The sequence below is a fragment of the Mus caroli genome, unplaced genomic scaffold, assembly GCF_978045245.1.
Source record: "Mus caroli unplaced genomic scaffold, Mus_caroli_1 scaffold_12, whole genome shotgun sequence".
Classification (NCBI taxonomy): domain Eukaryota; kingdom Metazoa; phylum Chordata; class Mammalia; order Rodentia; family Muridae; genus Mus; species Mus caroli.
This window is the reverse complement of record NW_028227267.1, coordinates 57,580,477-57,652,358: the sequence shown is the minus strand read 5'-3', so window position 1 is coordinate 57,652,358 and position 71,882 is coordinate 57,580,477. Positions and strand designations below refer to the sequence as shown.

Genomic DNA, 71,882 nt, shown 5'->3' with positions numbered 1-71,882 from the left:
TGGGATTTGAACTCAGGACCTTTGGAAGCGCAGTCCGTGCTCTTAACTGCTGAGCCATCTCTCCAGCCCTTCACTAGCATTTCTTTAAGGGCTGAGTTTTGGGGGTTTTTGTTTTTTGTTTTTCTGTGTTTTTTTTCCCAAGTAGGGCCTCTAATACCTACCAACTCATGGCCTCTGTGGCCCATCTCTGAGCTACTTCAGTCTGCCTAGGAGATCCTTGGAGCTGACCCTCCAGACTCTGTGGCCCAAGTCCTAGGATGTGTGCTCTTGTTGGCCTTTCATGGGCTGAATCCCCCTTCCCATAGGCGACTCTAATCTCAAACACTCCCTATACCATATATTCACAGCCTGGTCCCAACCTTCCTGTTGTCACCCATGCTGCTTTAGTGATATTCTGTCTTTGAGTCGCTTCTGCTCCTTTAAGTCACCCCTCACTGATATTCCTGTAAGTAACATCAATAAACTAAGCGGTTCACCAAGTTGGACTTTGTCGGCATCCATACTTTGTCTGTCGTGAACTCCCTCTCTGAGGTGAGCAGACTTGTGTTGCAGCTCCCCAGGGTGTCTTGTCACATAACACAGCTTCACAAAGATGAACTTATGTCACCTGGAAATTAATCCGCTGCAGCAGGTAATTATTAACCTCTTTTATAGATGGGAAGGAGACAAAGGTACAGAGGGTTTAAGACAAATGGAACTGTAACCCAGGCGGTTTGAATGCCTTGAAACCATACAGTGGCTGTACTGTTTGTCTAAACAGCAGTTGTCAACCTGTGAGTTGCAACCCCTTTGACAAACCTCTATCGCCAATGATATTTACTTTATAACTCCTAACAGTGGCAAAGTTATAGTTACGATGTAGTAATGAAAATAATGTTATGGTTGGGTCACCATAACATGAGGAACTGTATTAAGAGGGTCACAGCATTAGGAAGAACACTGCTGGTCTAGAAGACACTGAACATTACACATTGAATTGTGTGACATTCACACACAAAAGCGTACTGGTGCTAGAACACAGGTCCTAAATATTTCTATTCAAATGCTCGAATATAGCGAAACAGCGGTGGGAACTCTCTCCTGCTGGCAACCTCTCCCACAGTTAGTGCATGCCTAAAGCCCACTTCAGAGAGCAGCTGATTTTTTTTTTTTTTTTTTGCAGCCACATCCTTTCTAGCTTAAAGGACCAGCTCCGTAAACCCCCATTTACTCTGTGAGATGAAAAGGCTCACCAATGAATGTCAAAAGCTTTCCAATTTAAAAAGTAAAATCTCCAAGAACTGACTTGGAAACTCGGTATTTCGGGTGGAGTTGACATAATCTCAGGAAGGTCCTCTGCCACCAGTGCAAGTGCGCCCCCTGCCGGCAATGTGAACACACTCGGCCAACAAGAAGCCTGGCTTCACAGAGCAAAAAAAAAATGCATTTTGCCTTCAAACAATGATTTATTTATCACTCCCAGAACAAGGAAGGCAGAAGGCATAGGGCTGAGCATACAAAGAGAAATGAAGCTCCCCGGCCCTAAAAGATGTCATGGTGGGGCACGCCCAATCCAACTATTATGCCACTTGAGGTCGGGCTAGTGATGAGAGATGTCTGGCAGAACAAAGCTGTAAAGGCTCATGAGGATTCAAATGGAGTTAGCCTGGCATTTTAAACTTGGCATTAATCTCTTTTACACAGGAAAAGGGATACCAGTACTGTTCTTCCAGTACTGTTCTTCCTAGGGAGCTAGACCTCTGTCTGTAGTTAACATAGCAATTAGAGATCTCCTTAGCTACCTGAGGAGCCACCATACAAAGACCAGAAACAATCAAGGTCCCAACTAGATGCTTAGAACTGAACTCAGGTCTCCTGCAAGAACAGTGTGTGCTCTTAACCACTGAGCCATCTCTCCAGCCCCCAATAAAGCTAAATTTAAGATTAAAAAAAAAAAAAAAAGGTTCTGTCTGCCAAATAGCTTCATTCTGTAGAACCAATGTTCCCCATAGAACTAAGGGAATCAGCGGTACTGGCCACTGGGTTAAGCCAGAGGCTCCATGGGAGTATGAACAGAACCGGATCACCATACACACATGGGGCCTGATCCAGCCAAACACTCAAACATTAACAATCAGTATTTTCCTGCTCATCTAAGTGACATCATATTTCTAGGTATTTTTCCAACATTTTAATGAAAACTTGAAAATGTAAGTCAGGCTCAACCAAGCACACATATCATTCCTGCACTGGGATCGGGAACTCAGGGTACGTAGGCCAGTCTGGACTACAGTAGATCAGAGCCAACAAACAGAAAATTACAGGCAACGTGGAAGGGATTCTACTATGCACACCATCTAATCTATTAACGTGTAGTTCTTCTTGAATTATGGTATCTATTAATTTCCCTCTGAATTTGTCAATCCATTTTTTTTTTTTTTTTGGTTTTTCGAGGCAGGGTTTCTCTGTATAGCCCTGGCTGTCCTGAAACTCACTTTGTAGACCAGGCTGGCCTCGAACTCAGAAATCCGCCTGCCTCTGCCTCCCGAGTGCTGGGATTAAAGGCATGCGCCACCACCGCCTGGCCATATTATTTTTATACATTCAAAAGTAAATTATAGTCATCAGCAGAAATTTCCCTGAATAATTAAGTTGATGTGTTATCAATTAGAGCAGGTGTTGCTAGTCATTTCTTCCAAAATTCTATTGACATATATCTAAGTGTGTAACTCTTTTTTTTTTTTAAGATTTATTTATTATATAAGTACACTGTAGCTGTCCTCAGACACACCAGAAGAGGGCATCAATCTCATTACAGATGGTTGTGAGCCACCATGTGGTTTCTGGGAATTGAACTTAGGACCTCTGAAAGAGCAGTCAGTGTGTCAGTGCTCTTAACCGCTGAGCCATCTCTCCAGCCGTAATGGGTAACTCTTGAGTGTAAATTTTCAAGTTGTAATAAGTGCCTGTATCTGTACCCCCAATTCCTACTAAGATACTAAATGGTATTACTGTGACATCAGAAAGTCCCCATACTTTTATTCATTCATCCATCCGTTCATTTTGTCAGTGCTACAGAGCAAACCTAGAGCTGGTTAGGCAAGAGTTCTTTCACAGAACCACAAGCCAGCCCCTTCATAACTTTTAAGAAGATATGTTTTTGAGTGAGAGGAAGATGACAAATGTTTTGAAGTTTCAATGGGTTTGGAGGGCAGCTGTAAACGTGTAGGGGAATTTACAGTTAGTGTTACACTAGAGGTGAACAGAGCTGTAGGAGCACTGACTTAAGAAAAAACCTGAAGTCACAAGAGCAAAACTGTTTGTTGTTCTCAAAGTTCAGAGCGTCTCAGATGACTGCAAAGACAAACGTGAGCAGGCAGCTCTAGCCAAGCCCTCCCTCCCTCTCACAGCCTCTACTGACCAGCTCTCAGAAGGTAAGGAACTCCTTCGCTCCCATCATCCATTTGCTCACTCAGGCTGCACACACAGGTCTGGCTCCCAGGCCGGGGTGTTTTCTGCAATTTTTCTACTCCTCAGGCAAGTTAAACCCTCAACACCAGTAATCCATTTCTCCTGACATTGCATTAGAAACCATTCAAAAAATGTTCTCTCATAAAACCATCTCTCCTAAAATAATAGTGATTTACACTAACATACTTGTCTTCCTGTAAGTTACAGTTTCTGCCTTTAGAACATGCAACTCGTGTTACATCTGTACAGCTCCTAGACATTGTGATGTCATTAACATATCATTTTCATATTTTTATTTTGCAAAATTTCAATCATATACAAAAATAGGACAGTGATGAGTCTCCATATTCTCATTTCCAGCCCCCAAAGGGTCTTGATATCTTTTGTTTTGTTTTGTTTTTGAGACAGGATTTCTCTGTATAGCCCTGGCTGTCCTGGAACTCACTCTGTAGACCAGACTGGCCTCGAACTCAGAAATCCGCCTGCCTCTGTCTCCCAAGTGCTGGGACTAAAGGCGTGCGCCACCACTGCCCGGCAGGTCTTGATATCTTTAAGATTTAACTCTATCAGGTGAAAGACTCGGTCCCTTCCCTGATGGTTTTCTCCTGGGTGAATTACCCGTTTTCCTGTAAACACTGATTATTTCTTTTGGAAGCATTTATGTTTTCCGTGACCACAGCCAGTATAACTCAGCAGAACACTGGGAGTAAACATAGAAGATCCTTCCAATTATAAAAAGAGCTATTGCATTATTCATGTTTCTTTCTTCTTTCTGTTTTTCTTAGTCAGAACAGGAAAGACTAGAACCCAGAGGCAGGAACTGATGTGGAGGCCGTGAAGGAGTGTTGCTTACTGGCTAGCTTCCCCTGACTTGCTCAGCCTGCTTTCCCAGGGATGACACTACCCACAATGGGCTGGGCCATCCGCCATTGATCACTACTTAAAAAAAAAAAAAAAGCCTTATAGCTGGATCTCATCGAGACATTTCCTCAGCTGAAGCTGCTGCCTTTCTGATGATTCCAGCTTGTGTTGACACAGACCCAGCCAGTACAGAGTTAGACAGGTGAATTTCAGTTCTCTATAAACACATATAGAATGAGTCAGGATTTCTGTCTCTAGCAGATAAAAACATATTAGATAAATTATTCCTATAATTTGAGAGCATAAGAAAAATGATAGGGTTTCTGATATTAATGCCCCATTTATCCTGGTCTCTCCTTACCTACTGAGCCAGACAGACCATTCAAGGTAGATAATTGCCACAGCATGGCACAGACTCCTTAACTCTCCTGAATACAACATTTGTATCCAGGGAAGCAAATATACAAATGGCCAATGTATGCCAGGACAATCCACTAGTCTAAAACCAAGATCACTAGTTCAAGGATGAAGGATGAGTGGCAGTACTGGGATTCAGGGAAGGTGGCTAGGTGGGTCAGTCTTGCCCTACTCAAAGATTTTTCCTTGTTGTATTGGAAATTCAGCATAAGATTAAAAAACAAAAACAGCTGCTCCTTCATTTATGGTAGGGATATGTCCCTATAAATCCAACACAAACTGAGGATATTCACAGAATCCAGGGCTAGTGCTCAGTGGTAGGCTGCGTACTTACCATGTGTAAGGCCCTGGTTCTTACTGATGTGGGTGATAGCTATATGATATATATGCTTATAAAATCCATCAATAAAAATTTACCAAACTTGCTAGAGAAGCAGAGGCAGGTGAATCTCAGTGAGTTTAAGGTCAGTGTGGTCTGCATAGAGAATTCTAAGCTAGGCAGGGCTACACAGTGGGACTCAACTGCTGATCCAGCAGGAAAAAAAAAAATTGTCATCCAGCTTGGACCAATGAGATGTCTTAGCAAGTAAAGGCACTTGTCTCCAAGTTTGATGACCAAAACTTGAGCTCCAAGTCCCATACGGTGGATGGAGCGACCTGGCTCCACAGGTTAGCCTCTGATCCTCACAGGGTGCAACATCCATGCAAAATCCACAACATCCACACACACAAAATTAATGTAAGTTTTAATCCATTAAACTCTATACTCAAATATTAGTTAGTGTACTTTTTGGTATTATTAGTTTCCTCTTGTGGCTATAACGAGACAAACATCTGTTTAAATCCCAAATATAGTGATTTAAAGCAGTATACATTTATTAGTGTCTACGAGTTACAGGTCTGAGTTGTGGGCTGCACTCCTCTGATGGTCCACTTGTCCACTCCAGTCTCTAGATGCTACATGGTATTTATTCTGCTTTCATCATGCCCTCTCCTCCCCCTCTTTCAAGGATGTCCTTATGATTACATTGGGCCCATGTGGATGCTTTCTCTAGCTTAACTCTTTATTTAACCCAATCTTTTTAAACCACAGAAAGGGACATATTCAAAGGCAAGTTCAGCTGCAAAGCAAGCATGAGATGCAGCCTTGGTCCAAGACCACAGCTTCTGTGTGCTAACCCTGAGGAAACATCCCCAGAAGATTTCACCTCAAAGATGCTGGGCTCTTCTTAATCATAGCTGATTCTTCAGCCACCTCAGCTGACCAGAACCACAGATTCTTTTTCTTTTTTTCTTTTTTTGAGACAGGGCTTCTCTGTGTAGCCCTGGCTGTCCTGGAACTCACTCTGTAGACCAGGCTGGCCTCAAACTCAGAAATCTACCTGCCTCTGCCTGCCAAGTGCTGGGATTAAAGGTGTGCGCCTCCACCGCCTGGCTACACTCAGTGCTCTTATCTTCCCACAGAAGTTCAAACTCTACACTATTCTGCCACAACAAGATCAGGTCTGCCACAGAAAGTCCATCGGTTTCTATTCTAATTTGTTTTCTATTGTTGTGATAAAACACTGAACAAAAGTTCCCTTATGGACGGGAGCATTTATTTGACTTACACATCCCAGTTGCAGTTCATCACCTGAGAGAAGTCAAAAGCAGGAACAGAAGAAGAACTGCTGTTTACTGGCTTGGTCCCCATGGTTTACTCAGTGCTCAGGGGTAGCAACACCCCTCAGTGAGCCAGGCCTTCCCACATCAATCACTTAATCAAGAAAATACCCTAGAGAGGTACAGGACAACCTGATGGAAGCCTTTTCCCAACTGAGGTTCCCTGTGATAGTCGGAATAGGAATGGCCACCAGAGACTCATGCCTGTGAATGCCTGGCCCACCGGGAGTGGCAGCATTAGGAAATGTGGCCTTGTTGGAGGAAGTATGTCACTGGGGGAGGGCTTTGAGGTATTATGAGCTCAAGTCTGGCCAGTGTGTCACTTTCTCTCAAAGAGTAGGAAGCTTGAAGTGTCTTCCTGTCTCTTCCTGTCTTTCCTTCTATAGACTGCACTACATGCTTAATGAAGACTCATGTCCACATGAACTGCCAGACATTACAAGTTAGAAGTTCTGGGGTTTTTGTTAGGTCCCAGGAAGTCAATATATACAGAAATGAGCTCAAGCTGGACTAGAGAAGGATTTCTAGCAGATAAAAGCCGGCTTCCGGGGTTGGAGAGATGGCTCAGAGTGCCGACTGCTCTTCCAGAGGTCCTGATTTCAAATCCCAGCACCCACCACATGTTGGCTCACAACCATCTGTAATGAGATCTGATGCTCTTCTGATTCGTCTGAAGACAGCTACAGCGTACTTACATATAGTAATAAATAAATGTTAAAAAAAAAAAGATGTATTTAAAAAAAGGGAGTGGGTAGGTAGGGGAGTGGGGGGAGGGTATGGGGGACTTTTGGGATAGCATTGGAAATGTAAATGAGGAAAATACCTAATTAAAAAAAAAAAAAGCCGGCTTCCATCAGGAACTTGTGAAGTAGGTTTTCTGTCTCCAACAGAAGTCTTTTTTTTTTTTTTTTTTTTGAGACAGGATTTCTCTGTATAGCCCTGGCTGTCCTGGAACTCACGTTGTAGACCAGGCTGGCTTCAAACTCAGAAATCCGCCTGCCTCTGCCTTCTGAGTGCTGGGATTAAAGGCTTGCGCCACCAGAAGTCCTCTCCCTGGCTACTCATTCTCCTTATAACCGGCATGACTTGTCCACCCTGCTCTCTCCATCTTCACTGTTCTCTCTTGCTTTCCTGCTGTCTTCCCCTCCCCGCACGCCCTGCATCTTGCACTCTCTTGCTGTGCATTCTCTCTCTCTAGCTAGCTCCACTATTTTCTCCTGCTCTCCTCAGCCCTGACCAAGTCCACTTGCTTTCCTTTCTCTGCTCTGGACTCTTCCAGATGCCTCTGAGATATTCTCTTACCCATAATAATCACCCCCCCCCCATGGAGTGGTCATCTCTGCAGTTTTGTTTTGATTTATTTATTTATTTACTTACTTAATTTTTACTACACCCCCTTGCATACAGTTTTGTTATTGGTTTTTCCAGTCCTGGGGCTCAATCCATGATTGGCAAGAACTCAACCACTGAGCTACATCTCCACTCAGGCTACAAAAAAATTATTAAAGCATTTGATTACATTTTAGAATAGGAAAAAAAAAACTCTCTGGTGTTACTGGAAATTGAACCAAGAACATATTAGGCATCTTTCTAAGAAAGTTCTTAGCATTTGGGTGCAGCTGAAAGCAGACTGCTGTGAGCTTGAGGGCAGTAAAGTCTATACAGCAAGTTCCAGGCCAACCAGTTCTACACAGTGAGACCCTGTCTCAAAAGAAAAAGAAGAAAAAGAAAAATAAAAAAAAAAAAAAAGGAAAAGAAAAAGAAAAAGAAAGGAAGGTAGGTAGGTAGGTAAAAGCTTTAACAGCACTGGTTTTTAGCCTAAAGCTCTCTTGACTAGTCTCCAAATAATCTCCTCACTATTGATAGTTGCAGGGCATTTATCTCCTGGGTGTTTACTTGTTGACTAGTTACAGTTATGTTACAGAACACGTCACAGTTATGGTTCAGCTGTATCTTGTTTTGGAATACTACAGATCAAACCTGTTGCGGTAAATCTCCAACCCAAATACGCCTATGTAAGGAAAACACAACTCAATATCAATATAAGCTGTGCACCTGGACTGGGGAGACCGCTAGACTACTACATTCTCCATCTATGAAATCTCTTGTAACCCGCACTTTCTCTAGGCCATGTGTTTCTGTTCCACCTCTTCTTCTGTCTTCCCCTCCTCCTTTCTCAACCACCTATACATAATTTTGTTTTGTCATAAATATTATATATACACCAAGAATGTGTTTTGTTTGTTTGCTTGGTTGATTTTTGTCTGCAAATGTCAAAAGAAAAAAATTGGAGACAGGATCTTGCTACATAGCCCAAGCTGCCTCAGCCTTTGGAGTACTAGGTTACAATGTATGAGCACAAGGACCTCTCAATCGCTGGCCTTAATGTAGGTCAAAGACACATGTCACTTGAATATTTGAGACATTTTGGGAAACCTTTGATTATTTGGCACAGTTAAGTGGTGTAACACTAGACTGTGTATGTAGTCTTATTTTTGCCATAAAAACTGCCCAGAATATTATATCTGCCCTTTGTAGACAAGCCACTAGTTAAAATGGCCTCTCTACTCATAGATGAGGAGTGCAAATCTGAGTATCAGGTTTACTGAGCCCCACCTAACCACCTTTATCTTTTTTTATGAGGATGTAAAGCCAACTTTGGAATACTTTGCTTTGCTTCCTGTATTAGTCAGGGTTCTCTAGAATATCAACGTATAGAGGATTCATTAGCATGACTTACAGGCATTGCAGGTAATCTAACAATGGCTGTGACCAGAAAGTTGAAGAATCCAGGAGTTGTTCAGTCCACAAGGCCGGGTGTCTCAGCTGGTCTTCAGTAGATGCTGGCTGGAGTCTCACAGAAGTAGGATCCAGTGGATGGCAAGGCGAAGGCAAGCAAGCCAAGGACAAAGCTTCCTTGTTCTCCTTTTATATAGTCTTCCAGCAGAAAGTGAGACGAGATTAAAGGTGCATCATCCCACCTCAAGGTTCAGATTAAGGTTTGTCTCTTCCCACCTCAAAGGTCTGGAATAGAAGTGGATTCACCCACTTCAAACCTAGTCCTCCCCCTAACCCCCACCCCCAAAAAAGCACTCATAGGTGTGCCTTCCATTTCTTGATTGTAGTTCTTTACAGATGTAGTCAAGTTGAATATCCATTAGAATTTCCATCTGTCTCTGTAATAGCCTGTTCCTGAAACTATTCTAGCAGTGGACCGTTAGGCCTAAACTGGCAAGCAATAGGCTCTCAGAGGCAGCCAGCTTGCATTTAGAATAAGGGGACTACTGGCTGGACAGAGATGTCACAGCTCCCTTTGGTTGGCAACAGCCTGCTGGAGGAAAGATGGTTTAAAGTTTTGAGTAAATAATATATTTTTAAAAATTCATAAGGCCTTTCTTAGCATTTGCTATTAATATATATATATATATATATATATATATATATATAAACATTTTGTAGCCAAGCATGGTGGTACACACCTTTAATCCCAGCACTTGAGAGTTGAAGCAGGCAGATCTCTGAGTTTGAGGCCAGCCTGGTCTACAGAGTGAATTCCAAGACAGCCAGGATTACTCGGAGAAACCTTGACTTGAAACCCCTCCCCCTGTCCGAAAAAAAAAACAAAAAACAAAACCCCACATTTTACACTATTCTTTAATTTTTCTGTACCCCTTCCAAATGTCTTCATTTTACCCAATCTTTTTTGTTTGTTTGTTTGTTTGTTTCAAGACAGGGTTTTTCTGTGTGTATCCCTGGCTGTCCCGGAACTCATTTTGTAGACCAGACTGCCCTCAATCTCACAGAGACACTCTCTGTTTCTCAGTGCTGGGATTAAAGGCGGATGCCATCACACCCAGCTCCAATCTTGTCTTTTATTCCTAAATCTTTCTATTGTCTAAGTTGCCAACCTTGTTTAACAGTTTTAGCAATTAAAAATACTAAATAACTTAAAGACATCCTGTGAGGAATGAGTGAGCTAATGCTCAGAGAGGCTGCTTATAGAGCACTTTCAAGCCAACCAACGGAAGTAATTCCCTGAAGTACAAAGTATTTCATTTTAAAATTTATATTTTGGAGCTGGAGAGACAACTCAACCATTAAAGGCTAGACTCACAACCAATAATCAAATCAATATTTGTGAAGAGCTTTTGGGGCCCCTTCTATCGAAGCTTGGCAGGAATTTGATATTGGGCCAGGACAAGGAAGTAGGTAGGCTTCAGGCCAGAATCTGATAATGGGCCAGGACACTGAAGTTAGCTCAGGCAGGAATCTGATTTTTGGGCTAGAACAAAGAAGTAGGCTTCATGCAAGAATATGACTTTGGGCTAGAACTGGGAAGTAGGCTCACATATCTTGGTAATCCTGATAAGCCCCTGGAAACAGCGATTGCCAGACTTTGTTTATTGTCTTGCTTGTTCCTTAACCTAGAACTGACCTTATCATTTGCATGTAATTAAAGTGGTATAAAAGCAGAATGAGAAAGAATAAACCCACCTCAGCCTCAGAACTGACTGGGGTCATGCTACAGTGTTGTCTAATTGTCTTTTTCTCCAGTCCTGCCCTGGAGAAGCTGTTGTTTGACTGAGCTGGGTTGGTCAGTATCAGAGGGGAAGCAGTGCCTATGCGTACAGGCATAAAAAACCCAAGTGCATGAGTTGAATGTTGTAGGCAGCCGATGCCTAAAAGATGGCGCCGGTTTCCGTACACTGTGGCTGTAAACACCACTGCTCTGGCGCCAACCCCTCCCGAGCAGGTGCATGCAAATTAAGGTGCCGGCAGACTGAGGACACACAGCTTTTCCCTGTGCTGGGGTGTATATAAGGAGTCCTCCCTGGGTTCCCCGGGTTCCGTAGCATTGAGGTGGTCCTGCAATAAAGCTGTTGAGAAGAATCCGACCGTGTTGCGTTTTCTTTGCCGGTCGAGGTGGGCGCAACAGAATGTGGTGTCGTCCCTCATGGAATGAGACTTTAGCTGCATTTCTTATGTTCTCTTCTTCTCAGATTCCTCATCTGCAAAATAAAGAATATATTCCCACAGAGGGCTAAAATATAGCTTGGATTAGTCCATAAAATTAAAAATTGATAAATGTCTGGGCAGTGGTGGCACATGCCTTTAATCCCAGCACTTGGGAGGCAGAGGCAGGCAGATTTCTGAGTTCAAGGCCAGCCTGGTCTACAGAGTGAGTTCCAGAACAGCCAGGGCAACACAGAGAAACACTGCCTCAAAAAGCCAAACCAAACCAAACCAAAACAAGACTGATGAATGATTTTTGTTGTGGATTGCCCTGGTGCTGTTTGTATTTTGATGCTAATTCTGCTTCCCCAAGAGGGGTTGCCTGGGATGAGGAGTGAATCTTGTTCTCAGGTGACTTCATGTCAACCTTCTTTGCATTTTAACTTGTAAAATAAAGGCTAGAGCTGATGATTGGGCAGTAGAAGGGAAGGTGAGGCTGAAAAGTTTTAGGGAGAATGAGGAGAGGGAGGAGGGAGAGGAAGACGGAGGTGGAAGGAAAATGGAGCAGAAGCAAGTGGGCTAGAGAAACTGCAGGTTATAAGGGATCTCCTAGCTGGGGAATACAGTAGGGTAGTGGTAGATCTGCCCAATCTAGGCGGGCAATTTCTACTCATATTGAGTTGTGTTTTCATTGCACGGGTCTATTTGGGTTGGAGATTTAGCGCAACATGATTTTTTTATTAATCATTTTATTTACTTACATTTCAAATGATTTCCCCCTTCCCGGTTACCCCTCCAAAAACCCCACATCCCATCCCCCCTCCCCCCTCCCCTTTGCCTCTGTGAGGGTGCTCCTCCACCCATTCAAGCACTCCCACCTCAAGGCTCTCACCTTCCCCAGGCTGGGGCATCAAGCCTCCCTCCCCTCCCATTGATGTCAGAGAAGGCCATCCTCTGCTACATATGTGATAACTATGTGCTACATATGTGTTACACTCAGTACAGAGTGTGAAACTCAATAGATGTCTGTGTTCCACAAACACCATCAAAGAAAATGCCAAGCGTGTTTAAAGCCAGCTGTCAGCCACCAGCTACACACACCCAGCGACTCACCTGCTCAGAGCTCAGGTCAGTGATGCAGAGAGATCTAGATCTAGTCTCTGCCTGGTAAGTCATTCTTTGTTATTGCTTTTGACTTAGATAAACAACTTTCTAACTACTAAGAGCCTTCTTTTGTAGGCTTTATTTGTGACTATTATTTTAAGTGATGGTGAAAGACTGTCAGAATATCTGCTTTTCAAAAAGAACTGGTAACACCTTTGAAAGTAAAAAAAAAAAAAAAAAAAAGAACCCAAATACAAGCAAGCCTATGAGCTCATCAACACTCACCTGCCAAGACTGGGAGGTCTGTTCCAGGAGCAAACCGGTTTTGTTTGCCTCACTCTGCTGAGGGCACCGGAGTTTCGATTAGTAAGGGCAAAGTATGTTGGGCAGTGTCCTAACAAATTACTTTTCCAACCAGGAAAGACTATGGGATTTCTGCCTCTCTACATTAGTGGCCTATTCAGAGCCATTTAACAGTCTTTAATTAAATATGTGACCAATTATTAAATATCTAACACATGTACTACTTTTAATAACACTTTTAAGCAACAGGCTTGATTTATAAAACAATTTTTTGTAACAGTCTATTATGATTATTTTAAAAATGTGTGTCCATTAAACCATGTAGAGAGAGATAAGTCTGGACAAACAAAACATACTTTAAACATGAAAAAGTACAGTGTGTGAGATCTTGATTGTTCCAGCACATCTTCATTACGCAATAGCAGCCAGATAATCCTTCACTTCAGTTGGAGTGAGCCTCCCAAAGCCAGCCTCATTGCAGATCCCAACTTTTTTTCTTTCTTTCTTTTTTTTTTTTTTTCGTGTTTCGAGACAAGGTTTCTCTATATAGCCTTGGCTGTCCTGGAACTCACTCTGTAGACCAGGCTGGCTTCGAACTCAGAAAGAAATCCGACTGCCTCTGCCTCCCAAGTGCTGGGATTAAAGGCGTGTGCCACCACACCCGGCTCAGATCCCAACTTCTATGTTATCTTCTGTCATTTGCCCTTCAAAGCTTTCCTTTAGGGTTAAGATGGCTGTATGAATGACATCTTCCAGTTCTAGGTCTTCATTATATCTTTTCTCAAGGACAGTTTTCCAGTTCACATAGTTCTTTCTCATTGCTGTGGCCTTCCAGGCAAAGCAAGCTCCAGATGGGTCTGACTGAAATAAAGATGGTCGTCCCTCATTCTACCCACAGATAAGTAAAGAAACACCGAATGGACGAACACCACCTGCCTGCGTGTACTCCTGCATCACAGATGCTGCTCTCTGTACCAGCTGGGCTGTGGGAACGGGTTCTTGGTAAACAAGATAGTATTGCTGAGCAAGTTTCCGGGCTCTGTGTACAAGTGCTCTGTAATCGGGGCCCATGCCACTAGACACCAAACCAATGTGTTTGGTTATGGGCTCCACCTTGTGTACACTCCTTTCATCATACGGGATGGATTTCTGCTTTTTCTCAGTTGCTAATACTATGCCATTTGCAGCTTTAATTCCCACTGAAGGGGCCCCTTTAGCTACTGCAAATCTGGACAGGCTTGCCAGATGGGCTGAATGTAGTGTAGTCAGCGAGAAGCTGTAACTGTGCTCTGCCATCTTTACCCGGAAAGTTGGACATAAAACAAATTTTATCTACATATGTTATAGCAGATTAGCTAATGTGAAGACTAATAAAACATGCAAAAAATGAAGCGCAAATCTGCATTTTTAACCGAATATATTTTGAGGGTTGTAACCTTAATTTTAAGTTTAAACTTTAAAATCTGAGATGCTAAAAGATGTGGTGAAGCAAATAAAGGGCTAGAGTTGGACCCCCGGGGTTTGTATCATACTTTGTATATTTTCTACCTTTGTGAAAGTGCAGTCATTTAATCTATTTCTTCATCTATAAAGTAGGGACAGTATTGAGCTTGAAATGTTGCAAAAAGTCTATCGTGTGGTGTGTGTGTGTGTGTGTGTGTGTGAGAGAGAGAGAGAGAGAGAGAGAGAGAGAGAGGATTATCAAGAGTACTTCATAGATATAGAGGCAGTGAGGGAGAGGGGATAGTCCAAAATTATTTTAGCAATTACTTTGAATATTAATTCTGTAATAACTAACTCTCAAAGTAAAACAAGCCTTGGATATCTCCCTTAGTATCATAATAAGAATATTTATTTATTTATGTATTTATTTATATTTTATGTGCATTGGTGTTTGAGGATGTCAGATCCCCTGGAACTAGAGTTGCAGACAGTTGTTGTGAGCTGCCGTGTGGTTGCTGGGAATTGAGCTCAGGACCTCTGGAAGAATAGCCAGTGCTCTTAACCACTGAGCCATCTCTCCAGCCCTAAAAATATTTTTATAAATAGAAGAGACCAAAGTCTGAAATTTTCCCTCATTCTATGGCTAAAAATCTCAATAAAGTATATTTACGCTCAGGTGACTAAAAGGTTATGTATAGGAAACCATTACTAAAGAATTGGAAATTTTTGTTCAGTGTCCCAGGATTTGATAAAGACCTAGAAAACTTCCAGGGAAGTTTATCTTATCTTGGAAGAGAGGTTTGAGCCAGATTCTGTTGGGACACCAGATGGTGTCTGAGGGATAACAACAGGCATATAAAAAGTGACCACCACTGGGGCCTTCCTTCCATATGGTAATAGGAAGCAGCAGACCCCAGTAAGAGCTGAGTTTCTCTTCACCCTCTCTCAGGGCATTCCCTTCACACTTCTAGGAACCATTGGTGCACCAGAAAGCTGAGCAAGACGGTCTGATCGGAAAGCAAGCCTGAAGACCTGAGTTCGATTCCCGGATCTCCAAGGTGGGGGGGGAAGAGAAAACCTATTTCTGAGAGTTGTCTTCAGACCTTGCCGTGGCACGAGAGCGCCTGAACGCACGTCCTGAGCACGAATATACAATAATGACTTTTTAAAAAGTCGTCTTTCGGCCCTGTCCCGACCTCTTCCCGTAGTCCCTTCATAAGGGTGACCGCTTGCAAGTCCTAGGTCCACGCAGCAATCAACCCAATGATAAACGCCGGTGCATGGAAAATGCGAAGAGCCTCGCCGCACATCCACAGGCCGGGTCGTCGGAGTCTGCGTGGCAGGATGCGGAGAGCGGGAGAGTTCCGACGGAAAACTCCCGGGCGTTTTATTAGCTCCATCCCCAAAGGAGGTCTGCCGATCCCTAAAAATCACTGAGGAGCCGCCCCAGGCAGCTACCAGTAGCGCGCCGACTCAGCACGGAGCTACTACGGAGGCTGAGGCGGTCGGGGCTGGAGTTCCAGACCCTATAGGCAGCACAGAAGGCCCTGTCAAACCAGCAACAGAACCACAGCCGCAGGGAATCCAGACGACTCTCAGCTCCGCCATTCACCTGCCAGCCACAGGGCTGAGGGGATGACGCCGCAGCACGCCTGCGCACGCCGCCACGCCCACCCCGTATCAGTCAGGCCACTGGCCACGCCTACTTTCAGAAACCCGGACCTTTTCCCCAACTCCGCCCTCTTCCAGCCGTCAGGCCACTGGCCCCGCCCTCTTTCAGTCAGTCAAGCCCGGGCCCCTGCTCCGCTCTCTACAGCGCCCTGCCCACCCGCCACACCCTCTTTGATTTGGGCTGGCCGCTAGCCCCGCCCACCTCTCGACACCGCCCCGCCCCTCCGGGCGGTCCTCGCTCCTTCGCCGGGGGACCTCGCCTCGGACTCGGCTTCGCCTCCCCGCCCGGTTGTCGCTGTGCGGGCTGCGAGGCTCCCGCGACCCAGAAGCACTCGGGTGCGGGCGGAGCGGTGGGGCTGTGTAGCTACGCCATGGCCGCGTCGGCGTGGTGCTGCCTGCGCTGCTGCAGGGACGGCGGGACTGGCCACATTCCTCTCAAGGAGATGCCGGCCGTACAGTTGGACACGCAGCACATGGGTAAGCGCCTCCCGACTGGACCCAACCGCCCACCGAGGGCCGAGGGAAATGGGGCGGGGACCACGTGACCACGCAGCCCGCTGTGGCCTCTCTGGCCTCGGTCATCGGGCATGGGCTGTGCCAGCCTCCGAGGGCTGAATCTCCCAGAGAGGAGTCAGGTGTTCCCAGGTGAGGAAAGCGGGGGCGCCCGCCCGCCATCAGTGCCCTAGTGTCGAGTGTCACCTAGTGTTTGCTGAGTCCTGTCTTCAGCACTATCAAATATAGGCTGAAGCTTGTTCTGGGGGAGTAATTTTCCCCTCACTTCCTGAAGCCCAAACAGGGCGGGTTGCAGAAGCCTGGAGTAGAGCCTCAGGTCGTAACAAGCCACTTCCACTAAAATCTCCATTGCTGGACACCTTAGTCACTGTTGGGAACGCTGTAATTTTATCTGACTCTCGCCATCGGGTCAAGCGATTGCAAAATAGAACAGTGCTCCTTCTCATCCATGTTTTTTTTTTTTTTCCAGTTCCCAATGGCTTTATAATTAATTTAATAATAATTTCTCATCCAACATTCTCCCTCCTCTGTAGCATCTTTTTCTACATAGGATTACTTCAGATTTTAGACCCCCCCCCAATATGGTTCCAAGCTTCTCGAATATTATCCAGGCAGATTTCCCAGAATAATTATTTCAGTTAGAGTACTGTCTTTTTGTGTATTATTACAATAAACTAATGCATTTTTTTGATTTCCCCAAATACCTCATTGTCTAAAAGACTGTATTTAAGTAACACAAGCATTCTTAATATCTACAACAAAACTCTTTTCCGCCCAGGTAATCTACAAGTCTGCAAACATTGCCCATTATATTTTCTATTGCAGTACTATACGCAGTCGTCGTTTACTATGGTGTACAGTGCCACCACAAATTTACAGTCTCTAGTATAGTACAGAATTTCAGTACTAAATACCTTTAAGCCCTTATCCATCACTATAGACAGTGGATGTTCAGATCTTGTACTTTCTCTCAGGAAACATTTCTATTTAATTTACTCACTCAATGAATATGACTTTTAGGTGACAAGATACTGTATTAAGGGCTGAGATAAGACTACAGGACTGTAGTGACTTTTGAGCCCCCCCCCCCCCCTGTGCTGTCTATTATGTAGAACAATCCTTATTCCTGGCCTTTTTTAGGAAGAACTAAGTGACCCATTGTATCATTGCAGTTTCCCTTTCTCCTATGCTATCCAGCACACCCAGGTGCTGAGTAAAGAACCGGGATACGGTCTCTCAATTTCATCCCTTCCATGGAACTTTTTTCTTAAGCTATTTTACAATAAATTGAAACTACTTTCAAGCTTGATGTGAGAATCACAATAAAAAGGAAGAGAAGTGTTGAGTTAGAAGAATGATTCAAAAGCGGATTGGCCTTAACTTGAAAACATGGGAAACATACTGCTTGTGTTTAGCATAAAATTATATAACCTAAAGAATATATTTGGAGCCCGGCGTGGTGGTGCATGCCTTTAATCCCAGCACTCGGGAGGCAGAGGCAGGCAGATTTCTAAGTTCGAGGCCAGCCTGGTCTACAAAGTGAGTTCCAGGACAGCTCCCCCCAAAAAAGAATATATTTGGGCTTTTTTGTTTGTTTCATACTAGTTTCGTTTTGATTTATTTTGTTGGTTTCTTGGTTGTTGTTTTGTTTTTAAAGGAGAGTAGTCTATATTGCTCAGGTTGTCTTCAATTCCTGGCTCAAGCCACCACCACCTCAGCCTTCCACATGTCTACAGGTGTGTACCACAATGCCCTACTTGTTTTTTCACTTTCTTTCCTTTTTTTTTCTTCTCTTTTTAAAAAATACACATTCCATATCTAAACAATGATGTTGCATTACTTAAAACCATTTTGAAGTTTTAAAAATATTTTTTTGATTCATATAATTGTAAATTGGTCTTTTAGGAACAAGTAACTTTCAAGGTAGTTATTTTGAAAGGGATATACCCATCCTGGTTGTGTTTTGTTACTGTTATTTATTTATTTTTGGCAACTTGATGCAAGCTAGAGTACCTGAAAGGCAAGAGGGCCCTCAGTTGAGAGAATGCCTCATCCAGGTTGCCTGGTGGTAAGTTTGTAGAGCTTTTTTTTTTTTTTTTTTTGCTAATGGTTGTTGTGGATGGGCCCAGCTCATGGCAGGTTGTCCCAAGTTGCATAAGAAAGCAGGTTAAGCAAAGCAGGAGGAGGGGCCCAGTAAGCAGAGTTCCTCCATAGCCTGCCTCTGCTTCAGTTTCTGCCTCTAGGTTCCTGCCTTAAGGATCTACCTATCTTCCTTCTGTTTAGACTGTGATTTAGAACTGAAAGTGAAAGAAACCCTTCCTTCCCTGAATTGCTTTGGTCATAGTGTTTTATCATAGCAATAGAAATCTAAGGCACTATTCATTTGGAAATCTCTAATGTTTATTAACACACGTTCTATGGCTATGTTTATATAATGGTCTATCTGTACTCAAATCTGATTTAACTTTTCAAAGTAGTACCGGTTATTAATAAAACTACATGAGCTACTTAGATCCAAATATAGAATATCATTGTATTAATTAAGGAGAAGAAAGCTTGAAGTTATTCTTACTGATTCACAAACACCCTCAAATGATCTCTGAAATATAGACCTTTCTGCATTCACTCGCTCAGTAAGGAAATATATCAAAGTAAGAGTAACTGATGTGCTTAGCGTTGTTTCTAAAGTTCCAACTCACCAAACAGCCTAATTGTTTTGGAAATCTTTTCATATTTCCATTAACTTCATACCGTAGGATGAGGTGAAAAGCAGCAAATTATTAAAGAGGCAGGGTATGTGTGGAAGACCAGTTCAGAAAAAGTATCATTTATTTGCCCCTGGAAATGTGTTTCACTGAAGACCTTTTCAATTTCAAGTACTACAAATTACACCTCTGAATTGTTTACATGGTGGAGGAATTTTATTCTTGTGACACAAAATACAAAGGCGGCAGCACTAGCTTCAGGAAAAGACACAGTGCTGCCAGAGGTGAGCTTTATGTTTGTATGGGGTTTGCTGTAATTGTTGTTAATCTCTTGTCTTCTACTTCTTACTCAAGAAGGCTAGTTGCCATGGTCATTGGCAGCAACTCACTACTTTTTCTCTTTTCTTTTTCTTTTCCTTTTTTTGGGGTGGGGGTGGGGGTGTTGAGACAGTTTTTCTCTGTGTAATAGCCTTGGCTGTCTTGCAATTCTCCTTGTAGACCAGTCTGGCCTCAAACTCAAAGAGATCCTCCTGCCTCAGTCTCCCAACCACTGGGATTAAAGGCATGTGCCACCATGCCCAGCTACTTTCTCTATACTGTCCCACAAGAACAAAAGTGTCTTCAATTGTTCTTTGCAGAAGTCCTGACACTTTCCCTGATTATTGTTTACCAGGTCACATAATTGCCCTTGATGTAATCAATGTGACCACAAAATGTGAAGTATACTTACTGACTTAACCCACATCAAATACTGAAGCCTAAGACTGAGCCCTCAGAATTGTTAGGTTTCAAGAGGGAAGTCTGTCCTTAAAAGGTAAGCAGGTGCTACTGCTTGCTCTAAAGTGCTTAGCACAGCTTATTTATTCATTCCTATGTACGTTATTACTAAGCTCCTAGTAGAAGCCAAGCATTATACTGTCTTTGACATCAAAGAAGACACTCTTTATTCAAAACGACTAGAGTTGTATGGGGTAGTCAGATGCAAATCATTTATAAAATTTATTGCAATAATTTAGTGACTTGATTTCATTTTAAAATTGCATTTATTTATTTATTGCATATATGTGTGTGTTTAGGAACAGATGTGGAGCCAGAACATTACCTGTACTTGGGATTCTCCTGCCTCTGCTCGCCACATATCCTACTGGTATGGCCCACCATAGTCAGCCGAGGTTAACTTGCAAGAAGTGATTCTCTCCTTCCAATATGTGCAAGGTTGTTAGACTTGGTGGCAAATGCCTGAAACGGCTGAGTCATCTCTCCAGCTCAGAAATTGTGTGTGGAGGTTAGAGGACTACTTATTACCATGTGTGTTCCAGGGATCAAATTCAGGTCTTCTGAGGCTCTGTGGCAGGTGCCAGCCCTTAACATTTTTAGTTAAACAAACAAAGAAAAAAAATGCATTTACCTTGACAGTGTATAGTCTTTGTTTTGTTTTTTGTTTTTTTCGAGTCAGGGTTTCTCTGTGTAGCCTTGACTGTCCTGGAACTCACTCTGTAGACCAGGCTGGCCTCAAACTCAGAAATCTGCCTGCCTCTGCCTCCCAAGTGCTGGGATTAAAGGCGTGCGCCACCACACCCAGTTGACCGTGTATATATAGTCATCAGTTTAGACTGATGATTTTGTTTTGTTTAAGTAGGAACTCAGCCTTTTATTACTATTGCCAAGTTTTATGTAGGCCCTTCTGGAGGTGTGCCACCTAGCCCTAATACTTGTATGTGCTTGGCTTATGGTTTTATTTCCAGGGAGTAGATAATAATGGCCATAGACTTTGGAAGTCACATGTTTTAGTGTTAAAAGATTTTTCTTACAAATAAGAATTATGCTCTATTCATGATCTCTGATGAAGTTGATTTCCTCCCCCAAAAAATTAGAAACAAAGTACTAATAGGTTCACATTTCAAATGCTGTATTTTTCTTGCTGTTGAATCTGAAGTTGTTTGAGATGAAACTAAACTTTTCTTTTTTTTTTTTTTTTTTTTTACTTTTCCTTAATATCTTTTTTTTTTTTTTTTTGTCCTTCTGTGGTTGCAGATCTTTTTTTTTTTTTTTAATATTTTTATTACATATTTTCCTCAATTACGTTTCCAATGCTATCCCAAAAGTCCCCCATAGCGCCCCCCCACTTCCCTATCCACCCATTCCCATTCTTTTGGCCCTGGCATTCCCCTATATTGGGGCATATAAAGTTTGCAAGTCCAATGGGCCTCTCTTTCCATTGATGGCTGACTAGGCCATCTTTCCATACATATGCAGCTAGAGACAAGAGCTCCGGGGTTCTAGTTAGTACATCATGTTGTTCCAACAATAGGGTTGCAGATCCCTTTAGCTCCTTGGGTACTTACTCTAGCTTCTCCATTGGGAGCCCTGTGATACATCCAATAGCTGACTGTGAACATCCACTCCTGTGTTTGCTAGGCCCCAGCAACGTCTCACAAGAGACAGCTATATTTGGGTCCTTTCAGCAAAATCTTGCTAGTGTATGCAATGGTGTCAGCGTTTAGAAGTTGATTATGGGATGGATCCCTGGGTACGGCAGTCTCTAAATGGTCCATCCTTTCATCACCGCTACGAACTTTGTCTCTGTAACTCCTTCCCTGGGTGTTTTGTTCCCAATTCTGAGAAGGTGCACAGTGTCCACACTTTGGTCTTCATTCTTCTTGAGTTTCATGCGTTTAGCAAATTGTATCTTAAATCTTGGGTATCCTAAGTTTTGGGCTAATATCCACTTATCAGTGAATACATATTGTGTGAGTTCTTTTGTGATTGTGTTACTTCACTCAAGATGATGCCCTCCAGGTCCATCCATTTGGCTAGGAATTTCATAAATTCATTCTTTTTAATAGCTGAGTAGTACTCCATTGTGTAAATGTACCATAATTTCTGTATCCATTCCTCTGTTGAGGGACATCTGGGTTCTTTCCAGCTTCTGGCTATTATAAATAGGGCTGCTATGAACATAGTGGAACATGTGTCCTTTTTACCGGTTGGGACATCTTCTGGATATATGCCCAGGAGAGGTATTGCTGGATCCTCCGGTAGTACTATGTCCAATTTTCTGAGGAACCGCCAGACTGATTTCCAGAGTGGTTGTACAAGCTTGCAATCCCACCAACAATGGAGGAGTGTTCCTCTTTCTCCACATCCTCGCCAGCATCTGCTGTCACCTGAATTTTTGATCTTAGCCATTCTGACTGGTGTGAGGTGGAATCTCAGGGTTGTTTTGATTTGCATTTCCCTGATGATTAAGGATGTTGAACATTTTTTCAGGTGTTTCTCTGCCATTCGGTATTCCTCAGGCGAGAATTCTTTGTTCAGTTCTGAGCCCCATTTTTTAATGGGGTTATTTGACTTTCTGGAGTCCACCTTCTTGAGTTCTTTATATATATTGGATTTTAGTCCCTTATCTGATTTAGGATAGGTGAAGATCCTTTCCCAATCTGTTGGTGGTTTTTTTGTCTTATTGATGGTGTCTTTAGCCTTGCAGAAGCTTTGTAGTTTCATGAGGTCCCACTTGTCAATTCTCGATCTTACAGCACAAGCCATTACTGTTCTATTCAGGAATTTTTCCCCTGTGCCCATATCTTCAAGGCTTTTCCCCACTTTCTCCTCTATAAGTTTCAGTGTCTCTGGTTTTATGTGAAGTTCCTTGATCCACTTAGACTTGACCTTAGTACAAGGAGATAGGAATGGATCGATTCGCATTCTTCTACATGTTAACAACCAGTTGTGCCAGCACCATTTGTTGAAAATGCTGTCTTTCTTCCACTGGATGTTTTTAGCTCCCTTGTCGAAGATCAAGTAACCATAGGTGTGTGGGTTCATTTCTGGGTCTTCAATTCTATTCCATTGGTCTATTTGTCTGTCACTATACCAGTACCATGCAGTTTTTATCACAATTGCTCTGTAGTAGAGCTTTAGGTCCGGCATGGTGATTCCACCAGAGGTTCTTTTATCCTTGAGAAGAGTTTTTGCTATCCTAGGTTTTTTGTTATTCCAGATGAATTTGCAGATTGCACTTTCTAATTCGTTGAAGAATTGAGTTGGAATTTTGATGGGGATTGCATTGAATCTGTAGATTGCTTTTGGCAAGATAGCCATTTTTACAATGTTGATCCTGCCAATCCATGAGCATGGGAGATCTTTCCATCTTCTGAGATCTTCTAGAATTTCTTTCTTCAGAGACTTGAAGTTTTTATTATACAGATCTTTCACTTCCTTAGTTAGAGTCACGCCAAGATATTTTATATTATTTGTGACTATTGAGAAGGGTGTTGTTTCCCTAATTTCTTTCTCAGCCTGTTTATTCTTTGTGTAGAGAAAGGCCATTGATTTGTTTGAGTTAATTTTATATCCAGCTACTTCACCGAAGCTGTTTATCAGGCTTAGGAGTTCTCTGGTGGAATTTTTAGGGTCACTTATATATACTATCATATCATCTGCAAAGAGTGATATTTTGACTTCATCTTTTCCAATTTGTATCCCTTTGATCTCCTTTTGTTGTCGAATTGCTCTGGCTAGGACTTCAAGTACAATGTTGAATAGGTATGGAGAAAGTGGACAGCCTTGTCTAGTCCCTGATTTTAGAGGGATTGCTTCAAGCTTCTCACCATTTACTTTGATGTTGGCTACTGGTTTGCTGTAGATTGCTTTTATCATGTTTAGGTATGGGCCTTGAATTCCTGATCTTTTCAAGACTTTTATCATGAATGGGTGTTGGATCTTGTCAAATGCTTTTTCCGCATCTAACGAGATGACCATGTGGTTTTTGTCTTTGAGTTTGTTTATATACTGGATTACGTTGATGGATTTCCGTATATTGAACCATCCCTGCATCCCTGGGATGAAACCTACTTGGTCAGGATGGATGATTGTTTTGATGTGTTCTTGGATTCGGTTAGCAAGAACTTTATTGAGGATTTTTGCATCAATATTCATAAGGGATATTGGTCTGAAGTTTTCTATCTTTGTTGGGTCTTTTTGTGGTTTAGGTATCAGAGTAATTGTGGCTTCATAGAATGAGTTGGGTAGAGTACCTTCTGTTTCTATTTTGTGGAATAGTTTGTGAAGAACTGGGATTAGATCTTCTTTGAAGGTCTGATAGAACTCTGCACTAAACCCATCTGGTCCTGGGCTTTTTTTGGTTGGGAGACTATTAATGACTGCTTCTATTTCTTTGGGGGATATAGGGCTGTTTAGATCATTAACCTGATCTTGATTCAACTTTGGTACCTGGTATCTGTCTAGGAACTTCTCCATTTCATCCAGGTTCTCCAGTTTTGTTGAGTATAGCCTTTGGTAGAAGGATCTGATGGTGTTTTGGATGTCTTCAGGATCTGTTGTTATGTCTCCTTTTTCATTTCTGATTTTGTTAATTAGGATGCTTTCCCTGTGCCCTCTAGTGAGTCTGGCTAAGGGTTTATCTATCTTGTTGATTTTCTCAAAGAACCAGCTCCTTGATTGGTTGATTCTTTGAATAGTTTTTCTTGTTTCCACTTGGTTGATTTCACCCCTGAGTTTGATTATTTCCTGCCGTCTACTCCTCTTGGGTGAATTTGCTTCCTTTTGTTCTAGTGCTTTTAGGTGTGTTGTCAAGCTGCTAATGTGTGCTCTTTCTAGTTTCCTTTTGGAGGCACTCAGAGCTATGAGTTTTCCTCTTAGAAATGCTTTCATTGCGTCCCATAAGTTTGGGTATGTTGTGGCTTCATTTTCATTGAACTCTAAAAAGTCCTTAATTTCTTTCTTTATTCCTTCCTTGACCAAGGTATCATTGAGAAGAGTGTTGTTCAGTTTCCACGTGAAGGTTGGCTTTCTATTATTTATTTTGTTATTGAAGATCAGCCTTAGTCCATGGTGATCTGATAGGATGCATGGGACAATTTCAATGTTTTTGTATCTGTTGAGTCCTGTTTTGTGCCCAATTACGTGGTCAATTTTGGAGAGGGTACCATGAGGTGCTGAGAAGAAGGTGTATCCTTTTGTTTTAGGGTAAAATGTTCTGTAGATATCTGCCAGATCCATTTGATCCATAACTTCTGTTAGTTTCACTGTGTCCCTGTTTAGTTTCTGTTTCCATGATCTGTCCATTGGTGAAAGTGGTGTGTTGAAGTCTCCCACTATTATTGTATGAGGTGCAATGTGTGCTTTGAGATTTACTAAAGTTTCTTTAATGAATGAGGCTGCCTTTGTATTTGGAGCATAGATATTCAGGATTGATAGTTCCTCTTGGAGGATTTTACCTTTGATGAGTATGAAGTGCCCCTCCCTGTCTTTTTTGATGACTTTGGGTTGGAAGTCAATCTTATCTGATATTAGAATGGCTACTCCAGCTTGTTTCTTCAGACCATTTGCTTGGAAAATTGTTTTCCAGCCTTTCATTCTGAGGTAGTGTCTATCTTTTTCTCTGAGATGAGTTTCTTGTAAGCAGCAAAATGTTGGGTCTTGTTTGTGTAGCCAGTTTGTTAGTCTATGTCTTTTTATCGGGGAGTTGAGTCCATTGATATTAAGAGATATTAAGGAAAAGTAATTGTTGTTTCCTGTTATTTTTGTTGTTAAAGTTGGCATTCTGTTCTTGTGGCTGTCTTCTTTTAGGTTTGTTGAGGGATTACCTTCTTGTTGTTTCTAGGGCGTGGTTCCTGTCCTTGTATTGGTTTTTTTCTGTTATTATCCTTTGAAGGGCTGGATTCGTGGAGAGATAATGTGTGAATTTGGCTTTGTCGTGGAATACTTTGGTTTCTCCATCTATGTTAATTGAGAGTTTGGCTGGGTATAGTAGCTTGGGCTGGAATTTGTGTTCTTTTAGTGTCTGTATAACATCTGTCCAGGATCTTCTAGCTTTCATAGTCTCTGGTGAAAAATCTGGTGTAATTCTGATAGGCTTGCCTTTATATGTTACTTGGCCTTTTTCTCTTACTGCTTTTAGTATTCTATCTTTATTTAGTGCATTTGTTGTTCTGATTATTATGTGTCGGGAGGTATTTCTTTTCTGGTCCAGCCTATTTGGAGTTCTGTAGGCTTCTTGTATGTTCATGGGCATCTCTTTCTTTAGATTTGGGAAGTTTTCTTCTATAATTTTGTTGAAGATGTTTGCTGGTCCTTTGAGTTGAAAATCTTCATTCTCATCCACTCCTATTATCCGTAGGTTTGGTCTTCTCATTGTGTCCTGTATTTCCTGGATGTTTTGAGTTAGGATCTTTTTGCATTTTCCATTTTCCTTGATTGTTGTGCCCATGTTCTCTATGGAATCTTCTGCACCTGAGATTCTCTCTTCCATCTCTTGTATTCTGTTGCTGATGCTTGCATCTATGGTTCCAGATTTCTTTCCTAGGGTTTCTATCTCCAGTGTTGCCTCATTTTGGGTTTTCTTTATTGTGTCTACTTCCCTTTTTAGGTCTAGTATGGTTTTGTTCATTTCCATCATCTGATTGGATGTGTTTTCCTGTTTCTCTTTAAGGACTTCTACCAGTTTGGTTGTGTTTTCCTGTTTTTCTTTAAGGACTTGTAACTCTTTAGCCATGTTCTCCTGTAGTTCTTTAAAGTCCTTCTTGATGTCCTCTACCATCATCATGAGATATGCTTTTAAATCCAGGTCTAGTTTTTCAGGTGTGTTGGGGTGCCCTGGACTGGGCGAAGTGGGAGTGCTGGGTCCTGATGATGGTGAGTGGTCTTGGTTTCTGTTAGTAAGATTCTTACCTTTACCTCTCACCATCTGGTAATCTCTGGAGTTGTTATAGTTGTCTCTGTTCAGAGGTTGTTCTTCTGGGGATTCTGAGTATCCTCTGTCAGCAGACCTGTACAGACTAAGTTCGGCGGAGTCCCGGAGCCAAGATGGCGCTCCCTGCAGGGCAGGTCACTGTTCTCCGGCTGGGAGGGTGTCGGATGTCTGCGGCCCCAAAAGGGTGCTGCCTCAGCGGTTCTGTGGCTCCCGCCTGTCCCAGAAGCTGTCTGCCTCTGTGGTCCTCACTCTGACCTGTACAGACTAAGTTCGGCGGAGTCCCGGAGCCAAGATGGCGCTCCCTGCAGGGCAGGTCACTGTCCTCCGACTGGGAGGGTGCCGGATGTCTGCGGCCCCTAAAGGGTGCTGCCTCAGCAGCTCTGTGGCTCCCGCCTGTCCCAGAAGCCGTCTGCCCCCGTGTTCCCCACTCTGACCTGTAGAGACTAAGCTCGGCGGAGTCCCGGAGCCAAGATGGCGTTCCCTGCAGGGCAGGTCACTGTCCTCCGACTGGGAGGGTGCCGGATGTCTGCGGCCCCAAAAGGGTGCTGCCTCAGCGGCTCTGTGGCTCCCGCCTGTCCCAGAAGCTGTCTGCCTCTGTGGTCCTCACTCTAACCTGTAGACCAAGTTCGGCGGAGTCCCGGAGCCAAGATGGCACTCTCTGCAGGGCAGGTCTCTGTCCTCCGGCTGGGAGGGTGCCGGAAGTCTGCGGCCCCAAAAGGGTGCTGCCTCAGCGGCTCTGTGGCTCCCGCCTGTCCCAGAAGCCGTCTGCCCCCGTGTTCCCCACTCTGACCTGTAGAGACTAAGCTCGGCGGAGTCCCGGAGCCAAGATGGCGCTCCCTGCAGGGCAGGTCACTGTCCTCCGACTGGGAGGGTGCCGGATGTCTGCGGCCCCAAAAGGGTGCTGCCTCAGCGGCTCTGTGGCTCCCGCCTGTCCCAGAAGCTGTCTGCCTCTGTGGTCCTCACTCTAACCTGTAGACTAAGTTCGGCGGAGTCCCGGAGCCAAGATGGCGCTCTCTGCAGGGCAGGTCTCTGTCCTCCGGCTCGAAACTAAACTTTTCTATGAAAATAAAGTGTGGTTAATGATGTTAAGATCTTACTGATAGTGGGGCATTGTGGCACATATCTGGAATCCCATTCAGGAGAGTGAGAAAGAAAAAATCAAAAGTTTGAGACTAGAACAGGCACTACAGAGAGACCCTGTCTCATGACTAAGTAACAAACTTGCTTACATTTTTGCCATGGACTAGCAGAGACTCTCTTAGTGAACATGTAAAGATCCTAGAACCAAGTTTTTCAGTGTCAGCCATTTCAACATGGAGCTGCTCCTCCCTATCACTGAGGTCCTCACTCCTCTGCTCTGACCTGACCACTCCAGTGTGTAACACTGTTGGTAATGGCTTCTCCTTAGTAGATGCTCAGCTGCCTTTTAATAGATTGTCTTAAGTCATTTGCTTGGAATTGAAAATTGTACCAATATACTAAGTTTTTATGGCTTGTATTAAATGAAAATTGTTAGATTATTTAATCTGTTTATTGGTTAAAAATTAAATGTTAGTCTCCTATCTTATAATTTTTTACTATATTTTATGTTTTTTTTTTTTTTGTTTGTTTGTTTTTTCAAGACAGGGTTTCTCTGTGTAGCCCTGGCTGTCCTGGAACTCACTCTGTAGACCAGGCTGGCTTCGAACTCAGAAATCCGCCTGCCTCTGCCTCCTGAGTGCCAGGATTAAAGTTGCGCGCCACCACGCCTGGCTGAAAAGACTAATAATGTTCCTGGTTTGTTGTTACAGTTGTTATTGACTGAATTAGTGAATGTGCCCAGGGCACTGGCTTAGTGGATAAAGTGCTTACTCTGCGATGACCCATGTTTGGGTTCCCTAGTACCCACAAAAAGCTGGGCATGACAGTACATTTCTATAACTGAGGCACTGATAGGACAAAACAAGAAGATTAAGAGACTCGCTGGCCAACCAGTCTAACCAGTCAGTGATCTCCAGGTTCCAGCTCAGAAAATAAGGTGGGAGGCTATGGAGGAAGACAGCTGATACTGACCTATGGATGTGTGATAACCACACCTATGGACTTGCTCTCCTTCCCACCCCTTCTGTTACACAGACACAACTAGTACACAAATTAACTATGATTGTGGTATTGTGTTTTGTTTAGGAACAGATGTTGTCATCGTGAAAAACGGAAGAAGAATCTGTGGCACTGGAGGTTGTTTAGCCAGTGCACCCTTACATCAGAACAAAAGCTACTTTGAGTTCAAAATCCAGTCTACTGGTTAGTATAATTGTACTTAACTATTAGATGTCAGTTATTTTGAATATTAGCAATAATTTTGAATATGAAAAAAATTTTAGGAGCTGGTTAAGAAAACTCTGTATACAGGTCCCAGTCTTCTACTGTTGTGATCCAAGTTAAATCAAGCAGTTTGCTAAATTAGGTTTCATTTTCTCTTCTATGGAATAGGAATTTTAGGTGCTGCACTGTCTGCAGTAAGAATTTCATGTATGACAGTGTTTTAAGACAGGACACTAGCATCATTTAAGGTTCTAGAGCCACCCTGTATGTTAGCCTGTAAAGCATGTTGACTCTTGCTATATTTCATGTTAGGATAAAGAGTAATCTTTGATTTGAGCTTTCCCCTTAACTCTTTTTGAAAAAAAATTTAAAATATTTATTTATTTATTTATTTATTTATTTTACATATATTAGTACACTGTAGCTGTCTTCGGACACACCAGAAAAGTACATCGGATCATATTACAGATGGTTGTGAGCCACCATGTGGTTGCTGGGAATTGAACTCAGGATCTCTGGAAGAACAGTCAGTGCTCTTAACCTCTGAGCCAACTCTTCAGCTCTTCCCCTTAACTCTTTTACCAAGATACCCTGGTTTGTTTTCTGAAGCAGTCATCAGATAGAGAATCCTGGAAGAAATCTGAGGTGTGTACCTATGCTAGTGGCTGTAACAAAGTAATGTCAGTACTTGGGAGTCAGAGAGCGGCAGATCTCTGTAGTTTAAGACCACCTGACCTGCCTACTGAGTTCTATATACACACAGTGAGCCATACACAATGAGATGGTGAGTGGTTCTGTGGATTCTCAGCCATAGCAAGGCATGAAATCTTGGGAGGACACTGGTATTGCAAAGTTCCCCACGTCACAAGAGCCAGGAAATAGAGAGTAATGACACAGAAGAGCCTGGGGACAAGATATACTTTGCAAAGGCGTGCTCCCAGTAACTTCCTTTCTCCCAAACAAGCCCCAATTCCTATTTTTATACCACCTTCTAATAATGCCATCATGCTATGACTACACCAGGGACTAACCCCTGATGAAAACAGAACCCTCATGGTGCAGTCATTCTATGTGATTAAATCCATCAGCAGGGATCCATCCACATGGTCCTTTGGAAGGACACTTCACATCCAAACTATAAGACTTTTCTTTTGCAATTTTAGGGAGTTTCTTGAATTACATAGCAAATCTGTATGACTATTAGGACCAAAACTTGTAGCAGTATTATATATGGTCAGATATGTGGGGTTTGGTTTTTTTTAATATAAGTCATATTATAAAGAGACCTTTGGTGAACCGTCATCAATGATGTAACTATAAAAAGACTATAGTAAAGAGAATCCCATTCTTTGGACAATACAATACTTCTGGAGCTGGTTCCCTATAGTAGTTTATACTGGTTTTCTTAGATGAATGACATAATCCAAGTCTATCCACTGTGTTGTTGTAAGTTACTTCACTGGCTGTAGACTGTCCCAATTAGTGTTGTCTCCCCAATATACTTGCTTCTTTAAAAAAGCAAAAATTTGAGCCTTAAAGCTAATAAAGAATGAGCTATGGATTTTTCTGTGAGGGACACTGTTTACAGTGCCATCCCTAGGACAGATGAGATGTTGGAGTGTTAATTCTGTATTGGAAGTTAGAGGTAGTTGTACACAGTTCTTTAGGAGTAAGGAGACTGCAGAACCCTATCTGGAAATGTTATGAAGTTAGGATTGTCACCTTCGATCATTCTCAGAGTTTTCTCTTGGGGAGGCAAACTATAAGGTCAAAATATTTCAGATATCAAGATGGTCAAGTCCAAACGTGCATACAACTTTCTGATGGAATCAGTCAGTTCTGAAAAAAGTATTAGCATTATGGAAATTCAAACCTTCTTCCGTGTATATTTCATGTGTATTTCTTCTGATTTTAATAAAAACTGGAAAGGTAGCAACTTGAGGAAAGGTCTAAGACTCTGGATATTTTATTTGTCTGGGCAAGAGAATGCCTGCTTCTAGAGATATAATGTGGTGAGAGCACTTACCAGGCATGTGAGAGGTGCTGGATTTAAATCCCCAGCACTAAGAAAATTATTTTAAATCTTATTCATGTTCAGCCTTTGAATTACTGCTCATAAGATATTATTACTTGATACTCATTGTAAGTATAATAGAGCTGAGACTAGGTAGATAGATAGACAGATAGATAGATAGATAGATAGATAGATAGATAGATAGATAGATAGATAGACAGATAGATAGACAGATAGATAGATAGATAGATAGGTAGATGCGTTTTGCTGTGAATCAAGCCCAAGGTCAAGACTACCACCAGGCTGTACTCACATACCTAGCCCTATAGTGCTAAAAAAAAAAAAAAAAACCAAAATCAAACCAAAGAAACTTTAAGAGAAAATAGTAATGGTAATAGCTAGTGGCTTTTGAATACTAGTGTGTGCTTTACTCATTCATTTAAAAACATTCTAAACCTATTCTGAGTCCTAAGTGCTATGTTTTGGCAGTCTCCTATCTTTTCCTTTTTTTGTGTCTTAGTTATTGTTCTATTGCTGTGAAGAGACACTTTAAAAGTAGGTATTTAATTGGGGGCTTTCTTACAGTTTCAGAGCATGATCATCATGGAGGGGAGCATGGTTGGTGGCAGGCAGGCAGGCAGGGAGGCATGGTGCTGGAGCAGTACCTGAAAGCTTACATCTTATTCACAGGAAGGAGGTAAAGAGGAGAGAGGGAGAGGGGGAGAGAGGTAGAGATCAGTGTGGGCTTTTGAAACCTCAAAGCACACTCTTAGTGACATACTTCCTCCAACAAGGTCACAGGCCAGTTTTCCTAATCCTAAACAGTCCACCAATTGCAGACCAAGCATTCAAATGCATCAGCCTGTTGGGGCCAATCTCATTCAAACCACCATACCTTATAAGTACTATTAGACACAACACGTGAGGAAACAGAGAAGTTAAGTACTTTGTCCAAGATAATAAAACTGTGATTATTTAAACCCCAGAAATGCAACTCTTACCTCCCAGTTTATTTATGGAAAACGTTGTATACTTTGCAGCTTACTTCAAAAACTTTGTTATTATTGTATGTATATAAGATTCTGGTGAGGGTGTCAGCCTTATATACTTGGTGACTCTGTCCTCTTTCCACTTTGACTTGGGTTCTGAGGTTCAAACTCAGGTTTTCAGGGTTGTCACTTTTATCTGCTGAGCCATCTGACTGGCCCTGCAACCTACTTTTGAAAAAGTTGATTTTAGGGGCTGGAGAGATGGCTCTGTGGCTAAGAGCACTAGCTGTTCTTCCAGAGGTCCTGAGTTCAATTCCCAGCAACCACCTGGTGGCTCACAACCATCTGTAACAGAATCTGATTCCCTCTTGCGGTGTGTCTGAAAACAGAGCACTTGTACATTAAATAAATCTTTAAAAAAAGAAAAGAAAGTTGGTTTTAAAAACAAAAGCAAGCAACAATGGTATATACCTTTAATCCCAGCACTGAGGAGACCCAAGCAGGCAGATCTCTGAATTCAAGGCCAACCTGGTCTCTATTTATATACAGTGAGTTCCAAGTCTAAGCTTGCCAGAGACATGACTGGAAAGCAAGGAAGGAAGGGAGGAAGAAAGGAAGGAAGGGAGGGAGGGAGGGAGGGAGGGAGGAAGGAAGGAAGGAAGGAAAAAGAAAAACAGTTGATATTCTCTTTTAAAATAAATCTTTTATATTTGTGTTCTTTAGATTTATGATGTATTTAAACTGTTGTATTTTCAGGAATCTGGGGTATAGGTGTTGCAACTCAGAAAGTTAACTTGAACCAGATTCCTCTTGGCCGAGACATGCATAGCCTGGTGATGAGAAATGACGGAGCCTTGTACCACAACAACGAAGAGAAAAACAGGCTGCCAGCAAACAGCCTTCCTCAGGAGGGAGATGTAGTGGTGAGTCTCCTGGGAGAGTTGCTTGAACTGTTGTGAGTAGACATGGTTTGCATGGCAGGTTGTGACGTTTATTCCAAAGCCCTGGGATAGGCTCTAGTGAGGTGGTCCCATTTCCAGAGAGAATGCCTGCTGACTATTGCTGCCTCACTGCACTGCTCTGTCCTTGTGGAATTTCTTGCAGACCAGGACATAAGCATGACTGACCTTGTGCAAGACCATTTTTAGGTTGACTGCTAAACAATATACTACTGTCACAGAGAAACTTTCTGGTCCTATTAGAGGATAGTAGGTATTTTTGAGGCCAGAGATCTCTCAAAATATTTCACATCTATTTTTTTTAAAGATTTATTTATTTTATTTTATTATATGTGAGTACACTGTAGCTGTCTTCAGACACACCAGAAGAGGGTGTCAGATCTTGTTACAGATGGTTGTGAGCCACCATGTGGTGGCTGGGATTTGAACTCAGGACCTTCGGAAGAGCAGCCGGTGCTCTCAACCACTGAGCCATCTCACCAGCCCAATTTCACATCTATTAATGTTAGGGACATTTTATAAATTATAGCATTCTATTGCAAGTGTTGATCTTTGTTAAATCCAATCTTATTAACTGCCTCTACTTTCAGAACCCTTCAAAGAATTGGGCTCAAAATTTCCCCGGGGTTAGAACAGAACATGGTGACACATGCTTTTAATCCCAGCACTGAGGAGGCCAAGGCAGGGGCATCTCTATGAGTTTAAGGGTAGCCTAGTCTGTATAGTGAATTCCAGACCAATCAGGTGCACAGTGGGACCTTGTCCAAAAAAGAATTTTTTTGTTTTGTTTTGTTTTGTTTTGTTTTGTTGTTTTTCAAGACAGGGTTTCTCTGTGTAGACCAGGCTGGCCTTGAACTCAGAAATCCACCTGCCTCTGCCTCCCAAGTGCTGGGATTAAAGGCATGTGCCACCACTGCCCAGCTTGTTTTGTCAACTTGACACAAGCTTGGGTCATTTAGGAAGAGGAAACCTCAATTGTGAAAACATTTCTGTCAGATCAGTCTGTAGACTAGTCTGTGGGACACTTTCTTGATTAGTAATTGGTATGTAAGGGTCCAAGCCACTGTGGATTGAGGTACCCCAACACAAGTGGTCCTGGGTCATATAAAATAACACGCTGAGTGAGTGCTGGAGAACAGGTTAGTTAGCAGCACTTCTTATGCCTCTGCTTCAGTTCCTACCTCCAGGTTCCTGCCCTGAATTCCTGCCCTGGCTTCCCTTTATAAACTATAAGATGAAATAAACCCTTTCCTCCCTCCTCAAGTTGCTTTTGGTCGTGCTGTTTATCAGAGCAATAAAAAGCAAACTAAGATACTTGATTTTTTTCTATTAGGTCATTTCCAGATATCCATAATATGGTGCACCCTTATATAAATAATTTCTTGGACAGGGTCTCACTTTGCAGCCCTAACGTCAGGGCCTGAAGTTCACTGTGTAGAACAGGCTAACCTAGAAACCACAAAGGTACACTTGCCTCTGCCTTCTGAGTCCTGGCATCAAAAGTGTGGCACTGTGCCCAGCTAACTGATTACTTCTTAAAAGAGAATTTGCTGTCATGTTGAGACTGTCAACCTATTTATAATAAAAGATGAATTGAAACATGTTTCCTTCATTGTAATACTGACCTTATACATATTTTCTCATTCATTGAGATGACTTGATACCACAAGTTGACAAATCTAATAGCGCCACTTTAATTTGTCAACATTATTAAGTTAGACTTTAAGTTTTTATGCCCATTCTGATAGTTTTAAAAAAAATAAAAGACCTAAAATGTTACGTATAAGCAGAATTAAGAAAGCTGGCCATCTCATCTTTCTGCTCTGAACATTTGTAGATAATCATTTCAAAGCTGGCAGCAGCGGCAGCAGGAGGAGCTGACTATAAGACAGGAAACTATCCTTGTATTTTATGGTGTGGCTGCTGCGGACTCAAGGTTTTTACATCATGTAAGAGGCAGGCTAGGTTGGAACACTACTTGATCTGAACTTGACTGGAGGAGGTGGGGATTCTTACACCCTTCCAAAACTATTTTAGTTCTGTTATCCTGGTAGATGCTTCATTTATAACTTATCTTCCAGTGGATTATGGTGCCACTGGTGGTGAAGGGAGCCTGGACTCAGTCCCATAAAGAGAGTCACATACGTTCTTTTTTATGTAATTTTGTTTTGATTAAAAAAAACCCGAAAACAGACCTCTTTACAAAAAATGTAACAAGTGCATTTTTTTAGTGCCTTTAAACTAAAATGAAACAGAAGCCATCACTAAGTCATTGTTTAGGCTAGCATTGATATTTCACACCTGTAATCATAGCACTGGAGAGGCAGAAATAAGGATCACCTGATATTCAAGGCCAGCCTGAGCTCTATATACTGAGTTCCAGCCCAGCCAGAGCTATTGGGTGAGACTATGCCTCATATCAGTCATTCAGGGTTTGTTTGTTTATTGAGAGAGGGCCTTGTGTAGCCCAGGCTGGCCACAGACTGGATGGCCTTTAGCTTCTGGGGTCCTGCCTTTCCCCAAGTTCTAGACTTACAGGCTTACTACCACATCTAGTTTCAGTGTGCTGGGAATCAAACTTGGAGCTTTGGGCATGCTGGAAAGCACTCTGCCAACTGAGCTACATTCCCAGCCCCCAATCCATCGGTTAACTCTAGCTTTGCTAAAACTTGAGAAATCCTTTATAGCCTTTATAGCCCTTACACATGGACTCTCCCGAACCTTTGCTGAGAAGGGGAGTTGAGGCTAAGTGATGCTTATGAAGTTGTTCTAGAAAGCATCTGAGTCGGTCCATTGTTAGAGTTGACCCACATCCAGGGAGACCCATAGAAGCAGTCTGCTGCTTGTTGGTTTCTTTTGTTGTTGTTTGTTGGTGGTTAATCATTTGGAAGAGCTCTCTGGCTTCTATTTATTCTTTCTTTTTAAAAATGACTTATTATTGTGCTGTGTCTCACATATACTAGGCTGCCTCCCCCAGCCCATTGTGTTTCTAGTCTTCTTTATTCAAGAGAAAGACCTGGTTTTCCACTAGTTGGTAACAGTAGGTCTGAAATGCTTGGAACTAGGGAAGTTTCTAACGTCAGGGTTTTGTTTGATGTTGGAGTCTTAACGTATATATTTTATATATAGGTGGATTCCATGCTTACTCTTCCGTGGGTCCCATTGAATCAAGAAATCTAGTAGTCAGAAGGGTGGGCATGGAATCCACCTATATACACAGCTGGGAGACAGTTTGTACTATAATATTATGTTTGTGGGTAGTTTTCTTGCCTGTATATGCACATGTACATGCCTGGTAGAGGCCAGAAGAAGGCTTCAGATCCCCTGGTTCTGGAGTTAGAGCTGCGATGTGGGAGCAAGGAACCAAACCCCGTGCTCTGCAAGAGCCACCAGGGTGACTGTGAGCATCTCTGCAGTGCAAGGTTTTTAGAACTTTATTTGCATTGTACTATGGGATACCTTGCATGTCACATGGAGCTGATGGCCGTCAGAGGGCACCTCATAGGGCTTCTCTCCTTCTACTATTTGGGTCCAGGATCAGATTCAGGCTTTGTGGCAAGCATATTTCACTTGCTGAGCCATTTTGCTGGCCCAGGTTTGCACAGTATTTTTAGTGTGTATTGACTGTGACCCATCATACACGATCAGCTTGGGCATTTCCCACGTGGGGTATAATAGTGTAGTCTAGTACTCAGAAAGTTTTAGGTTTTAGAGCATTTCTTAGTTTCAACCAGGGATTCCAACCTATCTGTACAAAAATGTACAAGCAAGTAGAATATGGCATGGTGAGTAAAAGTGTTCTGAAGTCACCCTGTGGTTTCAATCTCAGTTCTGCTACTTTCTAGCTCTGCAACCTTAGTTAGGTCACTTAACCTTTCTGTGCTTCAGCTGCTAAGTGAACATAACTGTCTTGTTAGCATTAAATGACAATGAAATGCCTGGAATAATGCATCACAGTGCGGGCTGTCTCGAGTGACCTTTAGCACTGTAATAATATGACTGATGCCATTTTCTAGCTATCATAGTGTATACAATACGTTTTTATTCTCTTTTTTTAATTTTAATTTTTTAGACCATTCTTTTTAACTGGGGACTCACCGTCATTCATACTAAATTGTAGATACTGACTGGTCTTACTTGAGATAAGGGTAAAAGAGAAATGTATGATTTCTTAGAACTGACTTGTCTACAGATAACTTTGTGGGTAAGAACACTTGTTATTCCAGAGTTCAGTTCCTGGCACCCATGTTGGATGGCTTACAACTGCCTGTAACTCTAGCCCCAGGAGATTCAACACACTTTTCTGGCCTCCTTGGATACCTGCCTGCATGTCTGCACATTCATAACCAGACACAAAAACAATTAAAAACATTTCTAAGTTAAAAAATTACTAAAGTATTTTTAAAATAATAAATAACATATATCAGTTCATCTCTTAATAACTTGACAAAGTTAGGCACCCCTAATGGGCAACAGTGTTTTCCCCATCAGATAAAAATCTAGAGAAAGACCAGTGTTTAAAAGAGTCTTCATGTGCTGGAGAGATGGTTCAGTGGTTAAGGGAACTGACTGCTCTCCCAGAGGTCCTGAGTTCAATTCCCAACAACCACATGGTGGCTCACAACCATCTGTAATGGGATCCGATGCTCTCTTGTGGTGTGTCCGAAGACAGCTACAGTGTACTCAAAAAACATAATAAATAAATCTTTAAAAGAGTCTTTATAACATATTTACTTTTACTATTTAAATAATAAAATCCAGGTTATCCAAATATAATACTATAATTTAAACTCTTATCTTTGCTTTACCTCTAATTGGAATTTTATATTGTTAATACCCCACAGCTCCAATAACCATTAGTAATGTTTTAGTTAAAGTGGACTGCCAGATTGTCAGCTCTAGTGAAAGTGGCCCCACACTTTGTTTCTGTGCGCATGCTTCTCAGTGCTATAGGTTATTGAGGGTTTTGTGCAACAGTTATATTTTTATCCTTAAAATTTTTTTCTTTCCTTCATAGGGTATAACATATGACCATGTAGAATTAAATGTATATTTGAATGGGAAAAACATGCATTGTCCAGCATCAGGTATACGAGGGACAGTGTATCCAGTTGTATATGGTAAGCTCAGCAGTTATTCTTCTGTTAATATGGTGTTAACTGTTGTTTGGCATTTATGTTAACTTTGTAGTTATCATTCAGAAGTCGGAACAAGTTGGTAATAAGGACATTTCATGCAGAATGTAGTCAGACTATTACATTATCTCTGCAGAATTAAGGATATTAATTCCCTACATATTACAAATGTTTTCTGAATATGTAGTAATTGTAACTAAACATCCATAACCATGTTCCATTTTATCATATTGTTTGCTTGTTTGTTTTTAATTTTTCTGTGATCTCTGTTTGCCTGAGTATGAGTCTATGTACCACATGTGTGCCTGGGGCTAGAGGACACCAGGAGAACTGGAGTTACAGTTGGTTGTGAGCTGCCACTTGGGTGCTGGGAACTGAACCCTGGTTCTTTGGAAGAACAGCTAGTGCTCTTAACCACCAAGCCATCTTTCCAGTCCCTTATCTACACATTTAGCTTTATGTTCTAGAAAGTCCAAATTTTTTCACAGAATTTACAAATCTTTTATTTATTTATTTTTACTAATTATTAGTAAAGATTAGGTCACCAGGAAATGAAATTGAAACAAGTATTTTGAATTGAGTGTTTATTGCCTTTAGAAAATTACCTACACATTGTCACTCTTCTGAGAGAGATTTTGATTTAGAATAGTTTCAGATCAGCTGTTTTGCTTTTGATAGCCATCGTGTATTAGTGCTATCATTTCTGTATAGTTGGTCCCTAAGATCAGGCAGTGTAGATGCCTCATGATTCCTTTTTTTTATTATAGGAAATTTCAAACTTTCTCAGAAGTAAAGAGAATATTACAGTAGCCCTTATGAACGTGTTGCCCAGTGTGTTCTCTGTAGCTTTCCAAGTTTCATCAAACTCAACACTTCCTTTTTTCCTTCCTTCTTGGATTATTTTGAGGCATATGTCAGACATATCATTTTGTTAATAAATACTTTATATTTGTCTCTAAAAACAAGATCTTAAGCCAGGAATGGTGGCCAGGACTTGGGAGGCAGAGGTAGGTGGAGATGTATAGAGAAACCCTGTCTCAAAAAAAAAAAACCACCACCAACAAAACAAAACTAAGGTCTTTGTCCTTTGAAAAACACTAACTGTAGTGCCTTTATCATTCTGTTCTGCTCTTAGTACACATCTTGCCAGCTTCAGACCAATAAACATCGGGCTTTCCTGTCTGTGGTTTACTAAGTCTAAACTATTATCTTAATTATGTAACTTCTTAGATTTGGGTTATAATAAAGCTATTATTAACCTAGAGTAGGCTAGTGTGAGAGGGGTATAGTCATGAGGACAATTACTAAATGATAACGAAAGCTTACCATTTCTATTCCGTTGTGTTTCAGAACTCTCCTCTTCTCCTAAGAACTTATTTTTAGTGATTTTTTACCTTTTATATCTTTGTATGCAGAAATGTGTGTACTGTTCTTTTTTGTTTGTTTGTTTTTGTTTTTCGAGACAGGGTTTCTCTGTATAGCCCTGGCTGTCCTGGAACTCACTTTGTAGACCAGGCTGGCCTCGAACTCAGAAATCCACCTGCCTCTGCCTCCCGAGTGCTGGGATTAAAGGCGCACACCACCATGCCTGGCTCGTACTGTTCTTTTTTATTCCTTGATAATTTCATATATTTGTAGAGTCATTTTGGTCATCTATACTTCCCATTAATCTGTCATCCCCACTCTTTTTTTTTGGTTTTTCGAGACAGGGTTTCTCTGTATAGCCCTGGCTGTCCTGGAACTCACTTTGTAGACCAGGCTGGCCTCGAACTCAGAAATCCGCCTGCCTCTGCCTCCCGAGTGCTGGGATTAAAGGCGTGCGCCACCACGCCCGGCTCTCATCCCCACTCTTTCAGCGAGTCTCATATACAGAGTGAGTTTCAGAACAGCTAGGACTACACAAATAGACCCTGTTTTCAAAAACCAAAACAAAAAAGAATCTTTTTAAATTCAGTATAGGTTAGTATTCTTACATATTGAGTAAGCTTAAAAGAAATTTACTTAAAAAATGTAAATATAGCTTCAATATTTTAAGCAAGTTAGCCTGAGAAATTAAAGATCAGTAGGATAGCTACATTAATACAAGTGAGTGTATGAAATAAAGTTATTTTAAAATATTTCCAGGGGCTGGAAAATTGGTTCAGCTATTAAGAGTACTTGCTGATCCTACAGAGGGCACAGATTGTATTTCTAGCACTTATATTGGGTGGCCCACAACTGCCTGTACTGTACCAGCCAGAGATCTGGTGCCCTCTTCTGGATTCCACAGGCATCTGTATTCATGTGGGCAAACAACTGAAGGCATGCACACACAACTTGAAATAACAAAATCTTTTAAAACATAAAGTGCAAATTATGCAAAATATAAGATGAAGCAAATTATATGTAGCAAAATATATTTTACAATTTAATTTAGTTAAACTGGATATTTTATTTTTTTCTTTTTTTTTAATTTTTAATATTTTTTTATTTTTAATATTTTTATTACATATTTTCCTCAATTACATTTCCAATGCTATCCCAAAAGTCCCCCATTGCGCCCCCCACTTCCCTACCCACCCATTCCCATTCTTTTGGCCCTGGCATTCCCCTATATTGGGGCATATAAAGTTTGCAAGTCCAATGGGCCTCTCTTTCCAGTGATGGCCGACTAGGCCATCTTTCGATAATACATATGCAGCTAGAGACAAGAGCTCCGGGGTTCTGGTTAGTACATCATGTTGTTCCAACAATAGGGTTGCAGATCCCTTTAGCTCCTTGGGTACTTTCTCTAGCTTCTCCATTGGGAGCCCTGTGATACATCCAATAGCTGACTGTGAGCATCCACTCCTGTGTTTGCTGGGCCCCGGCATCGTCTCACAAGAGACAGCTATATTTAGGTCCTTTCAGCAGAATCTTGCTAGTGTATGCAATGGTGTCAGCGTTTAGAAGCTGATTATGGGATGGATCCCTGGATACGGTAGTCTCTAAATGGTCCATCCTTTCATCACAGCTACGAACTTTGTCTCTGTAACTCCTTCCCTGGGTGTTTTGTTCCCAATTCTAAGAAGGGGCACAGTGTCCACACTTTGGTCTTCATTCTTCTTGAGTTTCATGCGTTTAGCAAATTGTATCTTATATCTGGGGTATCCTAAGTTTTGGGCTAATATCCACTTATCAGTGAATACATATTGTGTGAGTTCTTTTGTGATTGGGTTACCTCACTCAAGATGATGCCCTCCAGGTCCATCCATTTGGCTAGGAATTTCATAAATTCATTCTTTTTAATAGCTGAGTAGTACTCCATTGTGTAAATGTACCATAATTTCTGTATCCATTCCTCTGTTGAGGGAAATCTGGGTTCTTTCCAGCTTCTGGCTATTATAAATAGGGCTGCTATGAACATAGTGGAGCATGTGTCCTTTTTACCGGTTGGGACATCTTCTGGATATATGCCCAGGAGAGGTATTGCTGGATCCTCCGGTAGTACTATGTCCAATTTTCTGAGGAACCGCCAGACTGATTTCCAGAGTGGTTGTACAAGCTTGCAATCCCACCAACAATGGAGGAGTGTTCCTCTTTCTCCACATCCTCGCCAGCATCTGCTGTCACCTGAATTTTTGATCTTAGCCATTCTGACTGGTGTGAGGTGGAATCTGAGGGTTGTTTTGATTTGCATTTCCCTGATGATTAAGGATGTTGAACATTTTTTCAGGTGCTTCTCTGCCATTCGGTATTCCTCAGGTGAGAATTCTTTGTTCAGTTCTGAGCCCCATTTTTTAATGGGGTTATTTGACTTTCTGGAGTCCACCTTCTTGAGTTCTTTATATATATTGGATATTAGTCCCTTATCTGATTTAGGATAGGTGAAGATCCTTTCCCAATCTGTTGGTGTTTTTTTTGTCTTATTGATGGTGTCTTTTGCCTTGCAGAAGCTTTGCAGTTTCATGAGGTCCCACTTGTCAATTCTCGATCTTACAGCACAAGCCATTGCTGTTCTATTCAAGAATTTTTCCCCTGTGCCCATATCTTCAAGGCTTTTCCCCACTTTCTCCTCTATAAGTTTCAGTGTCTCTGGTTTTATGTGAAGTTCCTTGATCCACTTAGACTTGACCTTAGTACAAGGAGATAGGAATGGATCGATTCACATTCTTCTACATGTTAACAACCAGTTGTGCCAGCACCATTTGTGGAAAATGCTGTCTTTCTTCCACTGGATGTTTTTAGCTCCCTTGTCGAAGATCAAGTGACCGTAGGTGTGTGGGTTCATTTCTGGGTCTTCAATTCTATTCCATTGGTCTATTTGTCTGTCACTATACCAGTACCATGCAGTTTTTATCACAATTGCTCTGTAGTAAAGCTTTAGGTCCGGCATGGTGATTCTGCCAGAGGTTCTTTTATCCTTGAGAAGAGTTTTTGCTATCCTAGGTTTTTTGTTATTCCAGATGAATTTGCAGATTGCACTTTCTAATTCGTTGAAGAATTGATTTGGAATTTTGATGGGGATTGCATTGAATCTGTAGATTGCTTTTGGCAAGATAGCCATTTTTACAATGTTGATCCTGCCAATCCATGAGCATGGGAGATCTTTCCATCTTCTGAGATCTTCTATAATTTCTTTCTTCAGAGACTTGAAGTTTTTATTATACAGATCTTTCACTTCCTTAGTTAGAGTCACGCCAAGATATTTTATATTATTTGTGACTATTGAGAAGGGTGTTGTTTCCCTAATTTCTTTCTCAGCCTGTTTATTCTTTGTGTAGAGAAAGGCCATTAATTTGTTTGAGTTAATTTTATATCCAGCTACTTCACCGAAGCTGTTTATCAGGCTTAGGAGTTCTCTGGTGGAATTTTTAGGGTCACTTATATATACTATCATATCATCTGCAAAAAGTGATATTTTGACTTCATCTTTTCCAATTTGTATCCCTTTGATCTCCTTTTGTTGTTGAATTGCTCTGGCTAGGACTTCAAGTACAATGTTGAATAGGTATGGAGAAAGTGGACAGCCTTGTCTAGTCCCTGATTTTAGAGGGATTGCTTCAAGCTTCTCACCATTTACTTTGATGTTGGCTACTGGTTTGCTGTAGATTGCTTTTATCATGTTTAGGTATGGGCCTTGAATTCCTGATCTTTCCAAGACTTTTATCATGAATGGGTGTTGGATCTTGTCAAATGCTTTTTCCGCATCTAAGGAGATGACCATGTGGTTTTTGTCTTTGAGTTTGTTTATATACTGGATTACGTTGATGGATTTCCGTATATTGAACCATCCCTGCATCCCTGGGATGAAACCTACTTGGTCAGGATGGATGATTGTTTTGATGTGTTCTTGGATTCGGTTAGCAAGAACTTTATTGAGGACTTTTGCATCAATATTCATAAGGGATATTGGTCTGAAGTTTTCTATCTTTGTTGGGTCTTTTTGTGGTTTAGGTATCAGAGTAATTGTGGCTTCATAGAATGAGTTGGGTAGAGTACCTTCTGTTTCTATTTTGTGGAATAGTTTGTGAAGAACTGGGATTAGATCTTCTTTGAAGGTCTGATAGAACTCTGCACTAAACCCATCTGGTCCTGGGCTTTTTTTAGTTGGGAGACTATTAATGACTGCTTCTATTTCTTTGGGGGATATAGGGCTGTTTAGATCATTAACCTGATCTTGATTCAACTTTGGTACCTGGTATCTGTCTAGGAACTTCTCCATTTCATCCAGGTTCTCCAGTTTTGTTGAGTATAGCCTTTGGTAGAAGGATCTGATGGTGTTTTGGATGTCTTCAGGATCTGTTGTTATGTCTCCTTTTTCATTTCTGATTTTGTTAATTAGGATGCTTTCCCTGTGCCCTCTAGTGAGTCTGGCTAAGGGTTTATCTATCTTGTTGATTTTCTCAAAGAACCAGCTCCTTGATTGGTTGATTCTTTGAATAGTTCTTCTTGTTTCCACTTGGTTGATTTCGCCCCTGAGTTTGATTATTTCCTGCCGTCTACTCCTCTTGGGTGAATTTGCTTACTTTTGTTCTAGTGCTTTTAGGTATGTTGTCAAGCTGCTAATGTGTGCTCTCTCTAGTTTCCTTTTGGAGGCACTCAGAGCTATGAGTTTTCCTCTTAGAAATGCTTTCATTGCGTCCCATAAGTTTGGGTATGTTGTGGCTTCATTTTCATTGAACTCTAAAAAGTCCTTAATTTCTTTCTTTATTCCTTCCTTGACCAAGGTATCATTGAGAAGAGTGTTGTTCAGTTTCCACGTGAAGGTTGGCTTTCTATTATTTATTTTGTTATTGAAGATCAGCCTTAGTCCATGGTGATCTGATAGGATGCATGGGACAATTTCAATATTTTTGTATCTGTTGAGGCCTGTTTTGTGACCAATTATGTGGTCAATTTTGGAGAAGGTACCATGAGGTGCTGAGAAGAAGGTATATCCTTTTGTTTTAGGATAGAATGTTCTGTAGATATCTGCCAGATCCATTTGATTCATAATTTCTGTTAGTTTCACTGTGTCCCTGTTTAGTTTCTGTTTCCATGATCTGTCCATTGGTGAAAGTGGTGTGTTGAAGTCTCCCACTATTATTGTATGAGGTGCAATGTGTGCTTTGAGATTTACTAAAGTTTCTTTAATGAATGTGGCTGCCTTTGTATTTGGAGCATAGATATTCAGGATTGATAGTTCCTCTTGGAGGATTTTACCTTTGATGAGTATGAAGTGTCCCTCCCTGTCTTTTTTAATGACTTTGGGTTGGAAGTCAATCTTATCAGATATTAGAATGGCTACTCCAGCTTGTTTCTTCATGCCATTTGCTTGGAAAATTGTTTTCCAGCCTTTCATTCTGAGGTAGTGTCTATCTTTTTCTCTGAGATGAGTTTCCTGTAAGCAGCAAAATGTTGGGTCTTGTTTGTGTAGCCAGTTTGTTAGTCTATGTCTTTTTATCGGGGAGTTGAGTCCATTGATATTAAGAGATATTAAGGAAAAGTAATTGTTGTTTCCTGTTATTTTTGTTGTTAAAGTTGGCATTCTGTTCTTGTGGCTGTCTTCTTTTAGGTTTGTTGAGGGATTACCTTCTTGTTGTTTCTAGGGCGTGGTTCCTGTCCTTGTATTGGTTTTTTTCTGTTATTATCCTTTGAAGGGCTGGATTCGTGGAGAGATAATGTGTGAATTTGGTTTTGTCATGGAATACTTTGGTTTCTCCATCTATGTTAATTGAGAGTTTGGCTGGGTATAGTAGCCTGGGCTGGAATTTGTGTTCTTTTAGTGTCTGTATAACATCCGTCCAGGATCTTCTGGCTTTCATAGTCTCTGGTGAAAAATCTGGTGTAATTCTGATAGGCTTGCCTTTATATGTTACTTGGCCTTTTTCTCTTACTGCTTTTAGTATTCTATCTTTATTTAGAGCATTTGTTGTTCTGATTATTATGTGTCGGGAGGTATTTCTTTTCTGGTCCAGTCTATTTGGAGTTCTGTAGGCTTCTTGTATGTTCATGGGCATCTCTTTCTTTAGATTTGGGAAGTTTTCTTCTATAATTTTGTTGAAGATGTTTGCTGGTCCTTTGAGTTGAAAATCTTCATTCTCATCCACTCCTATTATCCGTAGGTTTGGTCTTCTCATTGTGTCCTGTATTTCTTGGATGTTTTGAGTTAGGATCTTTTTGCATTTTCCATTTTCCTTGATTGTTGTGCCGATGTTCTCTATGGAATCTTCTGCACCTGAGATTCTCTCTTCCATCTCTTGTATTCTGTTGCTGATGCTCGTATCTATGGTTCCAGATTTCTTTCCTAGGGTTTCTATCTCCAGTGTTGCCTCATTTTGGGTTTTCTTTATTGTGTCTACTTCCCTTTTTAGGTCTAGTATGGTTTTGTTCATTTCCATCATCTGTTTGGATGTGTTTTCCTGTTTTTCATTAAGGACTTCTACCTGTTTGATTATGTTATCCTGTTTTTCTTTAAGGATTTGTAACTCTTTAGTAGTGTTCTCCTGCAATTCTTTAAGGGATTTTTGTGCTTCCTCTTTAATGTCTTCTACCTGTTTACCAGTGTTCCTTTGTATTTCTTTAAGTGTGTTATTAAAGTCCTTCTTGAAGTCCTCTACCATCATCATGAGATATGCTTTTAGATCCGTGTCTAGCTTTTCCGGTGTGTTGGGGTGCCCTGGACTGGGCGAAGTGGGAGTGCTGGGTTCTGATGATGGTGAGTGGTCTTGGTTTCTGTTAGTAAGATTATTACGTTTACCTTTCGCCATCTGGTAATCTCTGGGGTTAGTTGTTGTCGTTGTCACTGTTTAAAGATTGGAGCAGAAGCTGTGTTCCACTCACCAGAAGTCTCAAAATCCTGTGGTGGGGGTCGTGGGTAGCTGGCAGGTGTCAGCCAACCCTGCGCTCTAGCTACCCCGGTGCTGTTCAGGCTGGAAGAGGCCTGTGGCCCTACTCAGGCCGGACTTCTGCCTCCCCAACCAAAGCAGTCTCAGGTCCCACGTGATTGGACTGGAGCAGAAGCTGTGTTCCACTCACCAGCAGTCTCAAAATCCTGTGGCGGGGGTCGTGGGTAGCTGGCGGGTGTCAGCCGACCCTGCGCTCTAGCTACCCTGGTGCTGGTCCGGCCGGAAGAGAAACTGGATATTTTAATAGTCTGATGCTATTTAAAATAAAAACAGAATTAATTCCCTTTTCCCTGCATCTTGTCTCACCCTTAATCCTAGGACAGTCTATTTTCACTCTCTCTACTTTTTGTTTGTTTGGGTTTTGTTTTTGGAGACAGTTTCTCTGTATAGCCCTGGCTGCTCTAGATCTGCTCGGTAAACCAGACTGGCCTCACTCAGAGATACATACACTTGCTACTCTGCCTCCAGAGTGCTGCGACTAAAGGTTTACACCACTGCTCCCTGGTTCACTGTCTCTGCTCTTACACACAACCTATAGAGAGAGATGCTGCCCAGCCCTGAAGTGTTGTTACAGAGCCAGCACTTGCACTAATCTAAGCTCGCAATAATGTCTGAAACTTTTTTTTCTGCACTAGTATTATTTTGCTTTGTGACCCTCATGGTCATGGTAGTGCACATACTTATTACTTCAGAGTTTCCTCCTGCCCTTGATTATCTTGATTTGGACCTCTCCAAGTTCCACCAGTCAGCGGTGGGTCTGTTTCTGCTTACTTAGATTAGCCTGCCTTCTTAAGTATTATGTATACAGATTCAGACGGTTAATACTCCCTTTCTGTGTTGTAGCATATGTTAGTATTTCCTTTTTATTGCTCTGTAGTGAAAGCTTGTCGTGTGCCTGTATTGAATTTTTTATCCCCGTATCAGTTAGTAGCTGTTAGGCTTATTTGTGATTTTTGGTCATTATATGTAAAGCTGCTGTGAACATTTGTGAATTTATTTTTATGGCTGTACCCTGTCATTTCTCTTTAGTAGCATGCTCATTAAAAACCTTGTAGAAACTGACTAGAGCGGGCTGTCTAGCTCACGGCAGTGCGCCAAGATCAGTTTCCTGACTTGGATACTGCACTGTAGTTATCAGCACTGGGACAAGCAGGCACGGGCACCGACCGCAGACTCACTGGTGGATTTTTGAACTTTGCAAATCAATAGTTTTTACAAAATAGAACATTTTGTTTTTAAAACTTGTTTATTTATTTGGATAGACAAAGAGTTCAGATTACTAGTATTTATAACTGAGATTGGGCCGGGCGTGGTGGTGCACACCTTTAATCCCAGCACTCGGGAGGCAGAGGCAGGCGGATTTCTGAGTTCGAGGCCAGCCTGGTCTACAAAGTGAGTACCAGGACAGCCATGGCTATACAGAGAAACCCTGTCTCGAAAAACCAAACCAAAACAAAAAACCCCAAAAACCTGTGAGATCATTATTAAGAGATAGCGTCTTACCACATTTCCTCAGATGGTTTCAACCTTCTGAGCTAAGGATTTCCTTCTGCCCCAGCCTTCACATAGTTGAGACAGCAGACATACACCTCTACATGTGGTTTGGGATCATTATTAGTGATGTTTTGACAACTTCCTTTGTACGTTTTTGACAGACTTTGTTGTGAAGATTTTGCATCCCAAAGCAATCAGATAAAAGCATATGCTGCCAACTATGAGAACTGAGTTAAATCCTTAAGATCCAGAAGATGCAAGAAGAGAATGGACTCTTAAAAGTTGTCCTCTAACTTCTGAGTGTGCACCATATAATGTACACATGAGTACACACACACACACACACACACACACACACTAAATGCAATAACTTTTTGAAGATTTTATAACCTAGATGGCAGGTGTTGTTTACTCTTAGCTAATTAATATGACACTGAGGTCTGGACAGATGGCTCAGGGGTTAAGAGCACTAACTGCTGCTCTTGCAGCAGACTTGAGTTCAATTCCCAGCACCTACATGGCAGCTCACAACCATCTGTACCTCTAGTTCCAGGAGATCCAGTGCCCTCTTCTGGCCTCCTCGGGCACCAGGCATGCACAGACAGACACATAAGCACAACACCCTTGCGCATAAAAAATAAAAATTATATATGTTAGGAAAGTGGTTTCTATTTAAATTGGTTTTCGGTGCTGGAGCCTAGGAACTAGCAATTGCTAAGCAAGTGCTCTGTCACTGGGTAACATCCCTGCCTAAAAACCTTTGCTTCATAATTATCTGTGCATTTGAATATCCTTCTAATTTAATTTCTTTCTTTTTCTCCCTTCTAGTTGACGACAGTGCAATTCTGGATTGCCAGTTCAGTGAATTTTATCATACTCCTCCACCTGGTTTTGAAAAAATACTATTTGAGCAGCAGATCTTCTGAATGAGTTTGTTCTCAGGACTTAGACCTCTGCACCATCACACAAGCGCTTACCACGTAATAAAGCTCTCCTTGATCTAGAGACGCGAACACATACTGAACACTGAGCTTCTAATTGTTGTCCAAGGAACCCATGTATTCATTATACCATGCTGAGGTTTGATTTAAAAGATCTAGGCAACTTATTTAATCTTATTTAAACAAATATATATATAGCTCTGGGCTTCATTAACAGTATTATGTGGTAACATGTACATAAATATTTAAGGGAATTTTTCTTATATAAAATATTTGACAGTGATGTGTAATTGAGTGATTATTTTTTTGTCATCCTGAACTTGAGTCACCATAGTCTGTAATCCAATAATTTTGTGTCTCCCTGTCCTTTTTGATAAAATGAAATGGCAGAAATTTACATACTTGGCAGCTTAGTTTTGCTGATTTATTTCCTCTGTTAATGGACTACTTTTCTTAAAACTGAAACTGCTTCTTTTGCTGTGTTATTGTATCCCTGCTTTCTGTTGCCTTTTTGAAAGATGAGGAAGTTAGCAGACCATCTTGTTGAAGACCATCAAGATGAGCAAGTAGTGATTGCTCGTAGTATACTAGCAAACCTCTGTAAGAGTTATGATGCTTTAAATATAAAATAAGCCAAGTGTGAAGGCACACACCTTTATTTCCAGCACTTGGGAGACAAAATCAGGAAGATTTCTGTGAGTTTGAGGCTAGCCTAGTCTATGTAGTGAGTATCATAAGTACCCGGATAACCAGGGCTGTGTAGGGAGAACCTGTCAAAAAAAATCTAGTTGTTTTTTGCTATAAGGAATAATAAAGATGTATTAAGGAATATTCAGTATTATATTTAAAACATTCTTCCTGTTTTGTTAATTATATGGTAATAATTATGGAAATTTTGACATAAGTGAGTCCTCATGGTCCTGAGCCTTTGATCTTCTTGAGTCACTTTTTATTAGTTAACAACCTGACTAAGCTAATCACATCTTCAAACAGTTATATTCTTTTTCTCAGATAACTATAGTCAGGATTCATCACAACAAATTGTATGGTGTTGTGAGGCAAGGAAAACATGGACGCTAGAATTCAGAGAACAGTTGCCCAGTGTCCTCCTGTCCTCTGCTGCTGAGTTTCTCAGAGTCTACCTTACACAAAGGGTAATCATACTGACATGCTGAGAGCCTGTGACTAGTTGATGGTGTGTGTAAAATGCTTTAATTATCAGCACTTAATAAAAATAGCCATGATTGTTGTGAAGCAGTGGTTTTCATGGTGTCTTAGACCAGCAGGATCACTGGGGAACTCGCTAGAATAGAGGACATGATTGGACCCAGCCCAGACTTATGCAGTAGAGACTCGGGTCAGGGGTGCATTCTGGACCCTGTGCATACTAGTCTAAACAGGTAAAATGTCTTGAGATTTAAGGCAGGCTGGTTTTAATTCCAGAAGCTATGGGGTTCTGCACAATGCTTATGTGTTATTTAGTAGACAAATATTTGGTTATGTGCTTTGCAAACATATTTACATAAACCCACATTTTACCTCTGAAGATATATAGAATTCAGACTATATATGTTATTTATTCACTTTCATCTGACTTTCTATTTTAGTAATTTTGATTCACAACATGTTTAACTAAGTGTGGTGGCACAAGACAGTAACCTAGTACTTGAGAGATCAGGGAAGGAGGCTCACAAATTTAAGGCCAGACTAGGCTATGTACTGTAATGTTCCTTGTCTCAAAATACAGAAGAGGCTGGCTGGGTAGAGCTATGTGAAAAAGAGAATTCTCTAATTTCAGTATACTGCTTTTAGTGATCTTAGTACATCCATCTGTTACGTTTTTAGATTTTTTTGTCTATGTCTGTGTGTATGTGTATATCTGCATGTAGGTACCCAAAGTCTAAAGAGTGCATCAGATCACCAAGCTGGAGTTACATGCAGTTGTGAGTTGTCCAGTGTGGGTCCTGACAACCAAATTCAAGCCCTCTGCAAGAGTAGCAAGTGCTTTTAATGGCTGAGCCATCTGACCAATCCCAAACTCTTGTTTATATTTGTAAAAGCTATTTTTTAAATCGTCACATTCTTTTCTTTTTCTGATATTGTATTTATTCATTCACAATCTTATACATGTATGCAGTATATATTTTTTACCATTTTTCTTTTAATTTTAATGTTATAATCACATTATTCCCTCTTCCCTTTCCTCCCATATAACCCTCCTAGTTCTCTTTCGAATTCATGGTTTCTTTATTTTATTAATAGTTGTTACATGTATACATGTATATACATGTATATTCCTAAATGTAACCTGCTCAGTCTGTATAATGTTAGCTAGTCTGTGCGTGTGTACAGGGCTGACCATTTTGTATTGGTGTTCTCTTCCCTGGTGAAGACTGTTTCTCTCACTCTGCATTCCTTAGTTGTCTGTCATTCTTTGTGTAGGTTTGAGGTCACTTGGTCTTTCCCTTGTCCACTTTGGCCTGTTGTCCTTGTTCAGCTCAGGTTTAGTCAGACATGTTTTTTTTGTTTGTTTGTTTGTTTTTGGTTTCTTAAAGCACTTTGCAATTATAGCTTTCTTTTCTTTTTAAAGATTTATTTATTTTATTTATGACTACACGGTAGCTGTCTTCAGACACACCTGAAGAGGGCATCAGATCCCATAACAGATGGGTGTGAGCCACTATATGGTTGCTGGGAATTGAACTTTGGACCTTCAGAAGATCAGTCTGTGCTCTTAACTGCAGAGCCATCTCTCCAGCCCCCTTAGTCATGTTAATGAGACTTTCAGGGTATAGATTCTGACATTACTAGGAGACACAGTCTCAGAGCAAACTCCCTGATCCTCTGGCTCTTACAGTTTTTCTACTCCCTTTTCTACAGTGTTCCCTGACCCCTAGGGGAGTTGTCTTGTAGATGTATCCCTTGGGACTGTGTTCCACAACTCTGCATTTCGATTGTTACGAGTTTCTGTCGCGGGCTCTGTTGTAAATGGATCTTTAAAATGGATCTGTTGCAAAGAAAAGTTCCACGGAGGGATGAGGACTAGGAGCCTTCAGTAAATAAGAACATGTGACATTTGTCTTTCTGGGTCTGAGTTACCTTACTCAATATGACCTTCCTATCTACTTAACCTGTAAACATAATGATTTTATTTACATCTGAATAGTATTCTGTAGTATTTTATAAGAAGGCAACTAGAAATAAAACATCAAAAGGTCCATACAGGCATCTGATTTGCACAGTGTATTCCATGAAGGACAATTATGATTGTGTTCGGGCATCTGGTGATTTGTCATTTAAAAAAAAAAAAAGGTTTATTCTTGACTGCCTTGGGAGGGTAGAATAGGCAAACCCACTGCCAAAACAGCATTGATCCATTCACAGTGGTAGCTGCTTCACAGCCCAGATGCCTCCTGTCAGGTTTTACCTCTGGCACCAGCACTCTGGGGATCTACTTCATAACAGGGCTGTTGGGGGCATGTTGAAAGCAAAGCACATGGGCAAGGTCAGCAGATCAGGGAATGGTGGCCATCCATGAAATAGAGAGCAGTGCAGGGCTAAGGGTGGAGGTCTGTGGTAAGTTGCTTACAGGCATATGTGCAGCTCAGGGACCCAGTACCCAGCACTTGAAGGCAGAGAGAATGAAGAAAAAGGTGTATTGGAGGAGAAATGCTTTTATGTGTTCTCCTAGGTAGATTAGGATTAGCTAACTTGAATAATGTTAGCAGTCTTGGGCTGTAAGCATTGTCCCTTGTTGTTGCCTAGCCAAGGGGTGATCAGGACAAAGAATATTGTCCTAGAGTGTAATACAGAAAGTAGGCCCTCTGGTTAGTTTGCATAGAAAGTACATGCTGCTGGCAAGAAGAGCTGCTACCTATCTCTAGGGGTCAGCTGAGGTAGGAGCAGGCCTATCCTGTCAGCACAATATCCAGAACACAACAGAACCATGCACAGGCAAGATAACTATCCCAAAATCCTTGATGACATAGGTCATGCTAAGTGTCTTCTAAAATTATAATCCTGTTTCATTCAGGGCTTTGGTAAGTCCTACGAAATTAAGGAAACAAGAATCTATACCAGGACTTCTGATATTGAGATTTATCCTGTTTGAAGCTGGGCAGTGGTGGCAGGTCTCTGAGTTTGAGGCCAGCTTACTCTAAGGAGTGAGTTCCAGGATAGCCATGGGAAACACTGCCTTGAAAAACAAAACAAAACAAAAACCAAAATTTATTCTGTTTTGAAGTGAAAGTTATTTAGGAAAGTAGTCCTCATCTTTGAGCAGAGACAGAGGTGACAAGGGAAGTGTTTGGAACAGTAGTCACAACTCTGTGATGGTTAGGCTTGTCAGCTTGGTTGAATTGAGAAATGCCTAGGACATTGGCAGAGCACACCTGTAGAAGTGTCTGTGAGGGCGTTTCCAGAGAACATAGATCACAGGGCCTCTGACCTACCAAGTCAATTAGTCACCAGGTGGAGTCATAAATGATGATATTATTGGGATGGGTGAAGCAGAAGGCGGGGCCTAGTCAGAAGAAGCAGGTCACACTGGGAGGGAAGTGTCATGGGCTGAGCCTTGCTGTCCTGTCTTTCCTTCCTGCCCCATGAGTGAACTGCCCTCCTTGGTCTGGCTGAGCCCTTCCACCATGATGAAGAGAATCCTCTAAAACCATGAGCCCAAGTGAGTAATTCCTCCTCCTTTTTAATTGTATTTTGGTCAGAGCAATGTAGAAGTGGCATGTGACGGTCTCCCATGTGCTCTGACTTTCAGGGAGAGGTCCTGAAGCTATCGGTACAAGTTGTAATGATCATCCAAAGTGTCCATTGAACACCATTAGGACAAAAATTTGTAAACTAAGCAAAGAATCTCCCCAACCACTTTAAGTGACAAAACAGTAAACCTATTTCCCAGCTTTTTTCTTTCTGGACTTGACTTAATGGCATTTCCAGTGAAAATCCAGGGGTGGGGTGGGGGTGGGGTGGCGGGGATGGGATTGGGGTTCTAAAGTGGTTGAAAGAAGTGGGAGCCACTTCTTTCCATCTGGGTGTCTGAGAAAGATTTTGAGCAGACCTGCGAGAACGTATGCTTATATTAGTGCCTTTTCTAGTCCCAATGACAAATATCAGGCAAAAACAGAGAGGAGGGGTCCCGTTTTAAGGTTCAGTCCATCCCTGCAGGGAAGTGTGGGAGCAAGAAGGCTCTTGGCAATGCCATATGAGTACAAGTTGATCTTCCACATTTCAGAGAACCAGGAAACAGAGAAGGGCATACTGGTGCTCAGCGGGTGGTTTCCTCTTTATCCAGCCCAGGACTCCAGCCCACGGGGTATTGCCCCCCACATTCAGTGCAGGCGCTTCCCCTTCGACTGCTCTCTGGATGACTCAGCAAACAATTGCTGCATTAATGCCCTCGTTGTTTCTTACTCCAATCAGGTTGACAGAATTCACTTTCACCGTGTATGTTGATGAAAGGAGTGAACTTAAAGTTTGCCTTACAAATTCCTGAAACTAAACAAGTGGCAAATCTTGGGCTTTAAGGTAGAAATAGTTGGGGCTGGAGAGATGGACCAGTGGTTAAGAGCATGTACTGCCCTTGGGGGCATCGGAGTTAAGTTCTCAGCACCCATGTTGGGTGTCAGCACCCATGCTGGGTGACTCACAATGGCCTATATTTCCAGTTCTAAGGGATCCAGCACTCTCTTCTGGCCTCCATGGGCACCTGTTCTTACTTGTATACACATTCAAACAAATAAAAAGAATAAAAAAGAGCTAGGTGTGCTACCATATGTTTATAATCCTAGCACTCATAAGGCAGAGGCAGGTGGATTGCTGTGAGATCAGCCAACCTGGTCTACATAGTGAAGTCTAGGTCAATTGGAACAACATAGTGAGACCCTGCCTCAATAAAATAAAATAGTGTGTAGGGGTTGAGGTAATTCACTAGTGAAGTGTGTAGGGGTTGAGGTAATTCACTAGTGAAGTGTGTAGGGGTTGAGGTTAATTCACTAGTGAAGTGTGTAGGGGTTGAGGTAATTCACTAGTGAAGTGTGTAGGGGTTGAGGTAATTCACTAGTGAAGTGTGTAGGGGTTGAGGTAATTCACTAGTGAAGTGTGTAGGGGTTGAGGTAATTCACTAGTGAAGTGTGTAGGGGTTGAGGTAATTCACTAGTGAAGTGCTCTCCGTGCAAACTTGAGAACCCAAGTTCCATCTTTAGCACCCATGTTTAAAAGACATCAAAGCAGTACTCATCTACGATCCTAACAGTGGGAGTCACAGACTGGAGGATCTCTGAGACTCCCTGGCTGGCCAGCTTAGATCAACAAGCCCCAGGTCCTTGCTTTAAAAACCAAGGTGTATATTGTCTGAGGAATGGCATCCACGCTTGACCTCTGTCTTCCACATGCACTCAAACGCAGGTTTGAATTAAAAAATGAAATAAAAGGAGGTGGGCATGACCACTCCTAGAGTGCAGAGAAGATTTTTATTGTAGGTATCAGGGAGAAAACAGGCAGAGAGGAGTCCAGGGTGAACATGGCCGGCACACTCAACAGGACCACGAGAGGAGAGACTGGCAGGGAGATGAAGAAAGGAGTCCCACGCCAAGGAAATGGAGCCAAGAAAAGGAAGCGGCCGGCCGAGAGTAGAGATTAGGGTGAGAAGAGCTGGGAGGAGCCAGGTTCTGAGGGCTGCTGGGAGACTGGCAGTGTCCCCTCTAATATGTAAGTAAGCACCTCAGTGTTTGTCTGGGTTGCTGAGACCTAAGTATGTTCCTGTGCCACCAGAAACCCCCAGTAAAGAGGAATGTTTAGAGGCGGAGGCACTGCTGTTACTTTTACGCTGTTAAGGAATAGAATTGTTCCATCCAAGGCTAGAAGGCAGTTGTTTTGTCTGGAGTGTTGGAGACTGGATCCATGCCTCATGCATGCTGAGCAAATATTCCACCACTGAACCACATTTCTAGCCTCAAACACAGTTTTAAAACTGAGTTGTGAAGCAAGAAGCCACGCTACAGAGAGTTTGTCCAAATCTTTACAAATTACGAAAGCGATCAGTTGCAAACCCAGGACAAAGTGTCTATATATAAAGTGGGCCTGACCACCAGATTCTCCCAGCATCCTTCACTGTTTTTTTAAAAAACAAAAATTCCAACCATTTGATTTTAACAATGAAGACTCAGGAGCCAGATGCTGTGGTGAAAGCCTGCTAGCTCAGAGAGGCAAAGAAATCGCTCAGCTGACCTTCCTACTCCACCAATGTCCCAGAAGGAAAAAGTCCTCCACAATGTTTTAAATAACCTTCAACTCAGTGTTTCTCCTTTCTACTTCCTTATGTCCACTCCCTATCAGCTGCTTGCTTGCTCTACCTCTCTAGGTAGATGATAGAGTTATACACACACACACACACACACATATATATATGAATATGATTATATGATAAAGTTGATTTATTCAATATTCAATCCTGTTTACAGAAAGCTCTTTGGATTAAAGGTGTATGATGCTAGGCTGAGGGTTTTTTTTCAATTTACAATCTTGGGGTTCATAATGTGATCAAGCATCCTGCAACATCTCACTTTCTACCTTTTACAGGATATGGCTGGCAAACCTGGTCTCCTACCCTAAACTCTCCAGCCCAGAGTCTGGGCTGCCCTTCCCCCAGAAGCTTTTCCCTATACAACCCAGGCATTTTGGTTACCCACCCCTTTTGTACCTATGGCCTTCTGACTGCTGTACCTGGTTCCCCTCTCTTCCCTTTCCCTCCTCCTCCTCCTCTCTCCACATGGCCCAGCTCAGCCTAGCCATGTCCACTCTGGACTCTCCCAGATGCCCCTGCCTCTGCTATGCTCTTCCTTTTATCTAGGAGCAGTCGTGTCCTTTCCTTTTTTATTTATATATTTTTAATTAGAATGTGACTTGAGTGAGGACAGGTATCCTGGCCAAGGTGGCACAGCAAGTTCCAGGAATTACAATTTCCATCAAATACGTACAAGCATTTTGATCTGCCATACCGTTAGAGCTCATCCTACCTTGCTGTGTGATTACATAAATCCATTTGTAACTCCTACAGGGTCTTGATCGAAACTAGAAAGTTAGGAATGTCTTCTTTCTTTAGTATTGACAGCATGAAAGTCAGACTCACAAGCCTAAGGGGAAAAAAATCCTCATAAAACCGCAGGAGCCAGAGCGAGTTAGGAAAGCCCATCTAAAATCATACTTGATTACAAGAGTGCCTGGTCCTATAGAAGTGCCAGAAAGTGACCAAGTGAGTAGTGACCTCTGTGCAGTATCTGTGTGGTGTCCTTCCATAAGTACAGAAAAATCACAGCTAATTATTCACCCCAGTAGCGTTGTGGAGTATTTTAAGTCAGGGATGGTCCGAAGGCAGATAAGGAACCATAAGCTTTAAATAATATATTTCCACATCTGTATCGTTGAAATCTTTCCTAGACTGTTTCTTCCAATAAACTGATCTTTGGGAGAGGAGGTTTGCCATAAGTTGGGTGGTACAAATTCAGATTCAAACTCTAAAGTGTCTTCCTAGTTTTTGATCTTGGAGGAATCGCCTTTCAGTGTGTGTGTGTGTGTGTGTGTGTGTGTGTGTGTGTAAAACACCAGCATGCCAGCACAGGGAGCCTTCTGGAGCCTCCACAGAATCACTGACAAGAATAACGGAAGCTCCTGGCAGTTTGATCGCATCTTGAAAGATAAGATGGCCGATCAACTGACATGATTTCAGAGTCTTCTCAGAATGATCCTCAACTGCCGACACGGCACAGTGAAATGTCCTTAGGGAGTCTCCATTTAGTAACTGTGGTCAGCATCTTCTATGTGCAGTGGGCGTGCGCCATTGGGGAGGGTCAGAGGCAGCCTTAGCATTTGCAATGTGTGTAACTCAGCTGCACGTTTCCTCCAGCAGCCCCACCAGAGGCAGCTGGAGAAGACTGCCCTAGTCAAGTCTGCCCTGGAGTCAAAATGGCAGTAGTTCTTGATGGTTCTTGTAGGATAAAAGGGCAAAGAAAACGCACCAATCACTGAGCAGGAAAACCTACCAACCCATGAGCTTGCCATAGAGCCCCACCAATCCCTGAGTAGGAAAACCCACCAATCCCTGAACAGGAAAACCCACCAATCCCTGATGAGGAAAATCCACCAATCCCTGAACAGGATAACCTACCAATTCCTGAGCTTCAAAGTCAGGCCACACAATCCCTCCAATCCTAGGCCACCCCCAAGAACTCCTATACAAGCCCTATCTTTTGCTCAGTTCCCTGCTGCTTCTCATTGGAGCAGAAGCAGTCACCCTTCTGGGGTTTTCCCTCCCAGTAAATCTCTTTTGTGAGGTTTGTTGTGTGGTGTGACTTTGTGGTATTCCTTGGCTCCGGACTGCCAGGATACCCCTTCTTCCCTACCTGAACAGAACTGTTACACTCGCCTTAAGGAAACCTTCCTCTGCAGCGGCTGGAGCAGAGCTGTATTGCCTCTGGAGGGGAAGCCTTTCCCTTTAGAGCTGCAACACTTCCAGCAGTTGAGCAGAATCTCCAGTCCCTCTTGACTATGCCTTCTTTCCTTTTCCTCTTGACAAATGGATGAAGCCTGATTCCACCACTCAGTCACCTACACTCCCTTCACCACATATGACAAGGTTCATGCTCTAGGTAACTGCACCCCGAGTTCGACCTGGCCCTTGTGGCAGACTCAACAGATATTTATTTCATCTTTCCTCTTGAAGTCCCAGCCACAGACATCAGGTTTCTGTCAGTGTAGCATAATGGAATGGGAGCCTGCTGCTCTTTTCCCAGTGTGTGGAGAGTGCAGTGTGAAGCCTGGGGATTGTAGGGAGCAGGATCTCTTCAGTCCAGAGATTTCTGGGGGAGAGGAGTGAGCCTTCATCATCACTAACACCCTGCCAGTTTGAGGTTTCTAAAACATGCCGTGTCTGGGACAATAAGATCTGTCCAACTCTCTGTCAACTACTAGAGCAATAAATCTTTAACTCCTGTAGGCCATGTTGGTGCACATCTTTTTTCCCAGTGGTCTGGAGGCAGAGGAGTGGGTCTCTGAATTCACGGCCAGCCTGATGTTTGGCATGGAACACTTAAGTTCTATGCTAAGCAAGGCTACCTCGTGAAACCCCGTCTCAAAGAAAGAAGTCTTTGAGCCCTTCTTATTCTTGGGGGGAAAAATCATGTATATGATGGCTCAGAACACATTGGTGTGCAGTAGAAAGGAGATTCCAGAAAGTTCCCTGGCTAGTTCTAATGACGGAACCACCCCATCTCTCCTTAGACCAGTTTTGATGGTGTCTTGACTGGCACCTAATCAGACTCCATGAGTGGATAAAGGTGTGTCATGTGTGTGTCTTAAGCCCTTGATGTGCTGCCTGTAATAGGGATATAGTTGTTCAGTTTGATTAAGAAAAGCAATTATGGCTCAGTGGCTTTTGAAAGAAAGTCTTCATTCCTATCACTACTTCATATGGCCACCCTTGTGCTGGTTCCCATGAAGCACCGGGCAGATCCTGGGTATGCAGGAGGTTGGATGAGACAGGAGACTCTTTGCTCTGAGGAACTCACAAATTCCTTGTGACAGGAGCCTTATGGAGAGAGATCACTACAGAACGGCATACAAAGAAAACACCATAGGAACCCAGGAGGTAAGGGCATTAACTTTCTTTGTCTTGTGGTGAAAGGACAAACAGAAATGTTTATTGGTTTGGTTCCCCCTCCAAAGAAAATTTAAAAAAGAATTTCAGTTAAAAAAAAAATGGGCATATTCCAAGTGGAGAAAATGGCACACATAAAGACAGCTTGGTCAAAGAGTAGTGAGTGGTAGATGGAATTAAAGTAACCAGGAGCAGGCTGGAGAGATGGTTCAGCAGTTAAGAGCACTGTCTGCTCTTCTGTAGGTCCTGAGTTCAAATCCCAGCAACCACATGGTGGCTCACAATCATCTGTAATGGGATCTGACACCCTCTTCTGGTGTGTCTGAAGACAGTGACAGTGTACTTACATAATAAATAAATAAGTAAATCTTTGGGCCAGAGTGAGAAGAAAAAGTGTCTGAAGACAGCAACAGTGTACTTAGATATAATAAATAAACAAATCATTTTTTAAAAAGAGAAAAAGAAACCAGGATCGTGAGAGGGGCTTCCGTGGTAAGCTAGAGGAGGGTCCCCTATTCTGTTTATGGGCAGAGGCCAAAGCAAGGTGTTATGCAAGGGAGTTTTAGTAACTGCACCAGCAAACAGGCCGGTTTGGATCAAGGGGAGAGAAAAACCAGAGATGCCTATAGGCAAGGACCAGGTCCATGGGACACTGAGGATATTTGCCAATATTCTCAATTCACAGAAGAGAAGGAAAAGCTAACAAGCCTGCAACTTGCATCAGCAGTTCACTGAAAGATGTGATTTCTGTAGTTCTCAAGACACTGGCAATGGATGGAAATTATGTTTTGTTTTTGGGACAGGATCTCATGTTTCAGGTTAACCTCAGTGTTACTGTGTAGCTGAGGGTGACCTTGAACTTTGGATTCTCATGCTTTCACCTCGCAAGTGCTGCGATTATAGCTTTGCACAATCATACTGGTACTGGGGGGGTTGAATTCAGGACTCCCTGCATTCTAAACAAGCACTCTACCAACTGAGCCACAACCCTAGCCCTGAAAAGTGGTTTTAAAGAAGGAAAAAAAAAAAAAAAAAAACTCTGGGATTTGTGATGAAATCTTACCTTCCTAGCTCGTCAGTGCACTTACCTCCTCTAATGGTTGGGAATGTTTCATTAGTGCGATAAAACATCCGAGAGAAGCACTGAAAAGTCAGGAAGGGTTGATTTAGTTCAGTTTTAGTCCATGGCTGCTGAGCGGCAGTGAGGCAGAGAGCGTGTGATGAGGCGAGCTTCACTTCCTGGCAACCCGGAAGCACAGCAGAGAATGCTCTGGTCCCAGGATCTCCATCAGGGATGCTTGCCCAGAGACAGATCTATTCAAACCAAAAGAAAGTGAAAGATAAGCTTTGACCTGGCTCTCTAGTACTTAGAGCTTCAGAAAAGGGGCAGAATAACGTCTAGGTGCTGTGTCAGAGATTGCTCTGGGTCTCCTAATACGTGTTGTTGCTGTTGCTGTTGTTCTTTCCCCCCAGCCCCCACTTCTTTAAATAGAATCTTCAGTTTTTAGCTGATCATGTGGTGATGGGAGTGTTTCCCATCTACGGCAGTCTGATGCCTACATTACTATGTTCTTCTGGTCTGCAGATATGGCATATACATTTTCCAGGGCATCTTTCTTTCTTTCTTTCTTTCTTTCTTTCTTTCTTTCTTTCTTTCTTTCTTTCTTTCTTTCTTTCTTCCTTTCTTTCTTTCTTTCTTTCTTTTCTTTCTTTTCTTTCTTTTCTTTCTTTTCTTTCTTTTCTTTCTTTTTTTTCATTTTCATTTTTGGTTCTTCAAGACAGGATTTCTCTGTGTAGCCCTGGCTGTCCTGGAACTCACTTTGTAGACCAGGCTGGCTGGTTCTCATCTGGTGGTGCTGATTTGGGAAGTTGTGGGATCATTGGCAGGCTGGGCTAGCCTGGAAGAAGTGGACCAGGCCTGGAGGTCTATTACCCAGCTATGCTTCCAGTCCAGGTTCCACAATCTGTTCCCTGAGGTTCGAGGTGCTTCGACATCCCAGTCCCACACTCCGGCTGCCATGCAGCTGTCGGCACCCAGCCTTTCCTGCCAAGGCAGATTGTATCCTGTCCAACGATGCGCCAAGGACACTTTTCCTCCCTTAAATCACTGCATGTCCCTTCTCTTCAGACTCCAGTGATGGCAAACCTCAGTGACATAACTTCTAAGAGTGGAAACATCTCAGTCTGGGAAGGATGGAAATGACCAGAATCCTGGATTACAATTCTTTAAGCACGAGACCAAGGACCTGCTAGTCTTAGAATTTCTAGCCTTATCCATAGGAAATCCATAGGGGCTGGACAGTGGTGGCTCACGCCTTTAATCCCAGCACTTGGGAGGCAGAGGCAGGCGGATTTCTGAGTTCGAGGCCAGCCTGGTTTACAGAGTGAGTCCCAGAACAGCCAGGGCTACACAGAGAAACCCTGTCTCAACCCCCTCCCCCCTAAAAAAAAGGAACTGCATAGGGACCTCATCCCCACTGGGCAGCCCTTTCTGAGCAGGGTATCTTGGGTATGTGGGGAAGGTGTTAGGTTGGCCCACAGTGCTGTTGTTGGTTGTCAGCCATGATGCATAGAGCCAAAAATTAACCCATGCATGAGGGTTAGAAAACACATGTCTGTGATAAATTCCAAGTAGAAATAAATGTTCACAAAAGTTAATAGTCTCACACATTCTCATTTATACACTCTCACATATTCTCATGTATACATGTACATTCTCATACGCACACACATATATGCACATATGTGTATATGTATGTATAATCTGCACTATATGGATATATTCCAGGGAACCATAACTAAGGGAACCCTCGTGATGGGTAATCTTGATCATCACTTATATTGGATTAAACCAAACATAATTATCAAATATGCCTGTGGGCCTGTCTGTGAGAGCATATCTACAGACAGCTAGAGCATAAGGGCTCTGAGCAAAATAAGGGATTAACTACTTGATGGATTCATAACATGGCAGCATTCTTAGAAAATGGTAGAGGCAGGAATGAGGTCTAGCCAGAAGAACAGGATCTCTAGAGGCGTGTCAGTCTTAGGGTTTCATGACTGTGAACAGACACCATGACCAAGGCAACTCTCATAAAGGGAAACTTTTAACTGGCGTTGGCTTACAGTTTCAGAGGTTTTTGTCCATTATTATCATGGCAGGAAACATGGCAGTGTGCAGACAGGCATGGTGCTGGAGGAGCCCAGAGTTCTACATCTTTATCCAAAGGTAGCCCGGAGAGAGGACTGTCTTCACAGGCAGCTGGAAGAAGCTCTCATCCCCACTGGGTAGAACTTGAACACAGGACCTCAAAACCCACCCCATAGTGACTCACTTCCTCCAAAAAGTCTGCACCTACTCCAACAAGGACACACCACGTCCTTGAGCACTGCACAGCCACTTTTTATGGGCAAGCACATTCAAACCACCAGTGTCCTCGGGGCTCTTTCTTACTCTGGCCCCTTCCTACATTCTTCTCTCCTGCCTTCCGGCAGCCACAGTGGGAGCCACTGTAAACATCCCATCACCACCACCACCACACACACACACAAACACACACACACACACCCTCGCTGTCGGGAAAGCATGATCACAGTAAAGCCGTCTTCCTCTTGTTTCTGCCAACTGTGTGGTCACAGCGATGAGCAGGGTGAGTAGCACAATCCTCCCCCAGATGAACGTCCCTGCTTCAAAATCTCCCATGACCACTCCACCGCCACCCAACACAAGAGGAAGTAAGGCAGGAAAGCTGGGGCGGAGAAGACACAGCCATTTGCTGTTTGTGGCTAAGTCTTATTTTTGTACATTTTTACCCAGACATGTGACCCGTGGTTATGTTGACAGAGTGCTCACAGACCTGAAAAGGCCTGGGTGAGCAATGGCTGCAGAGTCTCAGACTCATGAGAGTTCAGTCATCAATCAGAGGAATAAAAAAGTTTAATAAGCCGGGCGTGGTGGCACATACCTTTAATCACAGCACTCAGGAGGCAGAGGCAGGCGGATTTCTGAGTTCGAGGCCAGAAATGGGTAATGAACTCAGGATCTCTGGAAGAGCAGCCAGTGCTCTTAACCACTAAGCTATCTCTCCAGCCCAGGAGACCCCATTTTACAAGCAGCTTTTGACTCTCCTCTGAGGGAAAAGGATGACTGCAGTCCCTGGGTGGACACAGAAACTGCACCATGTGTACGGCATCACCCATCTAGCACAAACTAGTAAATAACTTATTTCTGGAAGTAAAGAGAATGAACTACACCTTGTAGTTCACTGAGGGTGGTGGTGAATTGAGACTGTAGGGACACATGGGCGTATTAAAGCCTTATCATGGAAACCAGGCCCAAGAACTTATCAGACACACCCACAAAGAAGAGGGTATCACTTCCTCATGTGGCCCTCATAAAATGGTGGTCACCTGGCTCTGAAACGGCATAGCCCAACACCAGCCTGTCTTCTAATGCCTGGTGTGTGTGTCAGGTACCAGGCAGAAGATTCTCCAGCCGTCCCTAGAGCTCTGCTCACATTGGCTCCTTGCTATTGCTGCAACTGATTCAAGCATGCCCTGTCTGCCCTTCTGGTCCTAAGCTGATGGCTTCTGTTCTCAGGCCCCAGCTCACCCTTCACAGCTGTATTCTACAGCTCCAGGTACTCTAGTAAGCAGCTCCCTCTCGGCCTGCCTCATTATCTTATTAACGCAGACTTTCCTTCACTTCTGGAACGTCCTAAACTCTGCTACAGCCTCTCCAACTTGTCTTGATTTTGTAAACCACATATGTCTGTATAGGAACATTTACTGTGTGATGTGTGATATGAGAATCAATGTTAGAGATTAAGATAACACTAAGTGCATCTGCATTTACCCTGGCCAGACTGTCAAAGAAAGTAGAATTATGTGTCTCAGTCACTGAAACTGGGAAAAACTATCTTTCCTGTCAAATAAATTCAGGTGTACTGAATTAACTCTTCATGAGCCAGAGAGAGAAGAAAAGGAAGGGAAGAAGGAAGAAAGGAAAGAAAATCACACACACACACACTCACACACACACACACACTGGTAGGCCCCAACCACCTGTTCATCAATTGCATAAGTGCACATGCATCCTTATATAATACACAAATACCTACATGCATATGTATGTGCATACATATAGACAGGCAGACATGTATACATTTGGTGGATGGAGCAGAGCCCCAACAGCCACACTTTATTTTTTCTCTCAACCCAGTTTTTAGCTTCTTAGACAAGTTCTCTATAAAATTACCTCATAGATAAACTGTTACACACAAGGGAGTTACAGAGGACGCTGATAGTAAGCTCACAGCAGTGTTTCATTCAGTAAGCTCAGTATAAGTTCAGAGCAACAGTTTATCATGGTGCAAGCCTATTTTTTCTTATTAGTGTAACTTATGAAAGCTCATTGTACTCCTTATAATGCAGCCTTTACTTACTATTGTATGAAGAGGAGGCACATTCTAGTCTTATTACATCTTTCTGCCAAAACAGCTAAAACCATCTCCTTAAACTTTCTTCCTAAAATTATTTTAATCAAATCAGGAATTCTATAAAGTCATTAATTCATCTAAACAGCATTGATTCATGAAAGTTCATCTTCATGCTGTAGCTGATCCCTTATTGCTGTGTAGCTGTTTCCTCTGAATTAATTTTGGGAATGCAGTTACCTTTGAGTAGCCCATGCTGTGACTCCTCACTAATGCTCCTGTATGTAAACCCAATAAACCTAATAATTCACAAGTTCATAAGTAGGGACTCATTTCTCTGATCTGTTGTCAGTGCTCTATCTGGAGTAAATAGAGGTTTGTTTTATGTTTCCCCAGGAAAAGTCACATGGCCCTCACGAATGCCCTCCTCTCCTCCAGCCTTTCTTGTCTGTTCTGAGGCACACCCTCAACGTTGCATTTGCCCTTTCTTGCTGAATCTAACCAGTTGAATATTTCCAGAGAAAACTGACATATGAATGTATTTGGTTACACTATAAAAACTAACAAGTTGGGCTGGAGAGATGGCTCAGTGGTTAAGAGCACTGACTACTCTTCCAGAGGTCCTGAGTTCAATTCCCAGCAACCATATGGTGGCTCACAACCAACTGTAATAGGATCTTATGCCCTCTTCTGGTGTTCATGAAAACAGCTACAATGTACTCACATAAATAAAATAAATAAATCTTTAAAAACACCTAACAAGTGAATCACTTTGATTGAAATGAAATCCTCTTGTAGAAAAGGACAGGGCAAAAGCATGCTCAGTGGGAAGGGTGTCCTGTTGGGATGAGGGAAATATCTTGGAAGTAGGTAGAGGCCATGCCTTCACACATTGTCCATTTTCAAAAGGCAGATTATTAGTTTATATCATATTAACTTAACCTCACTTTTAAAAAGTAAACTGTAGGTGACTTGGAGGTCAGTGTGTACTAGGAAAACCTGGAATGTTAAGACACCGGGTTGTTCCTTCACACAGAAGACTGGGAGCAGACATGTTTACTAGCCTGGTGACCTTTGCTCTATCCGTGTGGCTAGAGACGGCTCCAGCACCAGATCCTCCCCTAGACCCTCTTCACAGGTCTGTTTTCTCTCAATCTACAGACCCCATCTTTACAGACTTACAAACAATCCTGATGTAGCCCTGATGTGTATTTAACTTACTTTGTTCCTCAAAGAAATGTATGTATGCGCGTGAACGTGAGATTGAGTTAATTATCATCAGAATAAGTTTTCACCAAATTGTGCAGGGCTCGATTAGGCCTAAAGTAAACTACTTAGGATCAGACTCTGGAAGTTTGAGCCCAGCTACTCGTCATGTTGAACCAAGCTGCCATTTTGTCTCCCTCAAATGTCACTCTCCTGACCAGGGAGGTTGCAGAGACCCCAGTGGTAACCCGCCTAATATTGTTATTAATCACACAGCACATACACATACCTAACCACTCCATAGTTCAAAATAGAATATGACCAGTGCCTCCAAAGCGTTTGATGTTAACATTCTATCTCATCCTAAGAAAACACTATTTGGTCTGGCATCCTTGCCAACACCCTGTGTATTCGATTCCTCCTCTTACTACACATAGCTAACTCATCTGCTCCCTTCTCACTGTGCGAACTCTGTTTTTATGACTGCACAGTTTAACTTGTCAGAGTTTAAGTGTCTTTATCTTCTCAAGCTTAGTCCACAGTGCAGCAGTCTGGAGAGAAGAACGCTTAACAGGAGGCGTTTGTGTCACAAGGGCGTCACGAGCATGTTAGTGCCGCTGTGGGCTGCAGGCTGAGACCCCTGTCTGTCCTGCTCTGCTGTGCTATGAGGTCGTGTTGTTTCTCACCATGGGGAATGCAGTAGCGGAGCTGTCAGCATGGCTGCAGAAAAAGCAGAGCCTGTGTAGGTTCCCAGCACCCACAAACATGCAGGTGAGATGGCAGCCTGCAATTCCAGCACTTGTGGAAATGAGCTGGCTAGATTAGCCATGTTAGCAAGCTCCAGGTTCAACGGTGTTGTGGGAAATAGTAAAAACAACTGGCATATTTAAAAATAGTGGCTTCCCAATCTACTACAGGCCACTCTCTGTCCTGATGTGGTCCCACCAGGCTACTCTCTGCCCACCAACTCTCTGGCAGGTCCAGGTCTCCAGAGTTCTCTTCATTGCCACACCAGCCCCACACAACGACCGTCCACCAATCTACTACAGGCCACTCTCTGTCCTGATGTGGTCCCACCAGGCTACTCTCTGCCCACCAACTCTCTGGCAGGTCCAGGTCTCCAGAGTTCTCTTCACTGCCACACCAGCCCCACACAACGACCGTCTACCCTGCGGTCAGCCACCTCAACACCCAGTCACCTGGTAGAAACAAAACTCTTGAAGCTTACAATTAACAAGTCAGATTTATGTATCAACATATTCTCAATTCACAAGATGCCAATACAATAATTTCAGAACCAATTGATAATGATGAAAGCTGCCCACCTAGATTAGACAAATTATCCCAATTATTCTAACCTTTATGATATCATAACTACCTGTGGCTATTTAAAGCCACACTGGTTCAGGTTCTTCTTCTGTTCGCCTCCATCTTGGCTTCCTCCTTTCTCTCTCCTCAGATGCTCTCTGTCTCTGCAACTCTTAGCGATGCCTCCCTTTTCCTTGTCCAATCACATGCCTCCTGCTGCACTAATATTTTAATGTCATTGGACAGGGAATATCCTGCCTCACAACAGAGAGACCTTGATTCAACAAATAAGGTGATGGTGATTGAGGAAGTCTCTCTGTGTTAAGCCAGCCCTCTGCACACTGCACACACATGCACACGTACATGCACATGGCTCACACACGGGAAATACTTAAAGGGCTAGAGAGATGGCTCCACAGTTAAGGGCACTCGTTATTCTTGCAGAGGACCAGGGTTCAGTTCCCAGCAACCATGTGGCTCCTTACAAACATCCTTAAGTCCAGCTGTAGAGTATCTGGCTTTCTCTTCTGGCTCTGCAGGTACCAGAAGATGTCATAGAAAAATGTCATAGTACTTGTGATGGCAACTATTCCTTGTCAGCTTGACTTGCTTTGGGGTAACCGTGGAAACAGACCTCTGTAACACTCTCTAGGAGTGCTACACTCCCAGGAGGGCTTTACAAAGGAGGATTCATCTGAATGTAGCCAGCCCAGGGGGGTGAATCTTGTGCCACGTAAAAAGGCAAGCAAGCGGAACACCGGGGTTCACTGCTTTGTTCTTCCTGACTGTGAATGGCATGTGATCTGCTACCTCATGTGCCTGATACCACAATTTGCCCATCATGCTAGAACGCACCAAATGTGAGCTAAAATGAGACCTTCTCTCCTTAAGTTGCCTTGGTTGGGTGTTTTGTCACAACAGTGGAAATTTAACAATACATCTCCATTTCTGTAAGGCACTGAGGAGTTGGGAGCCCGAACCTTCCTGTCACTGGTGACAGCAGCTCCTACCTTGCTCCACTTGATACACCTACCATTGCCAGGAAATGGAGGGGAATTCTTGGCACATTGCCCTCTGGTTTCTGCACCATACATGGTCTATGTCACCATAGTCTAAGGTGACATTTACAGCAAATGAAATAAACTAATGCTCTTAGACTATCATTAAGGAGAGAAAACCCCAAAGTCAGATCCTGATTCAGCATCCATATCTCATGAGGAATTCTAGAACAGCTAGTTAATAAACTTGCTCAAACAAAGAACCAATTCAGCAGTATTTAAGGGTACTATGATCCCCCAAATTTCTAAACCTGGCAAAAAGGAGTCTGCAATTATACCATCTCACATACCCATAAATACCAATAGAAGAGCACCTGCCCAAGGACTGAGGACCCTCCCCAGGGATGCCTCTGTGAAGACAATAGGCAAGGGAGATCTTCTTGTGTGGTGGAATTTGAGGTGGCCATCTTGGCTGACTGGGGTTGGGGGATGGTTTAGTGCACTGTGTGTTCAGATCTTGATTTCAATGCACAGGCATCTGGTTGCAGTCCTGACCTTGTCATGGTCAAGCATCTCTGGCCTCAATGTTATATAAAAATTGTTTTCTGTCACCTCTGATTGGTTACTAAAGAGCTGATCAGCCAATTAGCTGGGCAGAAAAGAATAGGTCAGGACTTCTGATCCCAGTCTGGGGGTTGCAAGAAAAGAGAGTAGGGAGAGAGAGAGAGAAAGAGAAGATGTGGGGAAGCCATGGGAAAGGACCAGGAGAATTTGCCATGAGATTCCCGATGAGAGAGCAGTCATGATGACACACATGGACCAGAGCAGCCAGGGCAAGATCAGATCCCCCAAATTTCTAAACCTGGCAAAAAGGCAAGATCGTGTGGCCGGGTAGTAAGTAGCTTAGTCAAGTTAGAATAACTCAGCACCTGTTCAGCTTAAGCTTGCAGCCTGTTAATAAAAATACCAGGTCTCTGTATCATTTATCCAGGAGCTAAAATGGACTAAAGCAGGCATAGAAACACCTTGTCATAACCTGGGAGCAAAGGGGGCATAGAAAATCCCCCAGAATTATAATTTCAGTTGGAGGCACTGGACATTCTTCTCGAAAATAAGAAGAAGACCAACACCAGTGTTAGTAGCTTCTCTTTTACCACTAAAAAACCACATAAATCCCAATGTTGTATCCTGGATTGAATAGATTTTTTTTTGACGGAATAGATTTAAAGTAGGCTTTTCAAAAGTTTAATTAATAAATATCACCATAAACCATTCCACAAACAAGATTGCTGAATATGTCCATAACCCTTGTGAGTCTCTGTCTCTGCTGTCTATTCCTTCCTTCAACCTCTTTTTAGGCAACCTAGTGATCTATAGTCTGCATGCATATATTAGGTTTCATTCTTCAGGACTGAATGTAAATGGACTAATACAGTATGTATTCTGTATCTGATTTCTTTCAGTCTACATAATTATTTTGAGACTTCTCTATCTTGTGTACATCATAGATGTCTTCCCCACCCCTACCTAGAGCTCTGGTCTATTATGTGACTATGCCATAATTTGTTTACTCACTGTTGACAGATATCTGGGTAATTTCCACTTTAGGGGGCATTTTAAATAGAACTACTAGGAACATTTATACACAAGTGTAGAGAAATTTTAATCTAGCAACATGGCTGCTCTGGCAAGGGATCACATGTAAAGACTTTTGAGGTCTGTGTGATCTCACTTTATTGACACACCTTTAATCCCTCTGGCTAGAATACAGACTTGCTCTTAGTATACACCTTTAATCCCAAACAATGAAGGTAAAGTTAGTTTGTAGAAAGAAGCAGCCATGTTTAAAAAGTGATGCTTAATTGAGGGGCAGACAAAGTGATGAATCAGAGAAAGATTTGACAGAATGAGTCAGAGACAGGATACACCCAGCTCTCACAAAACAGCACAGGGAAGAAAAGCTGTTTAAGAGGGAGAGAGAGAGAGAGGAGAGGAGAGAGAAGGGGGGTTGGGAGTCGACTGAGTTCAGGCATTGCAGTTGAGTTCACTCAGTCAATGCAGGAGGCAGTTAGGTTCAGTTCAGTTCAGAGCAGTTAGTTAGGAGTTAGTGCAGTGAGTGCAATGCAGTAGACTTGAGTTCATAGAGTTCAATGCAGGTCAGCAGAGGTAATTGAAGCAGAGAATAGGAAGGAGCCAGAAGATTGGAACAAATTGCCAGAGTTAGTTTGGAGCCAAGTAGAGCAATTCAGTGAGAAGCTGAGAGAAATCAGACTGAATCAGTCAGCTTGGAGAGGAGTTCGAGCCAGAACAGATGATTTGAATTGCCAGCCAGAGTTCAGAAAGAACTGGAAAGGGTAAGTTTACTCAGCAATAAGCAATAAGATGACAATTCCACCAGGCAAATAAAAGTTACTTTCACATTGCGTGGATGAAGACTTTTTATCCTAAATAAAGACCAAAGGACAGGATGTTTGGATGGAGCGGTGAGAGTTGGATCCCTGAAGCTGTAACCCTGAAGTGTATTGGCCAACCATTTAGCTGAATCAGTGAGCTTAATGTTCACTGAAAGTCATCTCAAAAAAATAAAGGTAGATAATGATTGAGGAAGACACCCAACATCAGCCTCTGGTCTCCTCACCTATACTACAGAATGTGTGTGTGTGTGTGTGTGTGTGTGTGTGTGTGTGTGTGTGTGTGTGTGTATCTGTATCTATATATCAAGGAGAAAACATGCAGACATAGACATGTCTTCATTTCTTTTTAGATTAATTTATTTATGTATGTTTTAATGTATATGAGTGGTCTATTTGCATGTACGCCTGCATGATAGAAGAGGGCACCAGATCCTATTATAGATGGTTGTGAGCCACCATGTGATGCTCAGAATTGAACTCAGGACCTCTGGAAAAGAAGCCAGTGCTCTTAACCACTGAGTCATCTCTCCAGTCTCTGCTTTTTCATTTCTTTAATTAGCCATGAGGCCATCACTGCTGTCTATAGTTACTTCCTTTTGATTTTCCACTTTGTATTCCCCCTGCCCTTCACTCTAAAAGGACAAGGACTCTGTCCTTGGGGTTTTGCTTGCTTGCTTCTATGATGGTCACTGGGCATGGGAATATTAAAAGGCACCCTAGAAAGGCATACTTTTCTTTGTGAACATTTCCCTTTGGTTACAAAGATAATCAGTCCAGCCAACCCTTTATGCCTACTGGTTCAATAGCACAAAAAGCCTGACTTAATTAGGGTTTTACTGCTGTGAGCAGACATCATGACCAACTCTTATAAGGACAACATT

At 42.3% G+C, this 71,882-nt stretch overlaps 1 protein-coding gene and 1 pseudogene across 2 annotated transcripts; one reads left to right on the top strand and one right to left on the bottom strand.

Annotated features, from left to right (window-relative positions):
• Nucleotides 1–12,761: 12,761 nt before the first annotated feature.
• On the bottom strand, nucleotides 12,762–15,812 carry LOC110309843 (proteasome subunit alpha type-2-like; annotated as a pseudogene).
• A 259-nt stretch (nucleotides 15,813–16,071) lies between these two features.
• Spryd7 (SPRY domain containing 7) lies at nucleotides 16,072–50,234 on the top strand. Of its 2 annotated transcripts, XM_021181847.3 has the most exons (5): nucleotides 16,072–16,341; nucleotides 28,963–29,079; nucleotides 32,860–33,026; nucleotides 38,080–38,182; nucleotides 48,868–50,234. In XM_021181847.3, exons 1-5 carry the CDS (start codon nucleotides 16,236–16,238, stop codon nucleotides 48,963–48,965), a joined length of 591 nt encoding a protein of 196 aa, XP_021037506.1. In that variant the 5' UTR covers nucleotides 16,072–16,235; the 3' UTR covers nucleotides 48,966–50,234. The 2 variants fall into 2 exon arrangements, with proteins under 2 accessions (XP_021037506.1, XP_021037507.1); XM_021181848.3 differs by lacking the exon at nucleotides 38,080–38,182.
• The last annotated feature ends 21,648 nt before the right edge of the window (nucleotides 50,235–71,882 follow it).

What these genes read in the sequence shown, in the direction of transcription:
- Spryd7 (XM_021181847.3), top strand. Translation starts at nt 16,236, where the DNA reads ATGGCCGCGTCGGCGTGGTGCTGCCTGCGCTGCTGCAGGGACGGCGGG. An exon ending in GTTCAAAATCCAGTCTACTG is followed by an intron (nt 29,080 to 32,859) that starts GTTAGTATAATT and finishes TTGTATTTTCAG; the next exon opens with GAATCTGGGGTATAGGTGTT. An exon ending in CTCAGGAGGGAGATGTAGTG is followed by an intron (nt 33,027 to 38,079) that starts GTGAGTCTCCTG and finishes TTTCCTTCATAG; the next exon opens with GGTATAACATATGACCATGT.